General features: G+C 38.1%; 2 protein-coding genes and 1 pseudogene across 2 annotated transcripts; 1 reads left to right on the plus strand and 2 right to left on the minus strand.

Annotated features, from left to right (window-relative positions):
* Positions 1–34,500: 34,500 nt before the first annotated feature.
* LOC133248865 (olfactory receptor 6C2-like) lies at positions 34,501–35,443 on the minus strand. The gene has a single exon (XM_061419151.1). It carries the CDS (start codon positions 35,437–35,439, stop codon positions 34,501–34,503), a length of 939 nt encoding a protein of 312 aa, XP_061275135.1. The 5' UTR covers positions 35,440–35,443.
* A 13,110-nt stretch (positions 35,444–48,553) lies between these two features.
* LOC133248867 (olfactory receptor 6C2-like) lies at positions 48,554–49,674 on the minus strand. The gene has a single exon (XM_061419152.1). The coding sequence runs from the start codon at positions 49,564–49,566 to the stop codon at positions 48,628–48,630; it is 939 nt and encodes a 312-aa protein (XP_061275136.1). The 5' UTR covers positions 49,567–49,674; the 3' UTR covers positions 48,554–48,627.
* Positions 49,675–62,030: 12,356 nt separating this feature from the next.
* LOC133248868 (olfactory receptor 6C70-like) lies at positions 62,031–64,248 on the plus strand (annotated as a pseudogene).
* The last annotated feature ends 7,841 nt before the right edge of the window (positions 64,249–72,089 follow it).

Below are 72,089 nucleotides of genomic sequence, written 5' to 3' on the forward strand. Positions count from 1 at the left end.
GATAGGAAAACAATAGAGTGATAGTATTCATTGTTTTTTTCTAGTACAGACATTCAAAAGACGTAAATATGATTTCAATCACTCTTCTTAAGCAGGAATTAATTATTGAAAACAATAATGAGTTAATTTGAGCAAAAAGTAATGGGTTTTAACACAGAAGGGGAAAATATATGAGTTTAGAAACCTGGAGATTCACATATACCCTGTAAAAGAAGCATGAAAGCCCGAAGATTTAAAGTTTAGATTCACTAAATTCTCTCTAAAGTGAAAAGCACGGCCTCTACATTAATTCATTATCAAGGTAGCAATGATCTGATAAACTCTGCTGAGGCAATAAAGTAATCTTTATGTTGATAAAGAAAGTCTAATGCTGAATACATAATACAATGCAAGTCATAAATATGGCTAAATTAAACCAACAAGAGCCAATAAATCTCAGCAAAATAAAGTTCTAGACTTAAAGAGAATTAAACAAGCAAAATACAAGGAAGCCTTGGGCTATACAAGGAATCCAATATGAAGGCATATTGTCCTCTCAAAGATCATCTTTAACATTGAAAAAACAGAAGGTATAATCTTCACTATTTCTCAAAGATCATCTTTAACATTGAAAAAATGGAAGGTATAATCTTCACTATTTCTCAAAGAAAGATGTCCTACATTTGGTTATTTTTTACCTTACTAAATTTTGCATTTCTCACCAAAAACTTCAATCGTCCAGACTGGAATGTTTTTGACTTTCATTTATAGACCTGTGTTCTAGGTGTCTCCTCTTACAAAGATTTCCTTCCCTGCACCCTTTCCTAGCTGTCTGTTTGGAGTCCCTCACATGTGCACCTATCACATTCTGCAGTTATTTACTATGAAATAACAAATCATTCCCAGATCAGTGGTTTTAAACTTGAGTTTCTGTGTCACTGGGTGTTTCTGCCAATTTTAGCAGACATCAGCTGATCTAGGCTGGGTTCATAGGATTGTCGTTAAGGATGCCCAAGTCTTCTTATCTAGTTAGGCTTCATTCACAATTTTAGTAGTTTAATGACTCCTTACTAAGATAACTGAGATCTCTTCTAGATGGTGCTTTATTCTCTAGATAGTATTTTGGGAAGATCATGGGGCTCCAAGGAAGAGAATAGAATCATGCAAGAATCCAGAGTCTTAGACTCAATGTCTCTACCACATTCTATTCACCAGACTAGTCACAGGACCAAACAAGATTCAAGGGAGAGAAATGGAATGCACAAGTTTAAAAGGGTTCCAGTTGAATACATCTAGGAATGAATACATAAAATCCAGTTGAATTGACAATCACATGATAAATAAAGCAGTGTTTTATTTTTCATAGAATAAGATAAAAATGCTTGATGTAAAAGTGAATGAATATATAAAGGAAAACTAGTTCATAGTCATGTATGAACTAAAAAGCATAGACATAACGATGGAGTTAGAAAATCTCAATAGATGTGAAAGCTAACAGGTAAATGCTTGATGAGGAACAAGATAGTTATATATGTATATATTCTTATATATATTCACTATCAAATTACTACTGTAACATTAATCCTATCAATCAATCTCTTTTGGCCTCATAATAAAATTTAAGTGTATGAGAATCTTTCTGATATTTCCAGTAGCAAATCATACAATTTACCTAATTTCTTGCCCTATCCCACCAGTATAATTATTCTGGACACTATCAAGATATAATACACCATAATGATAAACAGGTCAGTCTACAGCATCAGGCAACTAATTTATGTCTCCTTTTTTTCTTTTCATCAAACTTATCTAGTTGTACGTTTCACAAAAGGCTATGCTTAAATTCCCTGTGGAAATTCCCATGTGCTAGTCCTTCTCTCCTTAATGATGTCTATATTTGAACTCTCTCCAGTCTCCTCTTTCTTTTTTCCTGAATTTTTATTTGGAGACCATTTCTACCAGCAATCCATGTCTAATACTTCAAGATGGAGTTAATCTTTCCTGTAACTCTTCCCACTGTAACCTATGATTATCTTCAGTTCAGTTCAGTCGCTCAGTCATGTCCAACTCTTCGCGACCCCATGAATAACAGCACACCAGGCCTCCCTGTCCATCACCAACTCGCGGAGTTCACTCAGACTCACGTCCATCGAGTCAGTGATGCCATCAAGCCATCTCATCCTCTGTCGTCCCCTTCTCCTCCTGCCCCCAATCCCTCCAGCATTAGAGTCTTTTCCAATGAGTCAACTCTTCACATGAGGTGGCCAAAGTACTGGAGTTTCAGCTTTCCCATCATTCCTTCCAAAGAAATCCCAGGGCTGATCTCCTTCAGAATGCACTGGTTGGATCTCCTTGCAGTCCAAGGGACTCTCAAGAGTCTTCCTTGCAGTCCAAGGGACTCTCAAGAGTCTTCTCCAACACCATAGTTCAAAAGCATCAATTCTTCGGTGCTCAGCCTTCTTCACAGTCCAACTCTCACATCCATACATGACCACAGGGAAAACAATAGCCTTGACTAGACGGACCTTTGTTGGCAAAGTAATGTCTCTGCTTTTCAATATGTTATCTAGGTTGGTCATAATTTTCCTTCCCAAGGAGTAAGTGTCTTTTAATTTCATGGGTGCAGTCACCATCTGCAGTGATTTTGGAGCCCCAAAAATAAAGTCTGACACTGTTTCCACTGTTTCCCCATCTATTTCCCATGAAGTGATGGGACCGGATGCCATGATCTTCATTTTCTGAATGTTGAGCTTTAAGCCAAGCTTTTCACTCTCCACTTTCACTTTCATCAAGAGGCTCTTTAGTTCCTCTTCACTTTCTGCCCTAAGGGTGGTGTCATCTGCATATCTGAGGTTATTGATATTTCTCCTGGCAATCTAGATTCCAGCTTGTGTTTCTTTACATTCTAGGAATCAGTGAACTAAAATGGACTGAAATGGGTGAATTTAACTCAGATGCCCATTATATCTACTACTGTGGGCAGGAATCCCTCAGAAGAAATGGAGTAGCCATCATTGTCAACAAAAGAGTCCGTAATACAGTACTTGGATGCAATCTCAAAAACGACAGAATGATCTCTGTTCATTTCAAGGCAAACCATTCAATATCACAGTAATCCAAGTCTATGCCCCAACCAGTAACACTGAAGAAGCTGAAGTTGAATGGTTCTATGAAGACCTACAAGACCCTTTAGAAGATGTCCTTTTCATTACAGGTGACTGGAATGCAAAAGTAGGAAGTCAAGAAACACCTGGAGTAACAGGCAAATTTGGCCTTGGAATATGGAATAAAGCAGGGCAAAGACTAATAGAGTTTTGCCAAGAAAATGCACTGGTCATAGCAAACATCCTCTTTCAACAACACAAGAGATGACTGTACACATGGACATCCCCAGATGCTCAACACCGAAATCAGATTGATTATATTCTTTGCAGCCAAAGATGGAGAAGCTCTATACAGTCAACAAAACAAGACCAGGAGCTGGCTGTGGCTCAGATCATGAACTCCTTATTATCAAATTCAGACTTAAATTGAAGAAAGTAGGGAAAACCACTAGACCATTCAGGTATGACCTAAATCAAATCCCTTATGATTACACAGTGAAAGTGAGAAATAGATTTAAGGGCCTAGATCTGATAGAGAGAGTGCCTGATGAACTATAGATGGAGATTCATGACATTGTACAGGAGACAGGGATCAAGACCATCCCCACAGAAAATAAATGCAAAAAAGCAAAATGGCTGTCTGGGGAGGCCTTACAAATAGCTGTGAAAAGAAGAGAAGCAAAAAGCAAAGGAGAAAAGGAAAGATATAAGCATCTGAATGCAGAGTCACAAAGAATAGCAAGAATAGATAAGAAAGCCTTCCTCAGTGATCAATGCAAAGAAAGAGGAAAACAACAAAATGGGAAGCACTAGAGATCTCTTCAAGAAAATCAGAGATACCAAGGGGACATTTCATGCAAAGATGGGCTCGATAAAGGACAGAAATGTTATGGACCTAACAGAAGCAGAAGATATTAAGAAGAGGTGGCAAGAATACACAGAAGAACTGTACAAAAAAGATCTTCACTACCCAGATAATCACGATGGTGTGATCACTGACCTAGAGGCAGACATCCTGGAATGTGAAGTCAAGTGGGCCTTAGAAAGCATCACTACGAACAAAGCTAGTGGAGGTGATGCAATTCCAGTTGAGCTATTTCAAATCCTGAAAGATGATGCTGTGAAAGTGCTGCACTCAATATGCCAGCAAATTTGGAAAACTCAGCAGTGGCCACACGACTGGAAAAGGTCAGTTTTCATTCCAATCCCAAAGAAAGGCAATGCCAAAGAATGCTCAAACTACTGCACAATTGTACTCATCTCACATGCTAGTAAAGTAATGCTCAAAATTCTCCAAGCCAAGCTTCAGCAATAAGCGAACCGTGAACTGCTTGATGTTCAAGCTGGTTTTAGAAAAGGCAGAAGAACCAGAGATCAAATTGCCAACATCTGCTGGATCATGGAAAAAGCAAGAGAGTTCCAGAAAAACATCTATTACTGCTTTATTGACTATGCCAAAGCCTTTCATTGTGTGGATCACAATAAAATGGAAAATTCTGAAAGAGATGGGAATACCAGACCACCTGACCTGCCTCTTGAGAAATCCTTATGCAGGTCAGGAAGCAACAGTTAGAACAGAACACGGAACAACAGACTTGTTCCAAATAGGAAAAGGAGTATGTCAAGGCTGTATATTATCACCCTGCTTATTTAACTTATATATGATTATCTTACAGCAGCTTATATGACTAGATTTCCAGCCTTGTTGGTAAATTTAATTTTAAGCATTATGTCCTCATCAGCATCTTATTGCCAAGGGCACAGTCACTGTTCATCCAAAGTTTATAGAAATAATCAAAGAGTGAATTTTATTTTTGCCTTTATAGACCAAGAACAAGTTATAATTTTAAAACTATTTTAAATAATGTAAGTCAACATAACTTTAATAATTAAATAACAAAACTGTTTTAAATAGCATTTAGAAAGAAGATTTTTTTTTTCTATTAAAGTTAGTCAGAAAAAAAAAAAAAAACTGCACTGACATTTGAGACTAAATTTAATGTTATGGAAACATGACCCCAAATCCCCGTATTGCTTTCCTATGGACTAAAAAGTAAAAGTTTACTTTTTAAAAGCAAACTTCCTGTGCTTTTTGCAGTTTCTAGAATTAGACTGCCTGAATTCTTATTCCACTTTGCTCCTTTTAGTCTCAGTTTACTTAATAACCTCTAGTTCAAAAAAATGTTTTAAGCATTCATTCTATAATCCACACAGAGACTTTGGCAGAAAGCAAATTAAAGCCTCAACCTCTAACTCTTTCTCTTTTTAATGTTCCTCTCTGTTCTCATATTCTTTTATTTGACCCCCAAATTACTCAGAAGTTATGTTAATGCATCTGAGCGCTAAGCAATGGCCACTGTGACAAATGGATTTTCTTTTCTGCATTCTCCATGAAGCAGGAGAATTTTGGTGACTGGGTATGTGCAATGTTCTGTTAACAGGTAATTAATGCCAGAGTTACCAACTCTGCAGTTCTGCATAGAATGTACTAGGTGTTCAACATTTCTTTCTCAGCCACAATTTATTTATTAATAGCATGGGAAGATATTTCCATTTGTAAATATCACAAGCTTTCTTACTTTCCTCCATGCTGAGGTAGAAAAGGATTTCCCATGGAGAACATCATTAGTTATATAAATGGCTTTCACTTATTTGCTATAAATTACACCCATAAAAAAACTGAATGTGTTTTTTTTGTGTGTGTGTGTTTTGTTAATTTAGGTAAGTTTTTCCATTGAGACCAAAACAACTGACAGCATCTATCTTCTACATTTAGGAAAGTACCTATAGGTGTATTGGTACCATCAAAAGAAAGAGGTACTGGTCCAGGTTCGGGAGAAATACTCATCTGATATTCTGACACCCTTTTAGATAAGATCCCATAGAAAGTGACACTTCTGAAACAAAGCTAGAAAATTCATAAGCCCTTGAGATTTCACTGTGGCAACGAAACTCAAAGCAGTATCCAATTTTTAAAACTCTCCCATTCTAATTAACTCATCACATCTACAATTCTCTTCTGTCATATCTAGATGTTAATGAATGTTGATGAAGTGTTTTAATTCAGGTGTATTTCCTATTTAACAGAAAATTGATATTTCCTATTTACTTCCATGATTACTTACATGTAATAGCTCAGTAATCACTGATGACAACATTGCAGATATCTGGCATTCTAATGAAGAATAAAATAGTTATATCTTGGTATAAATATTGATTAGTGACAGTGACATTATCGAACACATCACTTCTGATTGTCCCTTCAATTATTCTGTTTGAGTGAGTACACATTAATTATTCAAGACAGATTTCTTGAAAACTTATTATGTGATTGGTACAAATCTACTCCTGAACTTAAAAATACTAAACAGGAATGAACCCATGTCTCAATTGATGGGTGTAATAAATATCTCCAGTGAGTCTAATCCCTTCACATGTTAATTTTCTAGAAAAAAATAATATCAGACAGGATTATTTTCTTTTCTTGAGATATCCAAATTAATTATTGCTTTATCTTTAAACATAAATCTGATATTTTATAGATATGAAGTAAATAGAATGGGAAGGAAGAGAAAAACTGATATTACCAAAAAAGAAAATACTTACTTTTATGAAAGACAATCATAGCTTTAGTTGAATATGAAATTCTTCTAGTCCCAAGATGAAACTGAATGTATAAGTGAAGTCAGTACATTCATAAGTAACTCTTTCATGAACCCATCCACATTCTCACAACATTTTGGGGAACAGAGATGATTATCTGAGTTTTCAGTTGATTTAGCAGACATGGATGCTCTTTAGGCTTCCCTGGTGGCTCAGACAGTAAAGCATCTGCCTGCAATGCAGGAGATCCAGGTTCAGTACCTGGATTGGGAAGAGCCTCTGGAAAAGGGAATATCTACCCACTCCAATATTCTTGCCTAGAGAATTCTAGGACAGAGGAGCCTGATAGGCTTCAGTCCATGGGGTCACAAAGCGTCAGACACGACTGAGTCACTAACACTGACTAACACTGGACACTCTTCAGAGATCCTATTCCAATTTAAGTCTAGGAAAAAAACTTACATCACAATCCTGAAAGAAAAACACATTTATTTTAAATTTCTGAGAAATGTAAGATTATTTTTAGAAGATTTAGAAAGAGATAATTTCTGAATTCTCTGGACAAAGAAAGATTTTTCACAATGAAGTAAAACGAATGTTTTATTGTCCCAATATCTTATAGATGAGCAGAGGTCCTCTGTGTAAATAAATAAAGGGCCCTTGTGACCAAAGTTTTAACATGACTAATGAATATAATATGAACTGAATATTGGCAGAAGCTAACAGTGGCATCACTGGAAACCATGTCCTTGGAGATAATAAGATGCAACAACCTTACTGGACATATTCCAAGAGCATAACAATTGTCTGATGGAAAGACATAATTCTGGCTCCTCTTCAACTTTTAGAAAAATGTGTAAGTATACATGAAAGTAATATACATAGTTACAAGTCAAAAAAGTGACTATTTTCCATGTTAATGAGTACAGACTTGCATTGTAATTTTTCTTCATAGTATAGTATTCAGCACTAAAGGGAAAAGATAAGGTTTAAAAAGGTTAGAAATACTACACAAATTAAATATTGAGAAAAACATTTTATAATCTTGGAACTGAAGCAGGAGAATCAATGCATGTCCTCACAATGTTGGACTTAACAAGTTGAAGAAGTACTTAATTAAATTGGAAAGTATACTTCCATTTGACTTTGCTTTTCACTATTTGCTTAGTTTTGAAACCAGATTACATGTTATCTTGTAGATTTTTGTCCCAAGAAAAGATCATACAAAGATTACTCTGTTATAGCTCTGTGTGACTTAACCAGTTTAGTATCCATTAGAAAAAAAATTTCAGGAGTCACAAGTCTTTATCTTATGAATGCTTCTTTGAAGCAGCTTTACCATTCTACTGGTTCCATTGTCCAGTTGATTACAAACTTTTGTTTGTGTTCATTTACTAATTGTATGAGCCAAATTTCTTAATTTTTTGAAAATTATACATGAATAAGCTGTACCTCCTCATGGAAGAGTATCAGGAGTAGAGGATAGCTATTTTTATAGTAATCACCAGATACCCTAGCTTAACCAAACAGGCTTAAGCATTCTAAAGTTAATGATGGGTGTGACTCTCATGTTCAAGGGAGAATATTTTCTTCTATAAGAGAGAACTGTTTTCACCTTCCCAGTTTTAGCTTCTGAGTAGCATACCTTTTGAATATCTTTCTGGTACTTATGTAGAGCATTTTAGAATTTCCTTCAAATTAGAATATTTTGCCTGGGCTTATGCCATAGGGTTGCAAAGAGTTGGACATGACTGAGCAACTAACACTTTGACTTTTCACTTTTTTTTAAACCATGAAGAACAAGCAACTGAAACAAGCTTTTACAGCCTTATTTAAAGGAATTTTATTGATCTCAGAGAAGTAAAGGAATGTCAAAACTGAGAATTAAGTTTATCATGATACAGCAGGCCTTATGTGTTTAATCTTACATTATTAATTCTTTTATCTCTTCCTTGAACTCAGTGTATTCCTACTATAATACTTATTGCATCATTATTAATGAATAAAGAATACAGTTTTATCATTCATTTCTTTGTCACTGCAAATAAACTTTTTCCAAAGTGATATTTCTCCAAATTGAGACTTTGCCTCAACTCAGACTAGTCTCACAAGAGTGCAAAAACTATTTTAGATTAAAAACAGAACAACAACAACAACAAAAATTGAATTATTGGCTTTACATGAAAACAAAGTGCTATACCTCAAACCTTCTTGCAATTCAAATATCCAAATGACAACATGAAAAAAGCATAAATATTAGTCTTATTGTCAATCAGAAGCAAGATAATTTTTAAAAATTAAGAAAGCCAGAATCTGTTCAGTTCAGTTCAGTTCAGTCACTCAGTCGTATCCAACTTTTTGCGACCCCATGCATCGCAGCAGGCCAGACCTCCCTGTCTATCACCAACTCCCAGAGTTCATTCAAACTCATGTCCATCGAGTCAGTGATGCCATCCAGCCATCTCATCCTCTGTCATCCCCTTTTCCTCCTGCCCCCAATCCCTTCCAGCATCAGAGTCTTTTCCAATGAGTCAACTCTTCACATCAGGTGGCCAAAGTACCAGAGTTTCAGCTTTAGCATCATTCCCTCCAAAGAACACTCAGGACTGATCTCCTTTAGAATGGACTGGCTGGATCTCCTTGCAGTCAAAGGGACTCTCAAGAGTCTTCTCCAACACCACAGTTCAAAAGCATCAATTCTTCAGCTCTCAGCTTTCTTCATAGTCCAACTCTCACATCCATAAATGACCACTGGAAAAACCACAGCCTTGACTAGACAGACCTTTGTTGGCAAAGTAATGTCTCTGCTTTTGAATATGCTATCTAGGTTGGTCATAACTTTCCTTCCAAGGAGTAAGTATCTTTTAATTTCATGGCTGCAGTCACCATCTGCAGTGATTTTGGAGCCCCAAAAATAAAGTCTGACACTGTTTCCACTGTTTCCCCATCTATTTCCCATGAAGTGATGGGACCAGATGCCATGATCTTCGTTTTCTGAATGTTGAGCTTTAAGCCAACTTTTTCACTCTCCTCTTTCACTTTCATCAAGAGGCTTTTTAGTTCCTCTTCACTTTCTGCCATAAGGATAATCTAGTACAAAAAATAAGTGTATTTTAACACTGAAGAGGAAAACATACAAGCTTTGAAACCTGGAAAAAACTAACTTGGAAAAGAAAACTTTAAATTCTCCAAATTCAGAATTTAGATTCACTAGATTTCCTCCAAAATGAAAGAACACAATCTTTCACAAACTGACAATCTAGACTGCATTGATCTGAGAAACTGTCAAGACAACAAAGTGATCTTTAGGATGACAAATCAGGACAATTACTGAAATATACAATAAAATCCAATTCCATAATGTAGCTAAATTAAGCCAACAAGGAGTGAGAAAATCTCAGCTAAATATAAACACACATCAACAAAACAACCAGCAAAGTATACAGAAGTTTCTGTTTATAGAAGAGGAGCGCATTAGAAATTTTCAATGAGATTATTAGGGGAAAAAAAAATCTTCAAAATTAAGGAATGAAATGTATAACCTTCACAGATATTTCTTAAAGTTTTTTTTTTTTTTTTTACATTTGGTTAATTTTGTTTTATAATCTTTCACATTTCTCCCTCTAGACCCCAGTTCTCAATGGTGCAGACTGGAATATTCTCAACTTTTATATCTTTCATTTTGACATCTATGCTCATGGTGTCAGTTCTTAAAAGCATTCTCTTCCTTGTGTGCTTCTCTAGACTTCTTATGTACTCTAGGACTGTGTTTGGAACCTCTCATGTATGCCTCTGTTATCTAGCATGAGATAATAAACCTCTCCAAAAACCAGTGGTTCAACTGACCATTTTCTGTGTAAGCTGAGTGTCTCTGCTGCTCTGGGGAGAGATTAGTTGATCTTGGTTGGATTTATTCATAGGATTCTCATTATGCACGACTGGGTTTTGCCAGACAGGTTAGGCTTCATTCACAACTTTAGTACTTTAATGAGTCATTACTAAGATAACTGAGCTCTCTTCCAGATGGTGCTTTATCCTCTAGACAATGTTTGATCACATGGTAAGGTCATGGGCCTCCAAGGAAGAGAATGGAAGCATCCAAAGCTCCAAAGGCTTAGACTCAATATCCCTTCTACCACATTCTATTCATCAGACTAGTCACAGGACCAGCCAGGACCTAAGGGAAAGAAATTGAATCACTTATTGATGAAACGAGCTAAAGAGACATAGTGCAGTGACTAGACAGAGGCAGGATCAGTCGTTTTTGCTATCTCCTTTTCATAGACATGATATATTCCAGTCAACTGATGTTATGTTTTACAATACCTTGTCTATTTTGTCTGCAATATGCTATTTTGTCCCTAGTATGCAGGTGGATCCTAGGTAGAAATGGCACCTGGGGCTGCTCTTCAAATTGGTTTTCAATAAGTTATGGTTGAATAAATTCCCTAGAAAACAATAAAGAACAGACTTTAGAAGAAGAAAAGACTACAGTGACTCTGACTTTGATCAGTGATTATACATAAGTCAATAATCTGGGTGTTATTTACTTGAATTTAAAACTTGAATTGATTCATAACTAAAGTGCTGTGCAAACCTTTCTTAGAAAGAAATAAAATGCTTTAATTCTCAATATTTGTAATGTTTTGAGATTCAGTTTAAAAATTACTTTTATTATTCTTTCATTTTTTATATTTTATTATAGCAATAAAGTCATTTTAATCTTTTGACAAATTTTTCAAACTAACAATATAGATTTATTACCACACAGCTCCATTTTCAATATTTATTCCAATTTTAGATACTTTGATATTATTTTGTTTGAAATAACTTGCATAAAAGCCCAATATAAAAATCTTTATTTATTTATTTGCTTATTGGGATACAAAACACATAACATAAAATTTGCCGCCCTGACCATTTATAAGTTTATGGTTCGGTACTGTTAAGTATTATCACACTGTTACGAGACATCTCCAGAAATTTACATTCTTCAAATTTGAAACTCTGTTCTCATTAAACTCCTGAGGGTCCCTTGGACTGCAAGGAGATCAAACCAGTCAATCCTACAGGACTTCAACCCTGAATATTCATTGGAAGGACTGATGCTAAAGCTGAAGGTCCAAAACTTTGGTCACCTTATTCAAAAAGCCAATTCATTGGAAAAGATCCTGATGCTGAGAAAGACTGAGGGCAGGGGCAGAAGAGGTCAGCAGAGGATGAGATGGTTGGATGGCCTCACTGATTCAATAGACATGAGTTTGAGCAAACTCCCGGAGATAGTGAAGGACAGGGAAGCCTGGTGTACTGCAATTCATGGGGTTGCAAAGAGTAGGGCATGACTTAGCAACTGAACAACAACTCTCATTAAATAACTGTCCTTTACTCCCTTCCATCAGGCCCTGGTAAACATCATTCTGCTTTTCTGTTGCTATGAATTTGAGTCCTTTAGATACGTCATATAAGTGGAATCATACAGTTGCTATGGTTCCGAGGCTCACTTATTTCACTAAGCATAAGGTACTCAAGGTTTTTTCACACTGTAACATGACACAGGATTTCCTCACTTTTTAAGTGTGAATAATAATCCACTGTATGTATTAATATATACCCCATTTTGTTTATCCATTCATTGATGAACATTTTGGTTGTTCCCACCTTTGGGTTATTGAATATGTAAGCATGGTGTACAAATATCTCTTTGAGACACTGCTTCCAATTCTTTTGGATACCTGTCCAGAAGTAGGACTATTCATTTGGTAGTCCTGTTTTTTTTTTTTTTTTTTGAGTTTAATTACTACAAATTAGTTACACAAGCTCAATTTATAAAATATTTAAAAAAATTAAACTTAATACCCAGTCCCTCAGGCCCAATGCCCAAGGATATGGACAAACCACCAGGGATGGAAAGCAGATCCAGAGGAGGAAGGATAGAGGAAACTGAGGGGTCTCCATGGCATCGTGATGGTCACCCACTCCACAGCACCTTGCCTCTCACCTGCCACGCATTGTCAGAAGGGAGTCCTGCGGTGGCCAGTATGTCACCAGGTCCTTAAAGCCCTGGGCTTTATGAGCTAGCTGCCTTGCTCTGCTGCCTATTTCCTACTTTAGTTTGTTTGTTCTCTGTTTACTGGGGAGTGGGGCAGATGGAAACAGCAAACCCAGTATGGGCAATATCTAGGCCATGTCCAAGGTTGGCCAAAGTAGAAAAACTGGCCTCCCAGCAGGGCAGAAAGTTGAGCAGTGGTTCCAAGTCTATATCTTCCTTGCTTGTTGCTTTTTAAAATTCTGAAATTGTTTTAAGCAATACAGTTTTTTAGACCAACCTGTTATTAGACTTTAAATTTTTCTTTACTGATTTTTTGAAGTTAAACAAACAAACAAAAAAAGAAAATTAAACAAAAAACCTACCACTCTTATTTTCCCCAACTTGATCCATGAGAGTCCCCTTGCACTCCCCTCTGCTTTTGCATTTGATCATTCCTCCCTTTTCCTTCAGCTTGGAGCATCTATGTCTAGTGTCTGTGAAGTGATGTCTTATCAGTGTCTCAGGATAAGAAATGGCAATCATTCCATCAGGTGCTGGAAACTGGTTAGCCTCGAGACAAGGGTTTCTAGGGCCACAGGTCAGGATGTGTATTTAGTTACAGGGTCCCAGAAACCCGTCTCCTGGCTACCACAAGCAATGTCTTCTTTTCTGGGCTAAGGAGCCGGACCTGGACTGTTTCCTCAGAGGCAGGGGCCCCACAGACTCTGCTGGGGCTTCCTCTTTGACCAGAGCTGGGCTCCCTTGAGACTTGAAGACTTCAGGCTGTCCTGTAAGATGAGCCACCATGATCCTGCCTCTACCGACTCACATGATGCCTGGTCCCTCTGCCTAATCCAGTACCACATCTGGCCTCTCTTCTCTGGGCCTACACCCCTCAATGGGCTACAGCCTGCTCAGGGATCAGTTGCAGGCTTAAAGGGAAGCTATGAATCAGGCCAGAGCTTGCTTCAAGTCCAATAAAAGAGTTGTCTTACTGGTGGAGGTTAGTCTTCCAAATCCTGGAGCCAGCCCTGCCAGCCAAAGGATTATTTTTGTCCTTTGGTGACCATTGTTTTCTTTCTCTGAAATGTCTTAGATGATAATGTTGTTGACTCAGATTTACATGAAAAAACAAAAACAAAAAACACACACACACACAACAAAAACTATCTCTTGAGTGACAGACCTCCTGGTCTATTCCTTTCTGAGGAATCTTGTGGGAAAAGAATATTGTAGCTCCTGCTCTGTTTACATGTCTCTGTGGAGAAAGAAATCCTGCTTGCCCTGGGGTGTTGGGTGTTTTTGTCTGTGTTGCCATCCCAGGCCTGTGATAAGGGGTTTTGGCTACATTGTAATGTCTGGGTCATGTCTGGGGAGTCCTTCCTGCCTGCCCAGCCATGCACTAGCCATGCTCTTAAAGAGGCTGACATTTCCATCCTATGATGCAAGGCACAGGGAGCATCATCTCCCATGACACCATCTTCAGGAGCTCTGGTGACATGCGCATCCATGGGCCTCCCCCTGGGCTACCTACCTGAGGCCCACCTCTACCCACAGTCCTGTACAAGAGTTAAGTAAACAAGATGTCTCTGAGCCCATGTCCCCAAAGGGTTGGCCAAGGGCTGCCCACCAAACTGACTGCATCAGTCCTGCATGACCAAGTGATAGTTGGCGGCTCTGCTACCCAGGACTTCTACTACATCCCACCCTGCCATCTGGCAAGGAATGGGCCCTTTTTTGTGAATTTACTACCTGTGGAAATGTGACCAATTAGTGTGAAATGCATGTTTAGGAAATGTTAGATACTGTATTTGAACCAATAAATGTGAATCCTTCTGCAAATAAATAAATAAACTTAATTTCTATTTCTTTCTTGCTTTGTGGTGGTGATTTAGTCATTAAGTTGTGTCCAACTCTTGCGAACCTATACCTATAGCCCACCAGACTCTTCATCTATGGGATTTCTCATGCAAGAATGCTGGAATGGGCTTCCATTTCTTTTTCCAGGGGATTTCCTCACCCAGGGAATGAACATGACTCTCCTGAACTGCAAGTGAAATGAAGTGAAAGTCGCTCAGCCACGTCCCACTCTTTGTGACCACCTGAACAATACAGTCCATGGAATTCTCCAGGCAAGAATACTGGAGTGGGTAGTCATTCCCTTCTCCAGGGGATCTTCCCAACAAAGGGATTGATTCCAGGTCTCCTGCATTGCAGGCAGATTCTTTACCAGCTAAGCCACCAGGGAAGCCCCTCCTGTACTGCAGGGAGATTCTTAACTGACTGAACCATCAGGGGATGTGTTATTGAAATTCATTATAGGGCGTCATCTCAGTATATCTGTGTTGCTGTTCTCTGTCCAAATTTGTATTAATTCTATGGCACTTGTAGCTCTGATGTGATTGGAGTAGAGGGATGTCTGTATCCATTATATACAGAGACATCCATCATATTTCTGGTTCTCAGTTACCTATTTGCATGCATCACTCTGTGATGCCTCTTGTTCCTCTTGTTCATTTTCCTCTTCAAGTTCAGTTGTTCTCTGTGTAAGTTTTAAGACACTTTCATATTCCTGTGACATACTGTGAAAAATTGTGAGATATCTGAGATTCTTTACCTCCATGTCACTGCTTCAGTTCAGTTCAGTTCAGTCACACAGTCATGTCCAACTCTGCAGCTCCATGAACTGCAGCACGCCAGGCCTCCCTGTCTATCACCAATTCCCGGAGTTTACTCAAACGCATCTCCATTGAGTCAGTGATGCCATCCAACCATCTCATCCTCTGTCGTCCCCTTCTTCTCCCGCCTTCATTCTTTCCCAGTATCAGGGTCTTTTTAAATGAGTCACCTCTTTGAATCAGGTGGCCAAAATACTGGAGTTTCAGGTTCAACATCAGTCCCTCCAATGAACACCCATGACTGATCTCCCTTAGAATGGACTGTTGGATTTCCTTGTAGTCCAAGAGATTTTCAAGAGCCTTCTCCAAAACCACAATTAAAAAGCATCAATTCTTCTGTGCTGGGCATTAAAAAAGTCATTTATGTCAAATGGGACCTAATTAAAATTAAAAGCTTCGGCACAACAAAAGAAACTATAAGCAAGGTGAAAAGGCAGCCTTCAGAATGGGAGAAAATAATAGCAAATGAAGCAAATGACAAACAACTAATCTCAAAAATATACAAGCAACTCCTACAGCTCAATTCCAGAAAAATAAATGACCCAATAAAAAAATGGGTCAAAGAACTAAATAGACGTTTCTCTAAAGAAGACATACAGATGGCTAACAAACAGATGCTCAACATCACTCATAATCAGATAAATGCAAATCAAAACCACAATGAGGTACCATTTCATGCCAGTCAGAATGGCTGTGATCCAAAAGTCTACAAGCAATAAATGCTGGAGAGGGTGTGGAGAAAAGGGAACCCTCTTACACTGTTGGTGGGAATGCAAACTAGAACAGCCACTATGGAGAACAGTGTGGAGATTCCTTAAAAACTGGAAATAGAACTGCCTTATGATCCAGCAATCCCACTGCTGGGCATACACACTGAGGAAACTAGAATTGAAAGAGACACGTGTACCCCAATGTTCATCGCAGCACTGTTCATAGTAGCCAGGACATGGAAGCAACCTAGATGTCCATCAGCAGATGAATGGATAAGAAAGCGGTGGTACATATACACAATGGAGTATTACTCAGCCATTAAAAGGAATACATTTGAATCAGTTCTAATGAGGTGGATGAAACTGGAGCCAATTATACAGAGTGAACTAAGCCAGAAAGAAAAACACCAATACAGTATACTAACGCATATATATGGAATTTAGAAAGATGGTAATGATAACCCTGTATGCAAGACAGCAAAAGAGACACAGATGTATAGAACAGTCTTTTGGACTCTGTGGGAGAGGGAGAGGGTGGGATGATTTGAGAGAATGGCATTGAAATATGTATAATATCATATAAGAAATGAATCATCAGTCCTTGTTCGATGCAGGATACAGGATGCTTGGGGCTGGTGCACTGGGATGACCCAGAGGGATGGTATGGGGAGGGAGGTGGGAGGGGTTTTCAGAATTGGGAACATGTGTACACCCGTGGCGGATTCATGTTGATGTATGGCAAAACCAATACAATATTGTAAAGTAATTAGCTTCCAATTAAAATAAATAAATTAAAAAAATATATATCTATGTCAATCTTAGAGCTTCCCAGGTGGTGCTAGTGGTAAAGAACCTGCCTCCTCATGCAGGAAATGTAAGAGATGCTGATTCAGTTCCTGGGTCTGGAAGATCCCCTGGAGAAAGAAATGACAAACCACTCCAGCATTCTTACCTGGATAATTCCATGTACAGAGGAGCCTGGCAGGCTAGTCAACGGAGTCACAAAGAGCTGGACATGACTGAAGTGACTTAGCACATGCACATGTGAATCTTAAGAGCAGGAAAATGTGATTAGGCTTTCCAAGTTTTTTTTAATCTATGTTCAAGAAACAGCTAAGTATTGCCTATTGATATTCTACTTATATATCCATATGGGAAAGAAATCCAGAAATCTGTCAAGTTTCCTTCTTTGCTTGTGTTAATATCTGTGGAGGCTGGCACAGAACCTCCAACCTTATTTAGAACCACTAAAATCTCACAATTATTCTCCAGTTCTCTTGTCCTCTGTTAAAGAGATTTAATAAAATCTCTGAGGATGAATAAGCATTCTGCCCACAGAATAAAATGCATATTGATCAAAAATATTTCATTAATCTTACAGTTTTATACCCTTGAAATACAAATCCCAAGAGTGTGCTCTATCATCACAGCTCTTGATTAAAGCTGAAATTTAGCTCTGTTTAAATAAGAGATGATATAAATGGTTCAAGGAAAGATCTAGCATGGAAATGTCATTTATAAGTACTTTAAAATCTTTGTGCTCCAAGAAAACATTGGGATGTATTCATCATATCTGGGCTTTCTTGAAAATTATTTTGTTTGTATTGGTTTAAAAAGACTGGATAGGGGTCCAAAAATATATATTTTGAGTATGTGAGTATGTGTTTGAAATATTTCAACACTGATATAAGGCAACCTAAGTGAATTAATGTTGTGAGATAAGAAAAGGAATAAATGAGGAAGGTATTAAGGGCACACATATAATAAGACCAGGTGAGAAACTAAAGGGGAGGAGGAAAAAAAAAAAAGAAATATAGAATGCTACTCTAAGAAATTTAGGACTGACAGGGAAGGAGTGAAAACAGTGAGTATCACATTTAAAATCTTGAAATATGCATTATGAGCACAACATAAAATTCATTGGTTTTGTCGCCAGAAATCCATCTCAAAAGAATATTTTTCCCTCTTCTGAGTTTATTCTCTCTCAGATTTCCACACAGTTTGTGAGGAAGTGTGGAGCTAGGAATGAGAAACCATACAACAGTCACCACATTCATCCTCCGGGGACTGATAGATGACCCACAGCTGCAGATTCTGACTTTCATATTTCTACTCAACACCTACATGTTGAGTGTAATTGGAAACCTGGCCATCCACATCCTCATATTGGTCGATTCCCACCTTAAAACTGTGATGTATTTTTTTTCTCCAAAATTTTTCCTTCTTAATAATCTCATTCACTTCTACCTGCATTCCTAGATTCTTGTACAGTATATCATCAGGTGATAGGACCATTACCTATAATGCTTGTATGCCAACTATTTTTTAAAGACCTGTTTGGAATAACAGACTTTTTTCTCTTGGCTGCCATGCCTTACAGTTGTTATGCAGCCATCTGCAGACCCCTGCATTACATGACCATCATGAACCACAGGGTCTGCAAAACACTCATCTTCTGCCGTTGGATGACCACTGTGTTGATCATGATCCCACCATTTAGCTTGGAACTGAGCTTGGAATTCTATGACTCTAATGTTCTTGACCACTTTTTCTGTGATGCTAAACCTGTCCTGAATATCACATGCTCAGATACATGGTTCATGGAGAAGATTGTTATCATCTGTTCTGCATTAATCCTTATAATGACTCTCATGTTTGTGGTTTGGTCCTATGTTAAGTATTATCCAAACAATTCTAAGATTTCCCTCTGCCCAGCAATGGAAAAAGGCATTTTCCACCTGTTCTTCCCACATGATTGTGTTTCCATTACTTATGGAGGCTGTATATTTATCTATATCAAAAATTCAGGAAAAGATGAAATGGAAATTAATAAGGGTGTGTCAATATTAACAACTTCCATCTCCCCCATGCTAAATCCATTTATCTATACCCCGAGAAACAAACAAGTGAAACAAGACTTTAATGAATTAGTCAGAAAAAATACATTCTTCTAAAGGAGTTATGAGGAAGCAACAGTTAGAACTGTACATGGAACAACAGACTGGTTTCAAATAGGAAAAGGAGTATGTCAAAGCTGTATACTGTCACCCTGCTTATTTAACTTGTATGCAGAGTACATCATGAGAAATGCTGGGCTGGAAGGAGCACAAGCTGGAATCAAGATTGCTGGGAGAAATATCAATAACCTCAGACATACAGATGACACCACCCTTATGGCAGAAAGTGAAGAAGAACTAAAGGGCCTCTTGATGAATGTGAAAGAGAAGAGCTTAAAACTCAACATTCAGAAAACTAAGATCATGGCATCTTGTTCCATCACTTCATGGCAGTTAGGGAAACAGTGGAAACAGTGATTGACCTTATTTTTCTGGGCTCCAAAATCACTGCAGATGGTGATTACAGCCATGAAATTAAAAGACACTTAGTCCTTGGAAGGAAAGTTGTGACCAACCTAGACAGCATATTAAAAAGCAGAGACATTACTTTGTCAACAAAGGTCCATTTAGTCAAGGCTATGGTTTTTCCAGTGGTCATGTATGGATGTGAGAGTTGGCCTATAAAGAAAGCTGAGCACTGAAGAACTGATGCTTTTGAACTGTGGTGTTGGAGAAGACTCTTGAGAGTCCCTTGGACTGCAAAGAGATCCAACCAGTCCATCATAAAGAGATCAGTCCTGGGTGTTCATCAGAAGGATTGATGTTGAAGCTGAAACTGCAATACTTTGGCCACCTGATGCAAAGAGTTGAGGGATGACAGAGGATGGGTTGGATGGCATCACTGACTCAATGGATATGGGTTTGGTTGGACTCCGGGTGTTGGTGATGGACAGGGAGGCCTGGCGCGCTGCAGTTCATGGGGTCGCAAAGAGTCAGACACAACTCAGTGACTAAACTGAACTGAAGGGCCTGAAGCAGTTTTGAGCTACTTCTTTTCTTGTGTTAGACTTTGTATATTAAAACAATCTTTCAGTTCAGTTCAGTTCAGTAGCTCAGTTGTGTCTGACCCTTTGTGACCCCATGAACTGCAGCATGCCAGGCCTCTCTGTCCATCACCAACTCCCGGAGTCCACCCAAACCCATGTCCATTGAGTCGGTGATTTCATCCAACCATCTTATCCTCTGTCATCCCCTTCTCCTCCTGCCCAAAAACTCAATTTTTTAATAAATTAATAATTTAGCAATAATACCAGAGAAGGCAGTGGCAACCCACTCCAGTACTCTTGCCTGGCAAATCCCATGGATGGAGGAGCCTAGTAGGCTGCAGTCCATGTGGTCGCTAGGAGTTGGACACGACTGAGCGATTTCACTTTCACTTTTCACTTTCACGCACTGGAGAAGGAAATGGCAACCCACTCCAGTGTTCTTGCCTGGAGAATGCCAGGGATGGGGATCCTGGTGGGCTGCCATCTCTGGGGTCGCACAGAGTTGGACATGACTGAAGCAACTTAGCAGCAGCAGCAGCAACAATAATAACATATTATTAAATTAATAGCCAATATTAATAAAACAAGGTGTAGCTTAATATTTATTAGGGAGTTATGCCCTTGGATTATAACATTTAGGAGACTTGCACTGGTACAAAAAAATAAGAAAGTAAGACAATTTGATATTAGTAATTTTAAGGTCTCTCTATCATATAAGTTGTAACAAATAAAAAAGAAGGTGTCATAGTTTCCTGTGTCAGCTTTACAGAACTAATGGACACCCATATAGCTGATAAAATATTTCAGAGTGTGTCTGTAAGGGTGTTCTGGGAAGGATTAGCATTTGAATCTATAGACTGGTTAAAGAAAATAGCCCTCAAAAAAGCAGGTGGGCATCCTCCAATTTGTTGAAGGCCTGACTAGAAGAAAAAGGCAGAGGAAAGGTGAATATGGTCTCCACTTGAAACTGGGCAGCATCTTATCTTGCTTTGGTGTTGTCAGTTCTGGTTCATGGGGCTTCAATCTTGGACCAGGATTTCTAAGATTGGCACCTTGGTTTTGTTTATTTGTATTTTTTGCCTTGCTGTGTGTCATAGATGGATTGAACCTTCACCCCCTGCAGTGGCAGTGCAGAATCTTAACCATTGGAACGCCAGAGATGTCCAGGCCCCCAGGTTTTAAAGCCTTCAAACTAGTTTTCCTTGTGGCTTAGCTGGTAAAGAATCCATATGCAATGCAGGAAACCTGGGTTTGATCCCTGTGTTGGGAAGATCTCCTGGAGAAGGGAAAGAGTACCAGTATTCTCCAGTATTCTTGCCTGGAGATTCCATGGACTATATAGTCCATGGGGTCACAAGAGTTGGACACGACTGAGTGATGTTCACATTTACTTTTTCAAACTTGAAATAGAACTTAAATCATGAATTTTCCTGGTTCTCCAGTTTGCAGATGGCAGCTTGTTCAATTTCTCAGACTCCATGATCATGTGTTTCAATTACTGTGATAAATCTCACCTTATATCTATCAATTCAGTTCAGTTACTCAGTTGTGTCTGACTCTTTGAGACTCAGTGGACTGCAGCACGCCAGGCTTCCCTGTCCATCACTTACTGTTGGAACTTGCTCAAACTCAAGCCCATTGAGTCGGTGATGCCATCCAACCATCTCAACCTCTGTCATCCCCTTCTCCTCCCACCTTCAATCATTCCCAGTATCAGGGTCTTTTCCAGTGAGTCAACTCTTTGCATCATATGGCCAAAGTATTGCAGTTTCAGCTTCAACATCAGTCCTTCCAGTGGATATTCAGGAGTGATTTCCATTAGTATGGACTGTTGCATCTCTTTGCAGTCCAAAAAACTCTCAAGAGTCTTCTCCAATGTCACAGTTCAAAAGCATCAATTATTTGGTGTTCAGCTTTCTTTATAAGTCAACTCTCACATCCATACATGACTACTGAAAAATCATAGCTTTGACTAGACGGACCTTTGTTGGCAGAGTAATGTCTCTGCTTTTTTTTTTTTTTTTTAAGTTTTAATAAAAAAAAAAAAAAAGTTGTCTCTGATTTTTAATATGCTGTCTAGGTTAGTCATAACTTCCCTTCCAAGGATTAAGCATCTAATTTCATGGCTGCAATCACCATCTGCAGTGATTTTGGAGCCCTCCCAAATACGGTCTGTCACAGTTTCCATTGTTTCCCCATCTATTTATCATGAAGTGATGGGATCAGATGCCATGATCTTAGTTTTTTGAATGTTGAGTTTTAAGCCAACTTTTCCACTCTCCTCTTTCACTTTCACCAAGAGGCTCTTCAGTTCTTCTTTGCTTTCTGCCATTAGGCCATTGTCATCTGTATATCTGAGGTTATTGATATATCTCCTGGCAATCTTAATTCCAGCTGTGCTTCCTCTATCCCAGCATTCCTCATGATGTAGTCTGCATATAATTTAAATAAGCAGGGTGACAATATACAGCCTTGATGTATCCTTTCCTGATTTTGAACCAGTCTGTTGTTCCATATCCAGTTCCAACTGTTGCTTCTTGACCTGCATACAGATTTCTCAGGAGACAGGTCCGGTGGTCTGGTAGTCCCATCTCTTTCAGAATTTTCCACAGTTTGTTGCGATCCACACAGTCAAAGGCTTTTGCATAGTCAATAAAGCAGAAGTATATGTTTTCTCTGGAACTCGCCTGCTTTTTTGATGATCCAACGGATGTTGGCAACTTGATCTCTGGTTCCTCTGCTTTTTCTAAATCCAGCTTGAACATCTGGAAGTTCACGGTTCATGTACTGTTGAAGCTTGGCATGGAGAATTTTGAGCATTACTTTACTAGCATGTGAGATGAGTGCAATTGTGCAGTAGTTTGAGCATTCTTTGGCATTGCCTTTCTTTGGGATTGGAGTGAAAACTGACCTTTTCCAGTCCTGTGGCCACTGCTGAGTTTTCCAAATTTGTTGGCATATTGCGTGCAGCACTTTTACAGCACCATCTTTTAGGATTTGAAAGAGCTCAACTGGAATTCCATCACCTCCACTATCCTTTTTTGTAGTGATGTTTCCTAAGGCCCACTTGACTTCACATTCCAGGATGTCTGTCTCTAGGTGAGTGATCACACCATCATGATTATCTGGGTCATGAAGATTTTTTTTGTACAGTTCTTCTGTGTATTCTTGCCACCTTTTCTTAACATCTTCTGATTCTGTTAAATCCATATCATTTCTGTTCTTTGTTGTGCCCATCTTTGCATGAAATGTTTCCTTGGTATCTCTAATTTTCTTGAAAAGATCTCTAGTCTTTCCCATTCTATGTTTTCCTCTATTTCTTTGCATTGATTGCAAAGGAAGGCTTTCTTATCTCTCCTTGCTATTCTTTGGAACTCTGCCTTCAGATGGGTATATCTTTCCTTCTTTTGCTTTCACTTCTCTTCTTTTCACAGCTATTTGTAAGGCCTCCTCAGACTACTATTTTTTCTTTTTGCATTTCTTCTTCTTGGGGACAGTCTTGATCACTGCTTCCTGTACAATGTCATGAACCTCCATCCATAGTTCTCAGGCCCTGTGTCTATCAGATCTAATCACTTGAATCTATTTGCCACTTCTAGTGTATAATCATTAGGGATTTGATTTAGGTCATACCTGAATGATCTAGTGGTTTCCCCCACTTTCTTCAATTCAAGTCTGAATTTGGCAATAAGGATTTCATGACCTGAGCTACAGTCAGCTCCTAGTCTTGTCTTTGCTTACTGTGTAGAGCTTCTCTATCTTTGGCTGCAAAGATTATAATCATCTGGTGAGGTCCATGTGTAGAGTCTTATTTTGTGTTTTCAGAGATCGTGTTTGCTATGACCAGTGCATTCTCTTGGGAAAACTCTGTAAGCCTTTGCCCTGCTTCATTCATTTGCTATGACCAGTGCATTCTCTTAGAAAAACTCTATTAGCATTTTCCCTGCTTCATTTTGTACTTCAAGGCCCAATTTACTTGTTACTCCAGGTGTTTCTCGACTTCCTACTTTTGCATTCCAGTCCCTATAATGAAAAGGACATCTGTTTTGGGTGTTAGTTCTAAGAGATCTTGTAGGTCTTCATAGAACCATTCAACTTCAACTTCCTCAGCATTATTGTCTTGGACATAGACTTGGATTACTGTGATATTGAATGGTTTGCCTTGGAAATGAACAGAGATCATGTATACCTATATCTATACCTATATATAATTTATATCTCCTATTTGTTATGGTTATGTACAGTTTACTGTTTATTCAGATTACATATATCCTATTGGTTCATTTTCTCCAGAAAACTGATTAATACAAATATTGTTACCAAGAAAATTCCAGATGAACAGAATTTTAAGGATGAGGTTGGTGAATTTATTCTGGGGTTTCTGGAATGGTTCTCCAAGCTGATTAGATTTAAAGATGCTAATAACTTTATTTCCCATAATAAAGAGAGCCCTGATAGTCTATGGCATGCACTATCACGTAATATATCTATATGGGCTACTCTATAATAAATCTCATCCTGTAACTATACCTATTTCTAATTTGTATCTCCTATTTGTTATGCCTATGTGCAGTTTACTCTTCAGGAGATAATTGGAAACTTCAAGGGAGCATTCCACCCAAAGATGGGCACAGTAAACGATTAAAATGATAGAGACCAGTAAATGCTGAATGGATCAAGAAGAGATGGAAAGAATACATGGAAGAACTGTATAAAAAAGATATTAATGAACCAGGATATGATGATGGTGTGGTTAGTCACCCAGAGCCCCAGGCATTCTGGAGTGTGAATCCAAGTGGGCCTTAAGAAGCATAACTGTTAATAAAGCTAGTGGATGCAATGAAATTCCATCAGAACTGTTCAAATTCCTAAAGGAGGATGCTATCAAGGTTCTGCATTCAGTATGCCAGCAAATCTGGAAGACCCAGCAGTGGCACAGGACTGGAAAAGGTCAATCCTTATCCCAATTCCCAAGAAGGGTAGTACCAAGTAATGTGCTAATCATAGAACAATTGCACTCATCCCCCATGCTAGTAAGATCATGCTTAAAATCTTACATGCTGGGCTTCAGCATCATGTGAACCAATAACTTCCAGATGTCCTAGCTGCGTTTAGAAAAGAAAGACGACCTAGGGATCAAGTTGCCAACATTTGCTGGATAATAGAGAAAGAAAGGGAATTTCAGAATTTCTATCTCTGTTTCATTGACTATGCTAAAGCTTCTGACTGTGTGGATCATGAAAAACTGTGGAAAACTCTTAGAGAGATGGGACTACCAGGCCATCTTACCTGTATCCTGAGAAATCTGTATGCAAGTCAAGAAAAAACAGTTAGAACCCTGTGTGGAACAACTGATTGGTTCAAGATGAAGAAAGGAATAGGGCAGGGCTGTCTGCTCTCACCTTGTTTGTTTATATGCTGAGCACATCATGAGAAATGCCCCGCTGGATGAGTTATAAGCCTAAATCAAGATAGGCAGGAGAAACATCAACAATCTCAGATATGCAGATAATACCACTGTAATGGCAGAACGTGAAGAGGAATTGAAGAACCTCTTGATGACAGTGAAGGAGGAGAGTGAAAGAGCCAGCTTAGGGCTAAATATTAAAAAAAAAAAAAAAACTAAGATCATGGCATTCAGCCCCAATACTGCATTGCAAATGGAAGGGGAAAAGGTGGAAGTAGTGACAGACTTACTCTTCTTGGGCTCCAAAATCACCGTGAATGGTGACTGCAGCCTTGAAATCAGAAGACGATTGCTTCTTGGCAGTATAAGTGATGACAAATGTAGACAGTGTGTTGAAAAGCAGAGACATTACTCTGCTGACAAAGATCTATTTAGTCAAGGCTACAGTCTTCCCACTGATCATGTATGGTTGTGAGACCTGGACGGTAAAGATGGAAGAATGCCAAAGAATTTATGCTTTTGAACTGTAGTGCTGGAGAAGACTCCTGAAAGTCCCTTGGACAGCAAGGAGATCAAATCTGTCAATCCTAAGGGAGATTAACCCTGAATATTCACTGAAAGAACTGATGCTGAAGCTGAAGCTTAAGCTCCAGTATTTTGGTCATCTGATGTGCACAGATGACTCATTGGAAAAATTTCTGCTGCTGGTAAAGATTGGGGCAGAAGAAGAAGAGGGCAACAGAAGATTAGATGACTGGACAGCATCACTGATGAAATGAAGTGAACTTGGGCAAACTCCAAGAGGAAGATGGTGAGGGACAGGGAGGCCTGGCATGCTGCAGTCCATGGGGTCACAAAGAGTAAGACACGACTGGGTGACTGAACAACAACAACTCTTAATAAACCACTAAAAAGAAACAAGAAGCCAAGTGACTCTGTGTTTGATATTTTTGAACATGTTTTTAAAACTAAGGGATATAATGACTTTGAGTGGTTGTTCCTAAAGTCATTAATAAAAGTAGTGAGGGAAAGGATGAGTTACGGGATTCAAATTCCCAGCTTATGTACTGCATGTATGACCTAAGAGATTTCATTTTGCTCTATAGCTTCAGGGCTGAAATTGATGAAGGTTAACTGCAGAATCTGATCCAACAAAAGTTGCCTCTCTACCCTCAGTGGCAGTGGCATCTGCAGCCCCAGAGGTAGTGGCCTCTCTACTCACTTTCATCTGAGGTCATAAAACAAGTCTCAACAAACTTAATAAATTGACATTACATAAAGTATCTTCTCTGACTACAATGAGGTGAAGCTAGATATTAATGAAAATGAAAATGAAAAATTTACAAATATGTGAATATTTTAAACAACACAAAATAGAAACCAATAAGCCACAGAAGAATCAGCCACCCACTACTGATTTTTTTTAACTTTTCCCTTTCTAAGTCTAGAATTTATAGGTTGTGCTTGGGGAAAACATAATCTTCAAATTAATGTATATATTTCTTCAATTTTTAGCTCATTCCAATTTGACATAAAACTTGAGTGTCACTTAAGTTATGAGACCTTCTGAGAAAAACCCCACCCATGTGCTATGTCTACATTTTGTCTGTAGAAAAAATTAATCAAAGAACAAATTGAATCCGAGCAGTGAATAAATGAGAATGAAAGAAAAACAGTCAACAAGATGAAATAATGATACTTTACCCGTTAAACAAAGTCAAGGACCTTTAGTTCTTCCTGAAGGACTATAGATAATAGTCTTGAACCATGTCCTTTGACCTGTTGTTCAGATACTGAAACCCCCGCCATGTGGAAGAATTTAACTGTGTGCTGCTCACAAGCACATTGACTTCACGTGACTCCTTAGAACCAGAAGGTTGACAATGCTAATTCCCCATTACTCCACCACCATCCAATCAGAAGAAAGTCCACAAGCTGATCATTCATTGTTCTTTGAAATTTTACTATAAAACTCCTTACTACCCTCTTCAGGTGGGGACACACACTTTTGAGAATAGTAAGCCAGCAACAGTTAGAACTGGACATGGAACAGACTGGTTCAAAATAGGAAAAGGAGTACATCAAGGCTGAATTTTGTCACCCTGCTTATTTAACATATATGCAGAGTACATCATGTGAAACGCTGGGCTGGAAGAAGCACAAGCTGGAATCAAGATTGCCAGGAGAAATCTCAGTAACCTCAGATATGCAGATGACACCACCCTTATGGCAGAAAGTGAGGAGGAACTAAAAAGCCTCTTGATGAAAGTGAAAGAGGAGAGTGAAAAAGTTGGCTTAATGCTCAACATTCAGAAAACTAAGATCATGGCATCTGGTCCCATCACTTCATGGGAAATAGATGGGGAAACAGTGTCAGACTTTATTTTTGGGGTCTCCAAAATCAGTGCAGATAGTGATTGCAGCCATGAAATTAAAAGATGCTTACTCCTTGGAAGAAAAGTTATGACCAACTTAGATAGCATATTAAAAACAAAGACATTACTTTGCCAACAAAGGTCCTTCTAACCAAGGCTATGGTTTTTCCAGTGGTCATGTATGGATGCGAGAGTTGGACTGTGAAGAAAGCTGACAGCTGAAGAATTGATGCTGTTAAACTGTGGTGTTGGAGAAGACTCTTGAGAGTCCCTTGGACTGCAAGGAGATCCAACCAGTCCATTCTAAAGGAAATCAGTCCTGGGTGTTCTTTGGAAGGACTGATGCTAAGGCTGAAATTCCAATACTTTGGCCACCTCATGCAAAGAGTTGAGTCATTGGAAAAACTCTGATGCTTGGAAGGATTGGGGGCAGGAGGAGAAGGGGACGACAGAGGATGAGATGGCTGGATGGCATCACCGACTCGATGGACATTATTTTGGGTGAACTCCGGGAATTGGTGATCAACAGGGAGGCCTGGTGTGCTGCAGTTCATGGGGTCACAAAGAGTTGGACATGACTTAGCAACTGAACTGAACTGAATCCCCTTTACCTGAAAAAGCAATGAGCTATTTCTACTTCATCCAAAACTCTGTCTCTAAATATTTTTTTAAAGCCATCTTCACACTAATGCTTTTTTTAAATTTATTTTTTAATTGAAGGATAACTGGTTTACAAAATTTTGTTATTTCTTTAAAACCTCAATGTGAGTCAGCCATAGGTATACATATATCCCCTCCCACCAGTGTACAGAGGACAAATTTTGGTGTTAAGAGAGTGGTGATATACGACTGTCTTAACTCTCTCCTCTCTCAATTTGTATTGCTTTATTTCTATTATGAAGCATTATTTTGCATTTTGAAATTTCATATCTTCAAAAGTGTGAAGTGTGTATGTTCACACTGTAATCACATTGCTAAATAATACATTTGTATGTGATTGTGTGCATGGATGTGCTTGTGTGTGTGTGCACTCAGTCATGTTCAATTCTTTGTGACCCTATGGACTGAAGCCTGCCAGGCTCCTCTGTCCATGGAATTTTTCAGGCAAGAATATTGGAGCAGGCTGCCATTTTCTACTCCAGGGGATTTACCAGATCCAGGGATTGAACATGCATTTCTTGTGTCTCCTGCATTGACAAGCAGATTCTTTACCACTGCTTCCTGGTTAGCCCAAATAATACATTTTTTTTTTTTTAGAATAGCCATCATTTTGTTTTATTTTATTTATTTATTTTTAATATAAATTTATTTATTTTAATTGGAGGCTAATTACTTTAAATGTTGTATTGGTTTTGTCATACATTGGCATGAATCCAGCATGGGTGTACATATGTTCCCCATCCTGAACTCCCCTCCTGCCTCCGTCCCCATCCGATCCCTCTGGATCATCCCAGTGCACCAGCCCTGCACACCCTGTATCATGCATTGAACCTGGACTGGTGATTCGTTTCACATACGATAATATACATGTTTCAATGCCATTCTCCCAAATCATCCCACCCTCGACCTCTCCCACAGAGTCAAAAAGACTGTTCTATATATCTGTGTCTCTTTTGCTGTCTCACATACAGGGTTATCAGTACCATCTTTCTAAATTCCATATATACGCATTATTATACTGTGTTGGTGTTTTTCTTTCTGGCTTACTTCACTCTGTATAATCGGCTCCAGTTTCATCCACCTCATTAGAACTGATTCAAATGTATTTTTTCAATTAAAACACCCCACTATATTTTTATAGTTATGTTGTCATTGTAGACTATTTTATGCATTAGAGTCTTAAGTGATGTTTTTTAAAAATTATACATGTATACTTTTTTCCCCCACTAGCACTTATTTTATTTTATTTCTTTTAAAGAGTTTGCTTAAATCAATAAACAGAAATCCCTTGCATTCCTATACACTAATAATGAGAAAATAGAAAGAGAAATTAAGGAAACAATTCCATTCACCATTGCAATGAAAAGAATAAAATACTTAGGAATATATCTACCTAAATAAACTAAAGACCTATATATAGAAAACTATAAAACACTGATGAAAGAAATCAAAGAGGACACTAATAGATGGAGAAATATACCATCTTCATGGATCAGAAGAATCAATATAGTGAAAATGAGTATACTACCCAAAGCAATCTATAGATTCAATGCAATCCCTATCAAGCTACCAACGGTATTCTTCACAGAGCTAGAATAAATAATTTCACAATTTGTATGGAAATACAAAAAACCTCAAATAGCCAAAGCAATCTTGAGAAAGAAGAATGGAACTGGAGGAATCAACCTGCCTGACTTCAGGCTCTACTACAAAGCCACAGTCATCAAGACAGTATGGTACTGGCACAAAGACAGACATATAGATCAATGGAACAAAATAGAAAGCCCAGAGATAAACCCACGCACCTATGGACACCTTATCTTTGACAAAGGAGGCAAGAATATACAATGGCTTAAAGACAATCTCTTTAACAAGTGGTGCTGGGAAAACTGGTCAACCACTTGTAAAAGAATGAAACTAGAACACTTTCTAACACCATACACAAAAATAAACTCAAAATGGATTAAAGATCTAAACATAAGACCAAAAACTATAAAACTCTTAGAGGAGAACATAGGCAAACACTCTCTGACATACATCACAACAGGATCCTCTGTGACCCACCTCCAAGAATATTGGAAATAAGAGCAAAAATAAACAAATGGGACCTAATTAAACTTAAAAGCTTCTGCACAACAAAGGAAACTATAAGCAAGGTGAAAAGACAGCCTTCAGAATGGGAGAAAATAATAGCAAATGAAGCAACTGACATACAACTAATCTCAAAAAATACACAAGCAGTTTCATCCACCTCAGAAACATGTAAAATATCATGTATGAAACGAGATGCCAGTCCAGGTTCAATGCACGATACTGGATGCTTGGGGCTGGTGCACTGGGATGACCCAGAGGGATGGTGTGGGGAGGGAGGAGGGAGGGGGTTCAGGATGGGGAACACATGTATACCCGTGGTGGATTCATTTTGATGTTTGGCAGAACTAATACAATTATGTAAAGTTTGAGAATAGAATAAAATTAATTAAAAAAAAATACACAAGCAACTCGTACAGCTCAATTCCAGAAAAAAATAAATGACCCAATCAAAAAATGGGCCAAAGAACTAAATAGACATTTCTCCAAAGAAGACATACAGATGGCTAACAAACACATGAAAAGATGCTCAACATCACTCATTATCCGAGAAATGCAAATCAAAACCACAATGAGGTACCATTTCATGCCAGTCAGAATTGCTGCGATCCAAAAGTCTACAAGCAATAAATGCTGAAGAGGATGTGGAGAAAAGGGAACACTCTTACTGTTGGTGGGAATGCAAACTAGTACAGCCACTATGGAGAGCAGTGTGGAGATTCCTTAAAAAATTGGATATAGAACTGCCATATGACCTAGCAATTCCACTGCTGGGCATACACACTGAGGAAACCAGAAGGGAAAGAGACACGTGTACCCCAATGTTGATCGCAGCACAGTTTATAATAGCCAGGGCATGGAAGCAACCTAGATGTCCATCAGCAGATGAATGGATAAGAAAGCTGTGGTACATATACACAATGTAGTATTACTCAGCCATTAAAAAGAATACATTTGAATCAGTTCTAATGAGGTGGATGAAACTGGAGCCGATTATACAGAGTGAAGTAAGCCAGAAAGAAAAACACCAACACAGTATACTAACGCATATATATGGAATTTAGAAAGATGGTAATGACAACCCTGTATGTGAGACAGCAAAAGAGACACTGATGTATAGAACAGTTTTTTGGATTCTGTGGGAGAGGGCGGGAGTTATTTGGGAGAATGGCATTAAAATATGTATAATATCATATGTGAAACGAATCACCAGTCCAAGTTCTAAGCAGAATACAGGAAGCTTGGGGCTGGTGCACTGGGATGACCCAGAGGGATGGTATGGGGAGGGAGTTGGGAGGGGGGTTCAGGATTGGGAACACGTGTACACCTGTGGCACATGCATGTTGATGTATGGCAAAACCAAGACAATATTGTAAAGTAAAATGATAATAATAATAATAATAAAAATTTAAAAAAAGGACGAATACAAAAATAAAATAGTTTCCTTGAAATTACACTTCTATTATACTGGAGGGGCTGTGCCATATAGTGGAATAGCCATATATATTGGAGGTTAATGCTACTGGGTGCAAATAATATTCTCCACTAATTACTAGCAATACATAGCTTTCCTAGATCTATTCAAACATATTTTGTAGAAAAACACATGTAAATAAAAATTAAACTTTAAAAAAAATAAAGATGGTTGCCAGTGAAGGAATGGGAATGAGAAATGGACCTACAAGAGAAAAATTAAAAAAAAAAAAAAGGGAATGGAAATACCTAAAGATAATTATTATACAGAAAGGCCCAAGAGAAATGACTTTCAACTGTTTACACAGAAGAAAGAAATGGGAGTCATTAAACTTCAGTTTTGCCATTCGTCAAAAATTTACCTAGGAGACATGGTTTGAGAATTAGCAAACACATCTTATGTGAAAAAGTTTATTACTCTCATTGTATGACTAGCATTGCTTTCAGTGAATAATGTGAAATGATTTTAAAATTAAAAGATATTGTGGAACACTGTGTTATGAATAACTTTTTCTTTTTCACAAAATTACACTCATTCTCTCTTTATGATTCTTATTCAAAGTTAGAATTTGTATAGATGTTGTCTCTCTGAAAGTTTAGTCCTTCATGTTTTATATAGGATGTATTCAGCTAATATTTCTTTAAAAAACAATACTGATCATATTTGTCTTCACAGGGATTCATATGCACACTAAATAATAGTTATACTTGAGACAAAATAGATTGGAAATTCATGACATTTAGCAGAAGCATAGTGTCTGTGGAAATTAGATAGCAAAGATGGCTTGCTCTCTCTGTATCTGCACCCTCTGCAGTGTGTGTCCCAGCTCCTTCATGCACAAGTGATTCTGTATTTCTCCCTTGAATGTTGCTTGGTCCTGTGACTTTCTTGACTAACAGAATGTGTGATGTAGAAGGGATATGTGCCTAGGACTCCAGAGGCCTTGTCTGCTTCTACTCTCTCCCTGGAGCCTCAAGATCTTACCATGTGAACATTTGTTAGCTGGAAGATAAAGCATCATCTGGAAGAGGGTTCATTTATCTTAGTAAGGAGTCATTCAACTTCTAATATTGTGAGTGAAGCTCTACCTGACAACAAGACCTAGTCATCCTTAGTGACATTCATATAAAGAAACCCTGTGCTGAAGATCTCTTGTTCAGACACATGGTTCATAGAACAGATGGTTGTTGCCCTTGATGTGCTGACTGATATTGGAACATTTCTGTGTGTAGTTCTGTCATATATATACATCATCAAGACCATCATAAAGTTCCCTTCTGCCCAGCAAAAGATGAAGGCCTGTTCTACCTGTTCTTCTCACATGAGATATCAGATCAGATCAGTCGCTTAGTCATGTCCAACTCTTTGCGACCCCATGAACTGCAGCACGCCAGGCCTCCCTGTCCATCACCAACTCCCGGAGTTCACTGAGACTCAGGTCCATCGAGTCAGTGATGCCATCCAGCCATCTCATCCTCTGTCGTCCCCTTCTCCTCCCGCCTCCAATCCCTCCCAGCATCAGACTCTTTTCCAATGAGTCAACTCTTCGCATGAGGTGGCCAAAGTACTGGAGTTTCAGCTTTAGCATCATTCCTTCCAAAGAAATCCCAGGGCTGATCTCCTTCAGAATGCACTGGTTGGATCTCCTTGCAGTCCAAGAGACTCTCAAGAGTCTTCTCCAACGCCACAGTTCAAAAGCATCAATTATTTGGCGCTCAGCCTTCTTCACAGTCCAACTCTCACATCCATACATGACCACAGGAAAAACCGTAGCCTTGACTAGACGAACCTTTGTTGGCAAAGTAATGTCTCTGCTTTTGAATATGCTATCTAGGTTGGTCATAACTTTCCTTTCAAGGAGTAAGCGTCTTTTAATTTCATGGCTGCAGTCACCATCTGTAGTGATTTTGGAGCCCAGAAAAATAAAGTCTGACAGTGTTTCCACTGTTTCCCCATCTATTTCCCATGAAGTGGTGGGACCAGATGCCATGATCTTCGTTTTCTGAATGTTGAGTTTTAAGCCAACTTTTTCACTCTCCACTTTCACTTTCATCAAGAAGCTTTTGAATTCCTCTTCACTTTCTGCTTTTTGGATGTTTACATTTAAAGCAAGACAATGGATACTATGATTCCATTAATATTCCCATCAGTTCAAGAATTCAATTTTTTTTCCACACAAGATTTAATAGTTATTTTATTGATCGTAGCCAGACTAGAGTTTAGGCAAATCCCTTCTCCTAGAAATCTAATTTCATATTCTTTTGATATGAGATGTCATCTCGCAGACAGTTTATTTTCAACAGGAGTTGAAATGGTTTATTTCAACTGTTTATTTCAACAGGCATTGAAAAGATGGTTTTGGATCAGAGATTAAATAATAACAGTGGTATAAGAAAGTTAATATAAACAGACAACAGACCAGGGTATATAAGTTAAGTAATGAGATTATGACATTAAGGACAAATGCTCTTTTTCAATTCATATTTTATGCTTAATTTCAACATTCTTTCACTTCTTTGAAATAATTGAAATTCTTTTGATTAAGTCAGTAAAAGCTTCTTTCACTTGCTTGTTCCTCAGGCTATATATAAAGGGGTTTAACATGGGGGCAACTGAAGTAGTAAGTAATAACACACCCTTATTAATTGCCACTTCATCTTTTGCTGAAGGTTTGATGTAGATAAAGATACAACTGCCATAGGTGATAGAAACCACAATCATGTGAGAAGAACAGGTAGAAAAGGCTTTCATCTTTTGCTGGGCAGAAGGGAACTTTATGATGGTCTTGATGATGTATATATATGACAGAACTACACACAGAAATGTCCCAATATCAGTCAGCACAGCAAGGGCAACAACCATCTGTTCTATGAACCATGTGTCTGAACAAGAGATCTTCAGCATAGGAGAGGCATCACAGAGAAAATGATCAATGACATTATAGTCACAGAATTCCAGATTTAAGCCCAGGCAAAGTGGTGGAAATATAACCAGCCCACCTGCTATCCAACAGCAAATAACAAGTCTTCCACAGATTCTACTGTTCATGATGGTTGCATAATGTAAAGGTTTACAAATGGCCACATAGCGGTCATAGGACATGATGGCCAGGAGAAAAAATTCTGTTGCTGCAAAAAGGAAGATGAAAAATAGTTGACTGACACAGGCATTATAGGAAATAGTTTTGTCCCCAGTTGATAAGCTGTATAAGAATCTGGGAATGCAGACTGAGGTGAATAAGGTTTCTAAAAAGGAGAACTGTTTGAGGAAAAAGTACATGGCAGTTTTAAGGCGAGAGTCTAGTAAAGTGAGTATAATGATGGTCAGATTCCCAGTTACACTTAATAAGTAGGAGACAAGCAGAAATATAAAAATCAGAACCTGCATTGGAGGGTCATCTGTCAGTCCCAGGAGTATGAATGTAGGTAATGATGTATGGTTTCTCATTGCTGACTTGTACTTCTTCTTAAGCTCCTCACAAAGTCAAGTGACATTGGACTGTGTTCTCAGTCCAGTGTATGAAATTAACTTGTATGAAATTAAGAGCCCGTGGACATTGGGTAAAAAAGAAAATCCAATCAATTCAATGAATATTCATTTTATTCTTTTACTTGACAATGACTGACCATAACTCTGGGATTATCAGGTCTTTCAATGTGTGTTATAAGTCTCCTCACTATCATGGTTTTCTGAAATAAGATGGTTCTACTGTCCATGTTTTTAGATCTCCTTGCACGCTCTTGAATGTCTATTTTTCAATTCACCTAAACTCTGTCTTCTACTGCCTGAAATGTATTTAGTTATAGAAATAGAAAGGATCATCTATGTGACATGATTTTTTTGTTTATTATAGTGTTATTTTTCTCCTATTGATTCTTTACTACTCCCATGTGAATGAACTCATAAGCTGCTTAAAATTTTGGTTCCTGTTAAATGTAAATAAATGGCTGAGTTTGACATTTTATACAGAGTCTATATGCCACATGTGCAGTACTTGAATGTTTTCTGTTATTGCAATGACCAAATAAATTATTTCATTTTATATATTTTACTTTTGGTATCAGAATTGTCATCCAAATAACACTGATACTTTTCCATTTTGCTATTTATCTTTAAGTTTCTATATCAATACCCAATTTTCCCTCCATTGTAACTCTGGTAGAAAGAATTTTTAATGAGTACTACATAAACAATTAGTCATATACATATACAGTCAACAAAAACAAGACCGGGAGCTGACTGTGGCTTAGATCATGAAGTCCTTATTGCCATGAAAGTGATAGTGAAGTGAAAGTGAAGTCGCTCAGTTGTGTCCGACTCTTTGCGACCCCATGGACTGTAGCCTACCAGGCTCCTCTGTCCATGGGATTTTCCAAGGCAAAAGTACTGGAGTGGATTGCCATTTCCTTCTCCAGGGGATCTTCCTGACCCAGGGATCGAACCCGGGTCTCCCACAATGTAGACAAAGGCTTTAACATCTGAGCCATCAGGGAAGTCCTTCTTATTGCCATATTCAGACTTAAATTGAAGAAAGTGGGGAAAACCACTAGACCATTCAGGTATGACCAAAATCAAATCCCTTATGACTATACAGTGGAAGTGAGAAATAGATTTAAGGAACTAGATCTGATAGACAGAATGCCTGATGAACTATGGATGGAGGTTCATGACATTGTACAGGAGACAGGGATCAATATCATCCCCAAGAAAAAGAAATGTAAAAAAGGAAAATAGCTGTCTGAGGAGGCCTTACAAATAGCTGTGATAAGAAGAGAATCAAAAAGCAAAGGAGAAAAGGAAAGATATATCCATTTGAATACAGAGTTCCAAAGAATAGCAAGGAGAGATAAAAAAGCCTTTCTTAGTGATCAGTGCAAAGAAATAGAGGAAAACAATAGAACGGGAAAGACTAGAGATCTCTTCAAAAAATTAGAGATACCAAGGCGACATTTCATGCAAAGATGGACACAATAAAGGACAGAAATGGTATGGACCTAACAGAAGCAGAAGATATTAAGAATAGGTGGCAAGAATACACAGAAGAACTGTACAAAAAAGATCTTCATGACCCAGATAATCATGATGGTGCGATCACTCACCTAGAGCCAGACATCCTGGAATGTGAAGTCAAGTGGGCCTTAGAAAGCATCACTAAAAACAAAGCTAGTGGAGGTGATGGAATTCCAGTTGAGCTATTTCAAATCCTGATAGATGATGCTGTGAAAGAGCTGCACTCATTATGCCAGCAAATTTGGAAAACTCAGCAGTGGCCACAGGACTGGAAAAAGTCAGTTTTCGTTTCAATCCCAAAGAAAGGCGATGCCAAAAAAATGCTCAAACTACCACACAATTGCACTCATCTCACATGCTAGTAAAGTAATGCTCAAAATTCTCCAAGCCAGGCTTCAGCAATACACGAACTGTGAACTTCCTGATGTTCAAGCTGGTTTTAGAAAAGGCAGAGGCACAAGATATCAAAATGCCAACATCTGCTGGATTGTCAAAAAAACAAGAGAGTTCCAGAAAAACATCTATTTCTGCTTTATTGACTATACCAAAGCCTTTGACTGTGTGGAACACAATAAACTGTGGACAATTTTGAAGGAGATGGGAATACTAGACCACCCGACCTGCCTCCTGAGAAATCTGTATGCAGGTCAGGAAGCAACAGCTAGAACTGGACATGGAACAATAGACTGTTTCCAAATAGGAAAAGGAGTACTTCAAGGATGTATATTTTCACCCTGCTTATTTAACTTATATGAAGAGTACATCATGGGAAACGCAGGGCTGGATGAAGGACAAGCTGGAATCAAGATTGCTGGGAAAAGCATCAATAACCTCAGATATGCAGATGACACCACCGTTATGCCAGAAAGCAAAGAAGAACTAAAGAGACTCTTGATGAAAGTGAAAGAGAAGTGAAAAAGTTGGCTTAAAGCTCAACATTCAGAAAACGAAGATCATGGCATCTGGTCCCATCACTTCATGGGAAATAGATGGGGAAACAGTGGAAACAGTATCAGACTTTATTTTTGGGGGCTCCAAAATCAATGCAGATGGTGATTGCAGTCATGAAATTAAAAGATGCTTTCTCCTTGGAAGGAAAGTTATAACCAACCTAGATAGCATATTCAAAAGCAGAGACATTACTCTGCCAACAAAGGTCAGTCTAGTCAAGGCTATGATTTTTCCAGTGGTCATGTATGGATGTGAGAGTTGCATAATCTCACATATGAAGAAAGCTATAAAGAAAGCTGAACGCTGAAGAATTGATGCTTCTGAACTGTGGTTTTGGAGAAGACTCTTGAGAGTCCCTTGGACTGCAAGGAGATCCAATCAGTCCATCCTAAAGGAGATCAGGCCTGGGTGTTCATTGGAAGGACTGATGTTGAAGCTGAAACTGCAATACTTTGGCCAACTAATGCGAAGAGTTGACTCATTTGAAAAACCCTGATGTTGGGAAAGAATGAGGGCAGGAGGAGAAGGGGATGACAGAGGATAAGATGGTTGGATGGCATCACTGACTCAGTGGACATGGGTTTGGGTAGACTCCGGGATTTGGTGATGAACAGAGAGGCCTGCCGAGCTGCGGTTCCTGGGGTCACAAAGAATCGGACCTGACTGAGTGATTGAACTGAACATAAACAAGTTACCTGCTGCTGTATGGTGTTAAAAAATTATTATAAGCAACTGAACAAACCCATCCTGAGGAATTTAACCTCAATTGTTTGTACTTTCATGGTCACGAAGGACAAGGGGAGACAGGATGAGACACGAGTTGGAGACCAAGGACAAATGACAATTCCTTTTCAATTATTTAACTTGAATTGGATCCTGCAACAGAGAAATGACATTAGAGGAAAAACTAGGAAAATCTGAATAAAATCTGTATTTAATTTATTTTAATTTTACTTAATTATCTTTTTCAGTGAATCTTTGTCTCTTCTGAGACTATCTCCTCTCTGTGCCTCTGTGGACTTGCCTACCGCAGTGGGGTCACCTGATGCTCCATGCGAGCTGAGGCAATGGGCACTGGGAACTCTTGGCAGGAGACGGTGTGCTGCTCTGCCACTGACTCGCTGGCGCAGGATGCACAGAGAGTGCACACAGACTCATGACAGTGATGGAGGAGGCGCCCTCACTGCCTGCCTGGCCTGGCCGTGACCGAGACCCATTCTTAAATCTGTATTTTAGTTATTAGTATTTGCCTACAGTATAAATTCTTTAGTGGTAATAATTATGCTGTGATTATGCAGGATGCTTCCGATAGGGAGAGCTGGGTGAAGGATATCTGGGAACTGGCTCCACTATTTTGTCAACACTTTTCTAAGTACAAAAGTTTTTCATAATTACAAAATTTACCAAATAGAAATAAAAAAGAAAACTGAAAAGTGAACAGCAGTTGCAGAGCACTTTTTTTCTTTCTGGCAGTATGTTGGGGACAGTACTTCACATGCATCATTTGTCTGGTACAATATCTACCAATCCTTTGTGCTTCTTCAACAATATTTTTGTGGTGATGTTCATTTTATGCCATCTATGACTATATAGGATATCCATTGAAATTAATGTTTATAGTTAAATTACAGCTTAATGTTAATCATAAATGTGTGGATTGCATGGATTTTGTCTATACCTTATAAGGCAAAATTATAATATTGACTAATAGGACCTGAAGTGCTTGCAGTTTTTGACCCATTGATAACACACTCCTGTGATGAGGATGTTCGTGTTTAGAAAGGAATGTTACCTATGAAGCAACTCTTCAGAGTGCTTCCACCAAAGAAGGACATTTGCTTTCCACCATCCAAAATGACACCTCTCTACAAGTTTAAGTGAAGTCTGTTTCCTGATACAGCTCTGTTCATTACCAGCTTTCCACCCCTGCTTTTCCCTTCACTAAACTGATACTGAAACCTGCAAGTTTAGCAAGTTTTGGCTAGTGTACTTCCTACAAAAACATTTCTTGAAACTTCATTGTGTAAATTCTCCGTTTCTCTTTTTCCCCTCTAGCCCACTATACTTCTCTGTTACAACTAAATATGTGAATGTAATTTTATTGAGACTGGGTTCTGTCTTGTTCATCGAGATTTCACAGCAGTGAAATCTCATTCAGCATTTATTGAAAGCTCAATAAATACATTATTGTAAAATTCATAAATTTTTATGTACTCTTCTGACTCAGACCAAGGAGTGTGTTTTTTCATATAGTGAAATTTCCATTCTCTTTTATGATACATTCTTTAAGTATGTAATTCCACTTGAGGTCCCCCCCCCCTTTTTTTTCTAACAAGGGTTGATTGGATACTTTTATATTTTAGCTTGAGCTATAAATGATCTAAAAATGCACATACTTAATACACACCATATATAATCTCAGTTGTCCATTCTCTTTCATTTTAAAAATGAGGTCATTAAAATATAAAAATCATTCTTTGCTACTTGGCAGCATAATAAAAGACTTCTGTCCTATTTAGTCCTGGACTAAAAGAAAAAGCTATTTATAAATTTTTTGCTTTGACCAGAAAGTACTATATATTTGGCCTTCTCTCTGATAACTTACATAACAGCTAAGTCAAATATTTCCTATCCTTCAGTCATTGTCAGGATACCTTGTTACCTTCCTATGTTGCTGAATCAAAAGATAATATTTGGCTTAGAGGCTTCAATTAAATGGTTACTTGGAGTTTCACCTGGTTGTTTTAAAAAGTTCTTTTCTTATCACTAAGAAAGTTGGATATAAGCTCCTACTTGGTGCCTAGTCCCACAGTGCGGCCTAAACTAGGCTTCCATTACAAGGAAGTACTGGGCATGTTTTGCCTAAAAGTTAACCTCCTCACCTCAACACCAGGTTAAAGGTCATAAAGGGGCCACCAGAGCATTTCCGGTGGTGGGACAGGAATGAACTGTCTCTGCAGCCCAGGTACCTCCCCTCAGTCCTGTCAGCACAACTCCAGGTTATCTGACTCCGTACCAACCACCACAGTCAGCCTGTGTGTACTGAGGACAGAGACTAATCTTGTCTTCCAAAAATGCCACTATTTTCTTCTGCTACTCATAGTCAGCCTTTTAAACAATACCCTCATGAAATTAATTGGCACTGATATTGATACAGATATTAAAAAACTGGGTTTACATTAATATGTCTAAGACTATTAGAGAATTTGTCACCAACTGATGAAACATAAGCATATAAACCACTCAATGGGGATACAGTTCACATAATTTATACACAGTTTTTGTTTAAAATGAGGGTGAGTGTCCTTCTAAAATTCCCCTTCATTTAGATGAAATTCATCATATTGATACATAAAAATAGCTAATCAATGACTCTCCTATAATTACTACTCATATTGAAAAGCCACACTTCATAAGGGGTGGTTGAAACCTTTCATAAAATATTAAAATGACAAATCATATTGGTTATTTTTGTAGAAATACTTTCCTCAGAGGAAACTATTGTTCTAGTGTTCAGAAAAGGGAAAGAAAATGATTAAAAAAAATACTTCTCTGATAGTTGTAACCTCAGATGTCCACTGAATCCAAAAGTTGCAAAGGGTGAAAAAAGTCATTGAGGAAGATCTTATGGTGGGGAGAGAGGCGGGGAGAGATGTGGGTGGTCTCTGACCATTCTTAGGAGCACAGACTCCTACTCACAGAGAGCTCTGAAGTTGGAGAGTTTTCACTAAGTCATCCTCCATCCACACAAGATGATTTTTTCAATAGAAAACCTACCTCCCAATGAGCTCTGGAAATCTACTCTGGAACTGCAAAGCTAACAGTAGTTTAAATGGCTAGGTAGGGATCTCCTTCTGCTGTTGGGAAAGTTGATATTCTGTTATTTCTGGCAGAGGGCATATTTCTAAACTGGCAGAATTTCTCTTTTAAAAAAATTGACCTAATCTTTAATTAAGTGAAACAAAGAAACATATCCTTGGTGGTCCTGTCTTAAACATTACTAATGAATCTCTTGTGTAATAGATTCTGGGGACTGGGCAGGAAACACAGACTTGGGCAAAATGTCCTCAGAGAGGTACCTGTAAATAACATTAGCATTGGAAGAGTCCAGGTATGCAATGATTAGTATCAGATTATAAGACAAAAGGCAGCCTTCTGTTATTTTATTTCAATATTATTCTAGGAATTTGTAAGATGATAAAGACAATTTTTTCCATTTGTTAATCCTGTAAAAATATGATTGGTGGTTAGCTTCAGTATAAGTAGAGAACAGCAACCCACTCCACTTTCTCATCTGGAAAACGCCATGGACAGAGGAGCCTGGTGGGCTACAGTCCATGGGGTCACGAAGAATCAGACATGACTGAGTGACTAACATTTTCATTTTCAAGTATTCCAATAATAATAAAGAAAAAATCTTTTATCAAAAGAAAAGGAAATGTGATAACTTATTGTTGATAGTTTTAAAAATACTTCCCAGATCTTTATAATTCTTTTGTTTTTACATTTCACGGGACTTTTTGTTTTAAATTGAAGTAAAGTTGATTTACAATATTGTATTAATTTCTGCCTTATAGCAATTCAGTTTTACATACACATATATTCTTTTCTATTAGAGTTTATCACAGGAGATTGAGTATATTTCCTGCAATATACTGCAGGACCTTGTTGTTTATCCATTCTACATACACTAGTTTACACCTGCAAACCTCAAATTCCCACTCCATCTATCCTCCACTGTATCTTCTTTTGGCAGCTACTAGTCTGTTCTCCACCGACTCGATGGACGTGAGTTTGAGTGAACTCCAGGAGATGGTGATGGACAGGGAGGCCTGGAGTGCTGCGATTCATAGTGTGGCATAGCGTGGCAAAGAGTCGGACACGACTGAGCAACTGAACTGAACTGAATCTGTTCTCCGTGTCTGTGAGTCTGTTTCTGTTTTGTAGATGAGTTCATTTGTGACATAGTTTAGGTTCCACATATAAGTAATATCAAATGGTATTTGTCTTTTTCTGAGTTACTTCACTTAGTATATTAATTTCTAGTTGCATCCATGTTGCTGAAAATGGCATTATTTATTTTTATGGCTGAATAGTATTTCATTGTATATATGTACCACATCTTCTTTATCCATTCATTTTTGATGGACATTTAGGTTGTTTATCATGGTCCATTGTATTTCTTTACTTATTTATGGTATTATTCTATTTCATTAAAATTTTCAATACATATTTTTGGATATGTTTACATATACTTTATATTTATTCATGTTCATATATCTTATATTTAGTTTGCTTTATAAGCACATTTAATGATGCTTTCTCTATGATTTTATTCTAATATATCAATGTGTTATTTTCTTCAAATATCACTTTTATGAGTTCACTGAACATCTTAATATATAAATTTACTTCATTCCCAATGTTTGGAACTACCCACTCCAGTATTCTGGCCTAGATAATTCCATGGGTCCGTCTTTAATTATCAACATACAAAGATATCTAATATTTTTAATAACTAAATTTATATAACTTTAAACTTTCTTTATAATTAGTACCACTTAATACCTAGAGCCAGACATCCTGGAATGTGAAGTCAAGTGGGCCTTAGAAAGCATCACTATGAACAAAGCTAATGGAGGTGATGGAATTCCAGTTGAGCTCTTTCAAATTCTGAAAGATGATGCTGTGAAAGTACTGCCAGCAAATTTGGAAAACTCAGCAGGGGCCACAGGACCGGAAAAAGTCAGTTTTCATTCCAATCCCAAACAAAGGCAATGCCAAAGAATGCTTAAACTACCACACAATTGCACTCATCTCACATGCTAATAAAGTAATGCTCAAAATTCTCCAAGCCGGGCTTCAGCAATATGTGAGCCGTGAACTTCCAGATGTTCAAGTTGGTTTTAGAAAAGGCAGAGGAACCAGAGATCAAATTGTCAACATCTGCTGGATCATGGAAAAAGCAAGAGAGTTCCAGAAAAACATCTATTTCTGCTTTATTGACTATGCCAAAGCCTTTGACTGTGTGGATCACAATAAACTGTGGAAAATTCTGAAAGAGATGGGAATACCAGACCACCTGACCTACCTCCTGAGAAATTTTTATGCAGGTCAGGAAGCAACAGTTAGAACTGGACATGGAACAACAGACTGGTTCATAATAGGAAAAGGAGTACATCAAGGCTGTATATTGTCACCCTGCTTATTTAACTTACATGCAGAGTACATCATGAGAAATGCTGGGCTGGAAGAAGCACAAGCTGGAATCAAGATTGCTGAGAGAAATATCAGTCACCTCAGATATGGAGATGACACCACCCTTATGGCAGAAAATGAAGAGGAACTAAAGAGCCTCTTGATGAAAGTGAAAGAGGAGAGTGAAAAAGTTGGCTTAAAACTCAACATTCAGAAAACGAAGATCATGGTATCACCTCATGGGAAATAGATAGGGAAACAGTGGAAACAGTGTCAGACTTTATTTTTGGGGCTCCAAAATCACTGCAGATGTTAACTGCAGCCATGAAAGTAAAGGACGCTTACTTTTGGAAGAAAAGTTATGACCAACCTAGATAGCATATTCAAAAGCAGAGACATTACTTTGCCAACAAAGGTTTGTCTAGTCAAGGCTATGGTTTTTCCAGTGGTCATCTATGGATGTGAGAGTTGGACTGTGAAGCAAGCTGAGCACCAAAGAATTGATGCTTTTGAACTGTGGTGTTGGAGAAGACTCTTGAGAGTCCCTTGGACTGCAAGGAGATCTAACCAGTCCATTCTGAAGGAGATCAGCCCTGGGATTTCTTTGGAAGGAATGATGCTAAAGCTGAAACTCCAGTACTTTGGCCACCTCATGCAAAGAGTTGACTCATTGGAAAAGACTCTGATGCTAGAGGGTTTGGGGGCAGGAGGAGAAGGGGATGACAGAGGATGAGATGGCTGGATGGCATCACTGACTCAATGGGCGTGTGTCTGAGTGAGCTCCGGGAATCGGTGATGGAAAGGGAGGCTTGGTGTGCTGCGATTCATGGGGTCGCAAAGAGTCAGACACAACTGAGCAACTGAACTGAGCTGAACTGAATAATTAGTAAGTTTAGAAACTTATTTATATTTCTTCTATTTATGATAAAAATTATTTCTCTAAATTTCCTATATAAATATTTTTGCACATATAACCACTTATACACATGACATTCTTAGTTTTAGGTAGAAACATTTTTTCAATTTATGGCTTTGATATATTTTTTTTACTAGATGTGTTAAAAATATTTGTAATCTCAGTGTGGGAAAATAAATCATTAGAATGAATATGATTTGGTGGATAACCTTCATAGATTGTTTTAGAAAAAAAACTCAGCATTTTTCTTTGTACCAGAAAGAGTTCTTTCAACTACAGAAAAATAGATGATCAGTAGACAGTTCAGTTCACAATTTTGTTTGCCTTAGTCTAAGAGGACATCTGTAGAGGGTCCTGGGAAGAATTTCCTCCAATTACAATTATAGGAATCAGAAAATAAATGAAAAACCAACTCCACTGCAGTAACAACAACCCTCTCCACTACTGAGAGGGTGAGAGAGACCTTAAGAAAAAAACTAGGGGTGTGCACATAGACACAATTCCAAATAAACTGGCCCAAACCTCATTGAATTCTCTTTCTTCTTTTGTACACTACAACACTATCACTTTTTTTTTTAAACAATTTCTAAAACACACTTGTTAATTTATCCTGTCAACACTTATTGAGAACTTATTTTATATTCTGTACCCTATGTCTGTTCAGGTAATGGTGGCTTTATCCCAAAATGAAAGGCTACTTTTATGTGAATGCAGGGCAGACCACAACTTGTGATGACTCAGCCAAATAGCATTTGAGAGACACTGTCCAACTTCAGGGACAATGTCTTATATTTATGACACATGAAAGAATTTAGCCAAATGACTGGCATTTCATACAGGTGGCCTTATCTAGAATTCAGTAGGCATAGGGCAAACACTCCTGTGGCTTGAGTATGAATTACACATGTACACATTTGGGAGTTGTAAATAAGTCTGTTTTCTTTTTCCCCAGGGAAGATTGGGATGAGATTCAAGATTTATAGAATTTTTTGTGCTGAACAAAATTTTCTATTAAGTAGCCAAAGCAATTGAGTTTCCCATTTGTTATAAAACACTGAAGTGGTTCTAACTTCAGTTGTTAGTGTGAGTTCTGGGCTTCCCTGGTGGCTAAGACAGTAAAGAATCCATTTGCAATGCAGGAGGTCTGAGTTCAGTCTCAGGATCCTGTGGAGAAGGGAATCTCTACCCAGTCCAGTACTCTTGCCTGGAGAATCCCATGGACAGAGGAGCCTGGCAGGGTCACATGAAAGGCAGAAGTGACTAAACAACTAAGCATGCCCACATAGGAGTTCCAGCTAGACGAAATAGACAGACTTTCCCAAATTCTCGTCTTTTCAAAGTCTACTTTGAAGTGAATTCACTGGCAAAAGGGAAGATATAGGGGGATGGACTAATTGGATTCTATTAGCTGGTCAAGTTTAAGAGTTACACCTGGAAGACATCTGGGAAGATGAAGAGATTAACAGCTTCTGAGAAAACTGCCTCTCAATGCTGCTGCTGCTGCTAAGTCACTTCAGCCGTGTCCAACTCTGTGCGACCCCACAGACAGCAGCCCACCAGGCTCCCCCATCCCTGGGATTCTCCAGGCAAGAACACTGGAGTGGGTTGCCATTTCCTTCTTCAGTGCATGAAACTGAAAAGTGTAAGTGAAGTTGCTCAGTCATGTCCGACCCTCAGTGACACCATGGACTGCAGCCTTCCAGGCTCCTCTGTCCATGGGATTTTCCAGGCAAGAGTCCTGGAGTGGGGTGCCATTGCCTTCTACAGCCTCTCATTATTTCTTCCCAAATAATACAAAAATGGCAAAGTGAATTCTACACCAGAGGTGGACAAACATTTTCTGCAAAAGGTCAGATAGTAAACATTTTCACCTTTTTGGGCCCTAAAGGTGTCTTTTAAATACTCAACTCTGCCATAAAAGTAGATGTAGATATCATGCAAATAGTGAGATATACAATCTTTTTTTATAAGAACCAGTGTGGGTAGATTCTACTCTCAGGCCTTAAGTTTCTGTGTCTTGCTCCAGAATGTGGGCCTTACTCCTAAGTAGCTTTTCCAGTGTTCAGCTAGAATCCTATCATTGAGGAGACATTTATTCACAAGGGCTGTTTACTTTGGCTGGGCCAAAAGTCCAAGCCCAGTGACTGCTTCAGTTCAGTTCAGTTCAGTTCAGTTGCTCAGTCATGTCCGACTCTTTGCGACCCCATGAATTGCAGCACAGCCAGACCTCCCTGTCCATCACCAACTTCAGGAGTTCACTCAAACCCACATCCATTGAGTCCGTGATGCCATCCAGCCATCTCATCCTCTGTCGTCCCCTTCTCCTCCTGCCTCCAATCCCTCCAAGCATCAGTCTTTTCCAAAGAGTCAACTCTTGACATGAGGTGGCCAAAGTACTGCTTAGCCTCTACTATCTCTGTCGAATGCTCAGCATTATCACCGGTGAACATGGATTAAACTTTTCCTACATGTGTTTAGTCAGTTGCTCAGCCAAGGACACAAGAGGAACTCATGTCCAGATTCCAGTTCAATGCAGCCCTGACTGGAGGATACTAACCGTTTCAGCTGACCTGATCTTGACAACTAAACTCAGAGAGACAGTCATGTTGAGCTTAGTCTCTGTCTCATAATGTGAACTGAACTAGTGCTAATTGTGGAGTCCATTTACATAATTTCCCTTTTATAGAGGGAAATTTGAGCTGCTTGTCAAAAATTTTCTCATATACTCGATTCAGTTTCATGATTATTTAAGAAAGAAAATATGGTTTCAAACTCCTTTTCTGACAGAGATGGAAGCAAAAGTACTAATTTTTGTTTTATTCTTTTTGTTTTTATGTGTGCATGTGTGTATGAGTGCTAACATGCTATTGTTATACAGGTGTGGTTTAAAAATTTCACCTGTTTCTTGAAGTAAACTCTCTTGTATATTTTGTGGACCATTTTTATTTTCAGATGTTTGATATTTATTTTCATGTTTGGCTTACAATATGATTTAGTTGACAAGCTTATTTTGAATTCTTTTATTTTAATGTTTCTCTTGTTAATACTTTAAACAAAGATGAAATATTTCTTCTTATATGTCACATGTTTCAGCATATTTATTGAGTGTGATTGTGAAAATTCCTCAGTTGTGTCTGACTCTTTGTGATCCTATGGACTGTAGAGCCCAGCAGGCTCCTCTGTTCATGGAATGTTCCAGGCAAGAATATTGGAGTGGGTTGCCATTTTCTTCTCCAGAGTGTATTTATTATACAAATGCAAGTTAAAGGAGTCCAGCAAAACTATTGTTCTGAAATTTTCCCGGGAATCATAGATAATATATTTAACATGGTATACAATTCTTTTTTTGAATAATGTTAGAAAAACGTAGTGAGAGGTAAAGAAAGATTTTGTTTCTGAGAAATTCTCATGTTCTTTTAATGACATAAATCATTTTGATTGAGATTACAGAGACGGATAAGTAATTTGTTCTAAGTAGTTTCACAATTAGGATTTCCAGAGAAAAATGTTTAAGCAAGCAATACATTATTTTTATCTGATGGTTTAAATCCAGTATGCTCTTAATTGTGTAAGAAAAATGCAATTTTTTTGATTATGTCACTGACAGCTTGTTTCACCTGCTTGTTCTTCAAAGTATAAATAACAGGGTTCAACAGCGGGGCAACAGATGTAGTGAGCACAGACACCTCTTTGTTAATGTCCACCTCTTCTTTGGCTGAAGGCTTGATGTAGATAAAAATACAGCTGCCATAGGTAATGGAAACAACAATCATGTGAGAAGAACAAGTGGAAAAAGCTTTTCTTCTCTGTAATGCAGAGGGAAATCTTAGAATTGTCCTGATGATATACATGTAAGAAAGAACAACCCCTATCAATGTAATGATGAATGTCACCACTGCACAAATTATAACCATCTGTTCAATGAACCATGTATCTGAGCATGAGATCTTAAAAAGAGGAGCTGCATCACAGCCAAAATGATCAATGGCATTGGAGTCACAGAATTCTAGCTGGAGGCCCATACTGAGTGGTGTGATGATGATCATCAGCCCAGAGATCCAGCAGCAGAACACAAGGATGGTGCAGACTCTGCCATTCATGATGGTCATGTAATGAAGGGGTTTACAAATGGCCACATATCGGTCATAGGACATGGCTGCCAGGAGAAAAAACTCTGTGGCCCCAAAAAGTCCAATGAAAAATATTTGACTAGCACAGGCGTTATAAGTAATGGAATTGTCCCCACTTGATATGCTATACAGGAATCTGGGAATACAGACCGTTGTGAATGAGATTTCTAAGAAGGAGAAGTTTCTAAGAAAAAAATACATAGGTGTTTTAAGATGAGAATCCAGGAATGTTAGAATGATAATAGTCAGATTTCCAGTAATGCTCAGCAGGTAAGTAAGAAACAAGAAGACGAAAACAAGAACTTGCAGCTGTGGGTCCTCTGTAAGTCCCAACAAGATGAACGTTGTTATGACTGTGTGATTTCTCATGACCACCTTTGATGTTTTAGGTAATCTATATGTAAAAAGTCTAAGAGAAGGTATCCAAATAGATAAAAGAAAGTAATTTAAAAAAATCAATGGAATAGAAAACAGAAACAAGAGACAAGATGAATACAATCAAAAGCTGATTCATGGAGAGGATTAATAACGTGGATAAAACTGTCATTGAGACTGATCTTGAAAGAAAAAAAAGATGGAATTTATCAGAAATGTGAGGTATGACATCATTATAAGTTATACAGCTATTGAAAAGATAAAAATGTCATGTTTTGAAAAAATTTGCTAAATGGATTCAGCAACTTGAATGAATGAGTGAATTCTACAAAAAATACAATTTATTAAAGTTAATGCAAGATTAAATATCTAACCTATATAGTTCTATTTTTAACATTAAAGTAAACAAGTGAAAAGTAAAAGTGTTAGTCACACAATTGTGTTAACTCTTTGCAATCCCGTGGACTGTAGCCCACCAGCCTTCTCTGTTCATGAAAGTCTCCAGGTAAGAATACTGGAGTGAGTAGCCATTTCCTTCTCCAGGGGATATTCCCAACCCAGGGACTGAACCCAGATCTCCTGCTTTGCAGGCAGATTCTTTAACATCTGGGTCACCAGGGAAGCCCAAAGTAAACAAATACATATTTAAATTATTCTACAAAGAGAACTGCAGCCTCAGATGGCTTAATTGTAGTTTCCTACTGAACAGTTAAAAACAAATGGGGAAATACCATACTATACAAATCCTTTGAAACATCTGTTGAAAGCAAAATTCATAACATAATCTAACGGAACTGACACTGTATATAGACAAAATATGATAATCATAATGAAAAGGAGAAAAGTAAAGGATAACAATTTTTTCTGTAACATGCTACCTCCAGTGGCAAAATATTATATCAAAGTGGCGTGTGAAATGTTCAATGCATAGATTATAATTTACAGATCACACACAAACTTTTAAGAAATGATATGGTAAAAAGCATTCTATAAATTAAAATGGAACACTAAACTATTCAATTGAAGGCAGGAAAGTAGAGACAAAAGAATGAACAGCAATGGGAACAAAGAACAATCAACTAACAAAATGATAGAAGTCCAAACATAAATGATGATACACTGCCTATAAGTGATCAAAACATATCATGGTAATCAAAAGAGATTATAAGAACAATTAAGAAAATTAATTTTCTGAATGCTATATACAAGCACTCCACTTCAAATATAATAACATGTATAGATTAAAAATAAAAGAGGAGAAAAATTATATCATCCAAAGCATAATCAAGAGAATGCTGGAGTGCATATTGCCACCAAAGAAAATTAACAAGCATACAAAAGAAAATTACATACTGATAATTGAGTCAAATAACCAAGAACATAGATTCTAATTATTTATGTATCTAATAATGTATCAAAATATATGAAGAATAAACTGGCATACAGGCTTCTAAAGTGGCACCAGTGGTAAAGAGCCTGCCTGACAATGCAGGAGATTTTAGAGATACAGGTTTGATCCCTGGGTCTGGAGGATCCCCTGGAAGAGCACACAGCAACCTACTCTTGTATTCTTGCCTGGAGAATCCCCATGGATGAGGAACCTGGTGGTCTATAATCCATAGGGTCGCAAAGAGTCAGACACTACTGAAGCGACAGAACAGCACAAACTTCCATAAATGAAAGATGAAATAGATAAATTAGCAATTATAGTTGGAGATTCTCTTACTAATTAATTGATAGAATTGACTGAAAATCCACAGACATATACAAGAACTAAATGCATCTTCAGTCGATTCCATATAACTGACATAAAAATGAACACAACAAAAAATGAACTTGAAATAGATCATAGACCTAACAAAAAATTATCTGCCTTTAGAAAGACATTTTTTAAAAAGTGAAAATTAAAGCCACATAGACTTGTCCAAGGAAAAGTCTAATTTCAAACCCTCTAAGTCTGATCTGCTGCTGCTATTGCTGCTGCTAAGTCGCGTCAGTCGTGTCTGACTCTGTGCAACCCCATGGACCGCAGCCCACCAGGCTCCCCCATCCCTGGGATTCTCCAGGCAAGAACACTGGAGTGGGTTGCCATTTCCTTCTCCAATGCATGAAAATGAAAAGTGAAAGTGAAGTTGCTCAGTCGTGTCTGACTTAGCGACTCCATGGACTGCAGCCTACCAGGCTTCTCCATTCATGGGGTTTTCCAGGCAAGAGTACTGGAGTGGGGTGCCATTGCCTTCTCCAAGTCTGATCTAGATGCCCCCAAAAATTGAATATTGAAGTCAGAATATGATAGGATGCACTCTTCGTGCAGATATAACTTTGGGGATTATCAGCCTAAATGAAGTCACCTTATTTAGGACAGCCTCTTAGAGAGAGGGTGAAATGAAAGAAAGGATTGCCTAGAGAAGACATTGTTCAGTCACTAAGTCATGTCTGACTCTCTGCAACCCCATGGATTGTAGCATGCCAGGCTCCTTTGTCCTCCATCATCTGCTGGAGGTTGCTTAAATCAATGTCCATTGAGACGATGATGCTATTTAATCATCTCAGACTCTGCCATCCCCTTCTCCTTTTGCCTTCCATCTTTCTCATCATCAGGGTCTTTTCCAGTGAGTCATCTGCACAAGGAGACCAAAGTATTGGAGCTTCAGCTTCAGCATCAGTCCTTCCAATGAATATTCAGGGTTTATTTCCTTTAGGATTGACTGGTTTGATCTCCTTGCAGGCCAAGGGATTCTAAAGAGTGTTCTGCAGCACCAAATATGACATATCAACTCTGTCCCTAAGAATTTACTATGAGGATAAAAATATATATATATATATATATATATATATATATATTTCACAGAAAAACTTGATAATTGGATTTTTATTCAAAATAACTAAAAGTGGAATGCAATATAAAGAAGCATCAAGAGATTATAAATAAACAAATTGTGATATTTATAAACATGGAATGTTACATAGCATTATATATCTTGATTTCAGTAGTGGTTATGAGGATACATATATAGATTTTTCATAATTCACTAGAATGTTACATATGTAGGTTTTATATACAATGCATACAACTGATTAAAGAAGACTAGTCACGGAGTAAGAGAAGATATTTGCAAAAACTCTCAAAGACAGAACCCAGCATTTATAAAACTCTACTACAAATCAATAAGACAAAACCAAGCCTAATAAAAATTAGACAAGTTTCTTTAAAAAAGAGGACATCTAAATACCAGTGAACATATGAAATGTAATCTTTTTAGGGTTTAGGGAAAAGGAAATTAAATTCACAACTAGTGTACAACTATGAGGATGCTGCTCCTGCTGCTGCTGCTAAGTTGCTTCAGTCGTGTCCAACTTTGTGTGACCCCATAGATGGAAGCCCACCAGGCTCCCCCGTCCCTGGGATTCTCCAGGCAAGAGTACTGGAATGGGTTGCCATTTCCTTCTCCCATGCATGAAAGTGAAAACTGAAAGGGAGGTTGCTCAGTCGTGTCCGACTCTTAGTGACCCCATGGACTGCAGCCTACCAGGCTCTGCGGTCCATGGGATTTTCCAGGCAAGAGTACTGGAGTGGGGTGCCATTGCCTTCTCCAAACTATGAGGATAACTAACATTAAATGGATGGACCATACCAAGTATCTTTAAGAATGTATTGTAATCTTAGTTGGTGTGTACATTTTTAAAGACACTATCAAAACTTTTTGAATATGTTTATTAAGTTGAATGTCCAGATATTTATGAAACAAGATATTATTATTCTAGGTATTTGCCCAATAGAAATGCATACATATGTACTCCAAGTAAATGAATGTTTAAGAAAATTCAAAGTGGCATTGTTTTTAATAATCCAAAAGCTCAAAACACTAAAATGACCTCCAATGATAGAATCAATTTTTAAATTGTAATTGTATTCATAAAATGGAAGAGTAAAACAATGACAGTAATAATAATACTGCTACATGCAATAGCATGGAGAGTTCTAACAAAATTTTGAGTGAAGAAGGAAGACATAAAAGAATTCCATTCACAGTAATTTCAAAGATAAGCACAGCAAATCTATGGAGTTAGAAACCAGGACATTATGGAGAAGGAAATGGCAACCCACTCCAGTATTCTTGGATGGGGAAGTCCATGGACAGGGGACCCTGGAGGGCTATGGGGTTGCAAAGAGTAGGACACAGCTGAAGGCCTGAGCACATGTTGTTAGAAACAAATATGAGAACTCATTGTCCTGTGTTAAGGCAAACATTGTGATTTGCAAAAGTGGAAAACAATGCCACTCCTCACCTTTTTCATTTTGGGAAATATAAAAAATTTACATTAAAAAAGAAGAAGTCAGGACAGTAACTCTATTCAGGTAGCAGCATGAAGGTCTAGGTATATCTATAGCTTATAAGGTACTCTTAATGCTCTATTTCTATCCACAGCAGTGGGCCCATGACATTTGTTAACTTTTCTGTAATGTTAAACTATGGGAAACCTTTATGCTGCTGCTGCTAAGTCACTTCAGTTGTGTCGGACTCTGTGCGACCTCATAGATGGCAGCCCACCAGGCTCTGCCATCCCTGGGATTCTCCAGGCAAGAACACTGGAGTGGGTTGCCATTTCCTTCTCCAGTGCATGAAAGTGAAAAGTAAAAGTGAAGTCGCTCAGTTGTGTCTGACTCCTCACGACCCCATGGACTGCAGCCTACCAGGCTCCTCCATCCATGGGATTTTCCAGGCGAGAGTATTGGAGTGGGGTGCCATGCCTTCTCCAGAAACCTTTATAATTTTTAGAAAATCAAGGCGAACTCTGAAATTTGGCCATATTGCCTGACATTGTAGTATTCTATAACACTGCTTTATTTTTACAGTTTTCCTCAATGCTTAATTCAGAAAACCTTTTAAAAAATACATCTGGACTATTGTAGTATGATTTCACACAGGTTATATTCACATAGATAGGGTTAACATCCACTCAATCACTGAATGTCAAAGATCATACCATTTAAAGAAGCTAAAGGGAATGGCAACCCACTCCAGTATGCTTGCCTGGGAAATCCCTTGGACAGAGGAGCCAGGCGGGCTACAGTCCATGGGGTCACAAAGAGTCGGACAGGACTGAGTGAACACACATACCATTTAAGCGAAGCTTTAAAATAATAAATTCTTCTGGTCAGCATATATGTGCATGTATTCAGTGTAACACTGAAAGTGTTAAGAGTGTTAGTTGCTTAGTTGTGTCCAACTCTTTGTGACCCTGTGAACTATAGCCTGCCAGGCTCCTCTGTCCATGGGATTCTCCAGGCAAGTATACTGGAATGGGTTGCCATTCCCTTCTCCAGGGGATTTTCCCAAACCAGAGATTGAACCAGTATTTGCTGCACTGGCAGGCAGGTTCTTTACCACTGAGCCACCAGGGAAGCCTAGGGACTTCCTCAGATCTACAGAATTTTTCATCTGATGGGCTCAGGCCCATGGCCAGCAATTTTTCCCCTCCAGAGCCACATTCTGCTCCACTGTTAATTCCTTGTAAAAGGTCATCAAGCAAAGAAAAAAACAGAGATGCTTTAACCTACTTTGGACAGGAGAATTTTCAGTCATGTCACTGATATCTAAAGCATGGCAAGTTTTATGAAGAAGGAAAACAAAGTTCAGAGAGGGAGAGTGAATTCTTCAAGGTCATACAAATGGCTAGCAGGCATCTTTCTATGAAATAGAGGAAATATACTCTTTCCTAAAATCAAGGTACATTCTACGCCCTCAGGCCAAATAACCAGATCTTTTCCATCACAGAAGTAGCATTCCCTTCTTCAGAAAAGGAACTGTTTTTTTTTTCCCCCCCAAATTTTGAATAGAAAAAAAATACTTATTTGAAAAATATGCAAATACTTACACTTTAGTCTTTCATTCAGGCTTCAGATTTTTTTCCTCCCCACATAGTCTCACAATTAAACCAGTTATTAGTAGTGACATAGATGTAGTCTAGTGATTCTTTTCCACTTAACACTCACTCAAAGATAGCAATGAAAATGCATGAACAAGTTATATCCTTTTTTATATCCCTGTGCCTAACATTTACCATGAATGACAAAAATCAGTCTAAATTTAAAAATGACCTACTTCCACAAATTATAGATAGAAGGAAAGATTAGTAAACAGGCCAAGGAAAACAAAAATTGTCTTTCATTCTTGCAAAGTTGATGGCCTGACCCAACAATTTAACATGGAATGATTCCCTGAAGTTTCACCACAGATATGATTGAGGATGCTTTTTGTATATGGTCAACCTGTAACAGGTAAGATTAACTATGCTAAAAAAATGTGTCCTTGGTGACCATGCTCCAAAGTCACTAATGAATGTAAAATATTCATATAGGAAAAAACAAAGCAAAACAAAAGTTAACTAATGCACCTAGGAATTGGGACAATGTCCTTGGAGACTGGAAAGATGTATTAATAACATCAAGGTCATGTTATTATGTGTCATGAGGATACTAAATCTTTGCTAAAATGATGAACCAATCAACATTTTGTTCATGTTAATGCACATTTTGTAATCGCTAATAACATGTCATAATTTGCATATATTTATCGGTAATGTTTGAACATAATATTACTACCCTTTCACTGTTGTTGAAGTAATTCCTTATGCTTTCTTGAGATATTTGCATATATTCAGGATATTAAGTCTGTGCAAATCTCATATGTAATAAATCCTTTTTCACAGTTTGTTATTTAATATTTAATGCAATTTGTGGTGATGGTATACAGAAAATTTGGTTAAATCACAGTAAAATCATTTATCTTTTTGTTTGTTTGTTTCTGAATCTATTATTATGTGAAAGGCTTTAATAGTCCTAACCATGCCATATACTTACTTATATTTTCTTCCAATTATTTTATTTACTTTAATATCTGCATCCAACATCCAGAAGGTAATAACCAGGAGGTATTGACAAATATGTAGAAAGAACATACAGTGAAATAGGAGGGACAAACAGCTGGTGAGCATGGTATCATGGAAGTCAAGTGTAAAGTGTTTTCCTATGCCATGAGGTTTTGATACATTGCCTATTAATTTTCCCCCCTTTTTTATATGTGACTGATTTGGCATTACAATTCTTTTATAGAGCTTCCCTTTTTCGTGATGCATTCATATTCACATCACTATCCATAGCATTATTTATATTTACAGTGGTGGCACTATGCATCCTTTCTCAAAATGCTCTGATTCTTTGTTTCTATGGTAGTTTTTCTTTTCAGTCAGATCAGATCAGATCAGATCAGTCGCTCAGTCGTGTCCGACTCTTTGCGACCCCATGAATCGCAGCACGCCAAGCCTCCCTGTCCATCACCAACTCGCGGAGTTCACTCAGACTCACGTCCATCGAGTCAGTGATGCCATCCAGCCATCTCATCCTCTGCCGTCCCCTTCTCCTCCTGCCCCCAATCCCTCCCAGAATCAGAGTCTTTTCCAATGAGTCAACTCTTTGCATGAGGTGGCCAAAGTACTGGAGTTTCAGCTTTAGCATCATTCCCTCCAAAGAACACTCAGGACTGATCTCCTTTAGAAGGGACTGGTTGGATCTCCTTGCAGTCCAAGGGACTCTCAAGAGTCTTCTCCAACACCACAGTTCAAAAGCATCAATTCTTTGGCGCTCAGCCTTCTTCACAGTCCAACTCTCACATCCATACATGACCACAGGAAAAACCATAGCCCTGACTAGACAAACCTTTGTTGGCAATGTAATGTCTCTGCTTTTGAATATGCTATCTAGGTTGGTCATAACTTTCCTTCCAAGGAGTAAGCGTCTTTTAATTTCGTAGCTGCAGTCACCATCTGCAGTGATTTTGGAGCCCAGAAAAATAAAGTCTGACACTGTTTCCACTGTTTCCCCATCTATTTCCCATGAAGTGGTGGGCCCGGATGCCATGATCTTCGCTTTCTGAATGTTGAGTTTTAAGCCAACTTTTTCAGTCTCTACTTTCACCTTCATCAAGAGGCTTTTTAGTTCCTCTTCACTTTCTGCCATAAGGGTGGTGTCATCTGCATATCTGAGGTTATCGATATTTCTCCCGAAAATCTTGATTCTAGCTTGTGTTTCTTCCAGCCCAGTGTTTCTCATGATGTACTCTGCATATAAGTTAAATAAACAGGGTGACAATATACAGCCTTGACGAGCTCCTTTTCTTATTTGGAACCAGTCTGTTGTTCCATGTCCAGTTCTAACTGTTGATTCCTGACCTGTATAGAGGTTTCTCAAGAGGCAGGTCAGGTGGTCTGGTATTCCCATCTCTTTCAGAATTTTCCACAGTTTATTGTGATCCACACAGTCAAAGGCTTTGGCATAGTCTTTTCAGTACTCTTGTACAAATTTGGCCTTTAAGAAGGCTTCTATGTCATTTTGGAATTATCTCCTTAATCTTAGAGCATTGTAATGCTGTCCAAATGTTTGGATCTTTCAAAAGACAAACCTGGAATATAACACATTAAGAAACCATTGTTTTATACTGTTGCCTCTAATTTTTCTACTGAATTATTTTCCTATCATATTTAATTCTCCCTTTCTGTTTTTCCTGTAGTGATATTCTCAACATTAATATAAGTTTGACCAATGCTAAAATCCACACAAAAAGAAATTAGAATTACTCAGTCAATACCACCAATGATAACATCCAAACTAAATGCAGTTACAAATGTATTTGTAATCCTTTTACAGAGAGTCAATGATAAGAATGTGAAGATTTTAAGTTACACACTACATTATTTTTGTTTTTTTGCTTTTTACCTTTGTGATTTTTTATTCACTCTGAAATACTGTCATTTCTTTTGATTTTATTTATGTTCAATTTTATTGTTTATGTTACTTTAAAGTTTAATGCATATAAAACAATGCTATGGTTGAAAAATAAAATTTTATTTAAAAGGTAATCTTATGGCATTAAAACATGTATAATATCATATAAGAAATGAATCACCATTCCAGGTTCGATGCAGGATACAGGAAGCTGGGGGCTGGTGCATTGGGATGACCCAGAGGGATGGTATGGGGAGGGAGATGGGAGAGGGGTTTAGGATTGGGAACACGTATACACCCGTGGCAGATGCATGTCTATGTATGACAAAACCAATACAATATTGTAAATTAAAAAAATAATAATAAAAATAAATAAAAGGTATTCTTATAAAGGTTCATGAGATCATTTCTTGACAAAGTTTTTTGCATGTATGGTATAAATATATCAATATTTCAATCATATATTTATTTACTCAAAAAATGTTGAGCGTTTGGATCCTAGGTATAGTTTGAGGCATTCAATATCTGGCTAGCTAGGTGGCTCTCATCTACATATTATCTAGTGATTTATTTATTTAGTTGGAAGTACTGCATAACAGTTAACAAGCTACAGTTAGATCTTATTACAGCCCTGTCTCCATAAACTCTGAACTTTGTCATAGTGTGAGCAAGAAAAATAATGTCTCTAAGCCTCAATTTTTTTCAAAAGTAAAACAGAAAAGTTCGTAATTATGTGTACCTTGCTTTATATGATGATTAAATATTATAAACACAATTAACACAGTAATTCATGCATAGTAAATGTTCAACACACAATGGGCATTATAATAATTAGTAATACTTCAAAATGTTAAATTGAGGGTGCACATCCCAGATGGTACTAGTGGTAAAGAACCCACCTGCCAACGCAGGAGACAAAAGAGATGTGGTTTGGATCCCTAGGTCAGGAAGATCCCTTGGAGGAAGGCATGACAACTCACTCCAGTATTCTTGTCTGGAGAATCCCACAGAGTTCCCTATTGGGCTATGGTCCATAGGGTCGCAAAGAGTCGGACACTACTGAAGTGACTTAGCATGCATGCATTTACATCCTTAAATCCACTGAAGAAAATATTTATTTCTAAATCATAATATTATGCAGAAATACTAATTTTTTCCTTAATATTGAATAGATTTGTTTCAGAAATATAAGTAGGAGTAGTTTGTGGTAGGTACCCATATGCTCTTCTCCTAGTGATAATTCACATATTGGAAAAAATAAACAAAAAATTATCTTGGGTATGTTGACATATATGTGTTATATATGATAGAAAATAATCTGCTAATTTGCAATGTTTACATAAATTTTCCTTTTTAGAAATATTTTGGTCTGCTCACATTTTTGAACTATCTTAGTGATGCAATAGCTTCAATTTATTATCTTGAATAGTCTTTAAAAATTCATTTGAAAAAATAAAAGCCTGTTAAAATTCTAATCTTAAAAATGGATTATTCTTCATCTCAGTAGCCATTAATGAGTTCTTCTTCTTCAGATCCATAGTTGGGTTGTATGTGCATCAGCTTGGTTGTATTGGATCTTTATTGCTGTGCGTGGGCTTTCTCCAGTTGTGGCAAGCGGGGATACTGTTCCTTGCAGTTCATAGGCTTCACATTGTGGTGGCTTTGCTTGTTGCAGAGCATAGGCTGTAGGCACATGGGCTTCAACAGTTGCAGCACACGGGCTCAGTAGTTGATGCATACAGGCTCTAGGGCATGCAGGCTTCAGTACTTGCAGTGCACAGGCTCAGCATTTGTTGCTCACAGGCTCTAGAGCACAGATTCAGTAGTTGTGGCACCCAGGCTTAGTTACTCTGTGGCATGTGGAATCTTCCTGGTGCGGGATCAAACCAGTGTCCCTTACATTGGCAGGTGAATTTCTAATCATAGTACAACCAGGGAAGTTCTTAAGTCCAAAATCTAACTGTTAACAGGCTCTGGGCTTCCCTGGTGGCTTAGATGGTAAAGAGTCTGCTTGCAATGCAGGAGACCAGAGCTTGATCCCTGGGTTGGGAAGATTCCCCAGAGAATGGAATGGTTACCAACTCCAGTATTCTTGCTGGGAGAATTCCATGGACAGAGGAGTCTGGTGGGCTACATACAGTCCATGGGGTTGCACTGAGTTGGAAACTACTGAGTGCCTAACAAGTTCCCCCATTGCTATGCTTCTGCTCCATTAGTCATACTCTTTTCATCCTGGGCTACTGGAGATTCTGAAAACCTACAATTACAAATACATTTGTCCCATCCAAATCATCACACACATCAATACTAGTATTTGATATAGTAGTATACTAGTATTTACTTAGATTAATATTTACTGATTAGGTATGGGCTTCCCAGTGGTACAGAATCTGCCTGTCAATGTAAGAGATGTAGGAGACGGGGTTAGGAAGATTCCCTGGAGGAGGAAATGACAACCCACTCCAGTATTTTTGCTTGAAAAATCTCATGGACAGAGAAGCATGGTGGGCTACAGTCCATGGGATCACAAAGAGTCAGACATGAGCACATATACAAACACACACACAATTAGGTGTATGAGTGCTTACTGGGGACGTGAAGATGTAAGCAGTGTGACAAGAAAACAGTAATTTTTCACCATCACAGAGCTGCATCTGGCAAGTGGTGTTAGACTCTGGCTATCTGTAACTGGGTGGAGATTGTGATGACCTTTTCTGTGTTTTTTTTTTTTTTTTTATTCTCATGGTGTCAATTACATGTGGCAAAATGCTCAAGTCCTAAATATATTATTATATTTTTTGTAAATGTGGTCATGCTGCTGCTGCTGCTGCTAAGTCGCTTCAGTCGTGTCTGAATCTGTGCAACCCCATAGATGGCAGCCCACCAGGCTCCCCAATCCCTGGGATTCTCCAGGCAAGAACACTGGAGTGGGTTGCCATTTCCTTCTCCAATGCATGAAAGTTAAAAGTGAAAGTGAAGTCACTCAGTCATGTCCAACTCTTAGCAACCTTATGCACTGCAGCCTACCAGGCTCCTCCATCCATGGGATTTTCCAGGCAAGAGAACTGGAGTGGGATGCCATTGCCTTCTCCGAAATGTGGTTATATCTGCTTTATATTCAGTTACAGTTTTTCCTATATTCAATCACTATTTATTTTGTTGTGCTTTTACACACTAACACTCTCTTTTTCTGTTATTCTCATTTTCTACATCTTCATCAATAGTTTGTGTTAGAGGCTATAATGGGGTTGGAATCAAATGTCACTTTAATATGAAATTTAAAATTTCAGAATTTAACTATTAGGTCTTAATTCATGATCTGGCATAATTTTATTTTGATGAAGTGAATAATTAAAGATTAATGAATTATTTTTGAAGCCTGAACCAAGGGTTTATCTAATTTATTTAACAATGGACAAATTTTTATATATGACTGGAAGTTTGTAAATGAGGGTGAAAAAAAAAACTGTTATGGATCAATTTCCAAAACTGAGTTAACTTTATAATAGTTTTTGCGACACAGTTTTAGAACATATCTTCAACCTCATGCAAATTGGTATATCGTGCACATTGATTTTTTAATATGTCATGTATTAAATATAAAACTACTCATGTATTTTCTTATTTTTATACCTTTTTATTACTAGAAGTTGTTTGAAATCATGAAAGGTAAATGATGAACCATACAACAAGACACATAGAGTTTATTCTTCTGTGACTGACAGATAATTCTCCATTATGAATAGTAGTTTTTTGTTTCTGCTTCTAAATTATATGTTGAATGTGACTGGAGACTTAAACATCATTGCCCTCACTCTGTTGGAGTCCCATCTCAAGACCCCAATGTATATCTTCCTCCATAATTTCTCTTTCCTGGAAATTTCATTCACAAGTGCTTGCACCCCCAGATTCCTAATCACCACTGTAACCAGAGAAAATATGATTTCTTATATTGGTTGTATGTCTCAGTTGTTTTTCTACATATTCTTGGAAGTTACAGAATTTTTCCTTTTGGGGACTAGTCCTATGACCTGTTGATATTTTCAAGCCTTTGCATTATACATCCATCATGAGCAGCACAATCTGTCATCAGCTGGTGCTCAATTCTTGGGCAACTGGCTTTCTGGTCATTTTTCTCCAGTGATTTTGGATCTTCACCTGGATTTCTGTGATTCAAATGTCATTGACCATTTCATTTGTGATATTTCTCCTATCCTACAACTTTCTTTCTCAGACACACATTTACTAGAAATGGTGGTATATTTATTAGACGTGGTGACCCTCAGGATCACATTGCTATTGGTAATTCTTTCTTACTCTTACATTATCAAGACAATTATAAATTTCCCATTTAGCTCAACAACAAAAAAATTCATTTTTACTTGCTCTTTGCCTAAGATTGTTGTATGCATCAGTTATTGTGGTCATATATTCATCTATTAGGTTGTTGCAAAAGTATTTGTGGTTTTGCATTGATGAACTTTGCTGTTTGATATTTGAATATACTCAAAGAAATGTGGTTATGTTATACAATATTTTAATGCACATTTCTCACTTCATGTTTTTTGCTAATGACATTACTTGCTGTGTATTTTATATTTATTTTAGACTAAGGAAATGATTATAGACAAAAAGCACATTTGAGAATTTTTTTAATTCGAGTTCAAAATGAGTCATAAAACAAGGACACAACTTGCAACATCAACAACACATTTGGCCCAGGAACTGCTAATGAACATATAATGAAGTGGTAGTTCAAGATATTCTGCAAAGGAGACAAGAGTCTTGAAGAAGGAGAACATGGTGGCCAGCCAGTGGAAATTGACAACGACCAATTGAGAGAATCATCAAAGCTGATCCTCTTACAACTACCCGAGAAGTTGCTGAAGAACTCAATGTCACCCATTCTATGATCATTTGGCATTTGAAGCAAACTGGAAAGGTGAAAAAGCTTGGTAAATGGGTGCCTCATGAGCTGACCAAAATTCAAAATATTGTTGTTTTGAAGTGTCAACTTCTCTTATTCTATGCAACAAACAACAATGAATGATTTCTTGATCAGATTGTAACATGTGACAAAAAGTGGATTATATATGGCCATCAGCAGTGACCAATTCAGTGATTGGACTAAGAAGAAGCTCCAAAGTACTTCCCAAAGCCAAACTCAAACTTGCACCAAAAAAGGTCATGGTCACTGTTTGGTGGTCTGCTGCCTATCAGATCCACTACAGCTTTCTGAATCCTGGCGAAATTGTTACATCTGAGAAGTATGCTCAGCAAATCAACCAGATGCAGATGAAAACCACAGCTTTTCAACAGAATGGGCCCAATTCTCCACAACAACGCTGGACTGCAGGTCACACAACCATTTCAAAAACTGAATGAATTGGGCTATGAAGTTTTGCTTCATCCACCATATTCACCTGACCACTCGCCAACCAACTACCACTTCTTCAAGCATCTAGATAACTTTTTGCAGGGAAAATGTTTCCACAACCAGTAGGCGGCAGAAAATGCTTTCCAAGATTTTGTCAAATTCGAAAGGGTGAATTTTTATGCTACGGGAATAAACAAACTTGTTTCTCATTGCTAAAGATGTGTTGATTGTAATGGTTCCTATTTTGATTAATAAAGATGTGTTTGAGCATCATTATAAAGATTTAAAATTCACGGCCTGAAATTGCAATTACTTTGTTTTACCAACCTAATACTTGAAACCCTCAGCAAATGAAAGGATCATTTTAAGCAAGGGAGTAGCTGTGCTCCATACTTTAATTGCCCCTTGTTGAACCTATCTTTTGTTTTTATTTTTTAATAATCTGAGGAACCAGTACATTAAATAAACCTTCATAGATGTATCTAGAAAGATATTTTCTGCTTCAGAGAAGTAATACTATTTATTGAAATAATAAATTGAAAGCATAAAATGAACATTTAACAAAAGCTATTTTGACTCTTCTAGTTTAAAAACTGATCTCTAATATTCAATTTGTTAGATCACTTTAGCTAACCTGAGTTTAGAAATACTTTCCATATTACTAATATACATCTAAATTTACCTTTCTGTTATTCAGTATGAAACATTTTTTGTGTGAGAAACATAAAATTGCAAAATTTAATTTCTCTAATAGCATGTTAGAAGAAAATGAATGAAGGGATTTGGTTGTATTATAGAACATAAATTTTTAGAGTACTGTGTTTGTTAAATACATATGAACAAAGATAGTGGAGGTGATGGAATTCCAGTTGAGCTATTTCAAATCCTGAAAGATGATGCTGTGAAAGTTCTGCACTCAATATGCCAGCAAATTTGGAAAACTCAGCAGTGGCCATAGGACTGGAAAAGGTCAGTTTTCATTCCACTCCCAAAGGAAGGCAATGCCAAAGAATGCTCAAACTACCACACAATTGCACTCATCTCACACACTAGCAAAGTAATGTTCAAAATTTCCAAGCTAGGCTTCAACAGTATTTGAACTGCAAACTTCCAGATGTTAAAGCTGGATTTAGAAAAGCCAGAGGAACCAGAGATCAAATTGCCAACATTCATTGGATCATAGAAAAAGCAAAAGAGTTCCAGAAATACATCTACTTTTGTTTCACTGACTGTGCCAAAGCCTTTGACTGTGTGGATCACAACAAACTGTGGAAAATTCTTCAAGAGATAGGAATACCAGACCACCTGACCTGCCTCCTGAGCAATCTGTGTGCAGGTCAAGAAGCAACAGTTGAAACTGGATATGGAGCAACAGACTGGTTCCAAATCAGGAAAGGAGTACGTCAAGACTGTATATTGTCATCCTGCTTATTTAACTTATATGCAGAGTAAATCATGTGAAATGCCAGGCTGGATGAAACACAAGCTGGAATCAAGGCTGCTGGGAGAAATATCAATAACCTCAGATACACAGATGAGACCACACTTATGGCAGAAAGTGAAGAACTAAAAAGCCTCTTGATGAAAGTGAAAGAGGAGAGTGAAAAAGTTGGTTTAAAACTCAACATTCAGAAAACTAAGATCATGGCATCTGGTACCATCACTTCATGACAAGATGGGGAGTATTGAAACAGTGAGAGATTTTATTTTGGGGGGTCCCAAAATCACTGAAGATGTTGACTGCAGCCATGAAATTAAAAAAAAAACAAAAAACAAAAAACAAACAAAAAAAACACTTGCTCCTTGGAAGAAAAGCTATGACCAACCTAGACAGCACATTAAAAAGCAGAGACATTACTTTGCCAACAAGCGTCCATCTAGTCAAAGCTATGTTTTTTCCAGTAGTCATGTATGGATGTGAGAGTTGGACTGTGAAGAAAGCTGAGCGCCAAAGAATTGATGCTTTTGAACTGTGGTGTTGGAGAAGACTCTTGAGAGTCCCTTGGACTGCAAGGAGATCCAACCAGTCCATTCTAAAGGAGATCAGTCCTGAGTGTTCTTTGGAGGGAATGATGCTAAAGCTGAAACTCCAGTACTTTGGCCACCTCATGCAAAGAGTTGACTCATTGGAAAGACCCTGATGCTGGAAAAGATTGAAGGCAGGACGAGAAGGGGACAACAGAGAATGAAGTGGTTGGATGGTATCACCAATGTGATGGACATGAGTTTGAGCAAGCTCTAGGAGTTGGTGTTGGGCAGGGAAGTCTGGCGTGTTGCAGTCCATGGGGTTGCAAAGAGTTAGACACAACTGAGCAATTGAACTGAACTGACCTTGACTCATTTAAAAGCCATATTTTAAAAAATTCTTAAATTGAATTTTGTCATTATCAAATAAGCTTAAGACGCTCCAAGAGAACTTATTCTTTAAAAGTGTAATGTACATAATTATTTTGTAAGGTGATTCTTTGAAAAATCAATTTTAAGCATATTAAAAAATAATACTTTCCAGTTTTTAAATTGAAAGATCGTGGATTAATAATTTCAGTTGTGTAGCAAAGTAATCTATACATATATTTTTTTCTTTTTTGTTTCTTTCCCCTTATGGATTATTTATGTTTATTTTCCCTTATGCATGCATGCTAAGTTGCTTCAGTCTCGTCCAACTGTTTGTTATCACATGGACTACAGCCCACCACACTCCTCTGTTCATGGGATTCTCTAGGTAAGAATACTGGACTGGGTTGCCATGCCCTCCTCCAGGGTATGTTTCTGATCCGGGGATTGAACCCACCTCTATTAATGTCTCCTACCTTGGCAGATGAGTTCTATATCACTAGTGCCACTTGCAAAGACACATTTTCCCTTACAGATTATTTCAAAATATTGAGATAATATATAGCATTCATTCCCTATGCTATACAGTAATCCTTGTTAATTATCTATTTTATTTGTAATGGTGTATATATGTTAATGAAAACTAAATTTATCCCTTCCTCTCTTTTCTCTTTGGTAACTGTGTTTGTTTTCTATGTGTGTGTGTCTATTTATATTATGTTAGTAAGTTTATTTGTATACTTTTTAAAGAAAATTTTATGTATAAGCAATATTATATGTTTGTCTTTATCTGTCTTGCTTACTTCACTTACTATGATAATTTCCAGGTCCATTCATGTTGCTACAAGTGACACATTTCATTCTTTTTTATAGGTCAGTAATAGTCCATTATATATATGTACCACTTATTCTTTATCCATTCATCTTTCAGCAGACATTTATGTTGCTTCCAGGTCTTACTGTAAACAGTGTTGTGATGAATATTGTGGTATATGTATGCATCTTTTCCAAGTACAGTTTTCTTTCCATATAGGCCCAAGAGTGAAAATGTAGGATCATATGGTAGGTCTATTTTTAGCTATTTAAGGAAACTTCATACTATTTTCCCTAGTGACTGCACCAGTTTATATTCCCACCAATTGTGTAGGAGAGTTCATTTTTTCCCCACATCCTCTCCACATTTATTATTTGTATTGTTTTTGATGATTGCCATTCTGATGGACATGAGGTGATATCTCGTAGTCTTGATTTGCATTTCTTTAATAGTTAGTGGTGTTGAATATCTTTTCATGTACCTGTTTTGGTCATCTGTATGTCTTTTTTAGAGAAGTATTTATTTAGATCTTCTGCCTATATTTTTACTGGTTTTTTTTTTTTTTCTTTTGATTTTGAGGTGTTTGAGGTGGTTGCATACATTGTCACAACGTTTGCAAATATTCTCTTTTATTCCTTAAGTTGGATTTTCCTTTTGCTTATGATTTCCTTTGCTCTGGAAAAGCAAGTTTAATTAGGTTCCCTTAATTTATTTCTGTTTTTATTTCCATTACTCTAGGAAACAGATCTAAAAAGACCTGGCTGTGATTTATATTAAAGACTGTTCTGCCTATGTTTTCATCAAGGAATTTTATAGTATCCAGTTTTACATGTAGATCTTTAATCCATTTTGCTTTTATTTTTATGTGTGGTGTTCTAATTTCATTCTTTTACATTCAGTTGTTTTCCCAGTATCACTTATTGAAGAGACAGTTGTTTCTCCATTTTATAGTCTTGCCTCCTTTGTTATAGATTAGTGTCAGTAGCTGTACAGGTTAATGCTATAATTTTTACTTGAGTTCTTTAAAGCTTTCATAAAGGCAGCATCAATTTGTTTTACTTCCACACAAAATGTATTTCTCTTCTTTCAGTGAAACTCTGGATCAACCCATGGGACTGATTTGCATGTGGAAACAATAGGTAGAACTCAGCAGAGGATGCAGTATTAAACTTCTCAGTATATTGAATAATTTTGTAAGTAATATGTGTGCTTAGTCACTCATTCCTGTTCAACTCTTTGTGACCCCATGGGCTGCAGCCCACCAGGCTCCTCTGTCCATGGGGATTTTCTAGGCAAGAATACTGACGTGGGTTGTCATGCCCTCCTCCAGGGGATCTTCCCAAGCCAGGGATTAAAGGCAGGTCACTCACATTGCAGGCAGTTTCTTTACCAGCTGAGCTACCTGGGAAACCCTCCTTTCACTGTGTCTCTTTGCAAATTCCTCCCACATTCTCTGTTTTGTCTTCTGTTTATGCGCCGCCTCACTGATCTTTTCCCCTCACGTTTTCATTTCTCCTCATTCTTCCTCTAGCTCTCTTTCTCTGCATCCTCCTCACTTCCTTGTCAGCAACTTTGCCGACCTCCCCTTTGGAATCTTCACTTCTGCAAAGCCCCAGATCCCTGAGTAGGGGAGGTGACTTGCTCTTGGGAGTTCTTCAGTCCTAAATCCCATCCTTCTGAAAAGTGTATTCTTAGGGGACAAGGAAGCCTGGCGAGCTGCAGTTTCAAGGGGTCGCAAACAGTCAGACACAACTTAGCAACTGAACATCAGGGGGATATTGGGCCTTTTATCAAGGCGGTGGTGGGGTGGGGCGATTTCTCAGGAAGACAGCACAGTCTGCAGAATCCCAGGGCCCAGGAGAGAAGCCAGGACCCTGTGGGCCAAAAGCAATGAGGCGCAAAGTCTTTGAATCGATCTCAAAAGTCCATTTAAACAGCGGGATGTGAGAGGGGTGGTCAGTGAAGGATTCTACAGGAAAACACAGCGGGCAGGTCTAATGGCCTGAAGGCCCAATATTCGTGGGCGGGGTAGGCCTCAGAAAGATTTTAATCAAAAACGAACCGTGGACTCCGACCCAAAAGCCAAGTGGTCAAGCTTCTGGAACTCTCACCCGGATGCAGGAATTTACCACAGGTAGAAGGCGTGGGTGCAGGAATTGTAACTCAGCAGCAACCTCAAGATGCCAGGAGTGTAGGTCTGTGGACTCACACATGCCTGAGTAAACTTAGACTCTGCTAGTCTCTTCAGGGTTAAATGATGGAAGCTTATCAAAAAGACAGAGCAGGCTTAAAGGGGTTTCAGTTGAACATATCTGGAACAAACTGGAAATCATAAGGTAAAGGAATGCTTTAAAACTCTTAGACTAAGATGAAAAATATATGATGTAAAATGAATAAATATATAAAGGACGACAAAACAATTTTTCTTACAGTCATCTGTGAACTAACTAGAATAAATGTAATGAGGAAGTTAGAAAATCTCAATAGATGTGAAAATGAGTAATTAAATGCTCCATGGAATGGGATATATATAGTCATTCTCAAATTATTACTTACCTTTAAAATGAAAAGAATCCCTGGCAAGGCTGGAAGATGATGCTTATCAGGATGGCTACTCTTCAAAATATAAAAAAAAATGATGACTGTTGGTAAGGTGTGAAGAAATATGACATTTGTGCACTGTTGGTGTGATTGTGAAAATGGTGGGATTGCCTCTGGGGAAAAAAGTATAAAGTGTTCTCAAAAAAATAGGACTACCAAATGATCTAGCAGTTATACTTCTGGGCAGATATCCAAAAGAATCTTTACAAGAGATATTTGCAGATTTGTGATCTCCAAAGAAGATTTAGCTTCAGGCCCAGAGAACAGAATTGATCACTCAAGAGCTTTTGTGTATCAGAGTTTTATTAAAATATAAAAAGGGACAGAGAAAGCTTCTGACATAGACGTCAGATGTAGGGGGAGTGGAGAACGCCCCCACTAGTCTAAGTGTGGGAGTAATATACTTTTCAATAGGTCATTACAATAAATCAAAAGAATGTCTCAAGGTTGTAAAGATCTTAAGAGACTCCCAAAATTTATATTTTAAGATAAAAGGATTAGAACTTAACAATAGAAAGACAAGAGACTCTCATAGTTTATATTTTAAGATAACAGGATTATAACTTAATAATAGAAAGATTTTACCAGACCCACTCCCATAATATACATTGTAAGATAACAGGATTCGTCAAAAGGTTTTCAGAAAGGAGAAACTGTCCTCAAGGAGGATAATTTGTTGTTGTATAAAAATAGATTTAAGGGCCTAGATCTGATAGAGAGAGTGCCTGATGAACTATGGAATGAGGTTCATGACATTGTACAGGAGACAGGGATCAAGACCATCCCCATCGAAAAGAAATGCAAAAAAGCAAAATGGCTGTCTGGGAAGGCCTTACAAATAGCTGTGAAAAGAAGAGAAGCGAAAAGCAAAGGAGAAAAGGAAAGATATAAACATCTGAATGCAGAGTTCCAAAGAATAACAAGAAGAGATAAGAAAGCCTTCCTCAGTGATCAATGCAAAGAAATAGAGGAATACAACAGAATGGGAAAGACTAGGAATCTCTTTAAGAAAATCAGAGATACCAAAGGAACATTTCAGGCAAAGATGGGCTCGAAAAAGAACAGAAATGGTATGGACCTAACAGAAGCAGAAGATATTAAGAAGAGGTGGCAAGAATACACAGAAGAACTGTACAAAAAAGATCTTCATGACCCAGATAATCATGATGGTGTGATCACTCACCTACAGCCAGACGTCCTGGAATGTGAAGTCAAGTGGGCCATAGAAAGCATCACTACAAACAAAGCTAGTGGAAGTGATGGAATTCCAGTTGAGCTATTTCAAATCCTGAAAGATGATGCTGTGAAAGTGTTGCACTCAATATGCCAGCAAATTTGGAAAACTCAGCAGTGGCCACAGGACTGGAAAAAGTCAGTTTTCATTCCAATCCCAAAGAAAGGCAATGCCAAAGAATGCTCAAACTACCACACAATTGCACTCATCTCACATGCTAGTAAAGTAATGCTCAAAATTCTCCAAGCCAGGCTTCAGCAATACATGAACCTTGAACTTCCTGATGTTCAAGCTGGTTTTAGAAAAGACAGAGGAACAAGAGATCAAATTGCCAACATCCCTTGGATCATGGAAAAAGCAAGAGAGTTCCAGAAAAACATCTATTTATGCTTTATTGATTATGCCAAAGCGTTTGACTGTGTAGATCACAATAAACTGTGGAAAATTCTGAAAGAGATGGGAATACCAGAACACCTGATCTGCCTCTTCAGAAATCTGTATGCAGGTCAAGAAGCAACAGTTAGAACTGGACATGGAACAACAGACTGGTTCCAAATAGGAAAAGGAGTTCGTCAAGGCTGCATATTGTCACCCTGCTTATTTAACTTCTATGCAGAGTATATCATGAGAAACGCTGGACTGGAAGAAGCACAAGCTGGAATCAAGATTGCTGGGAGAAATATCAATCACCTCAGATATGCAGATGACACCACCCTTATGGCAGAAAGTGAAGAGGAACTCAAAAGCCTCTTGATGAAAGTGAAAGTGGAGAGTGAAAAACTTGGCTTAAAGCTCCACATTCAGAAAACGAAGATCATGGCATCTGGTCCCACCACTTCATGGGAAATAGATGGGGAAACAGTGGGAACAGTGTCAGACTTTATTTTTTGGGCTCCAAAATCACTGCAGATGGTGACTGCAGCCATGAAATTAAAAGACACTTACTCCTTGGAAGGAAAGTTATGACCAACCTGGATAGCATATTCAAAAGCAGAGACATTACTTTGCCAACAAAGGTCCGTCTAGTCAAGGCTATGGTTTTTCCAGTGGTCATGTATGGATGTGAGAGTTGGACTGTGAAGAAGGCTGAGTGCCAAAGAATTGATGCTTTTGAACTGTGGTGTTGGAGAAGACTCTTGAGAGTCCCTTGAACTGCAAGGAGATCCAACCAGTCCATTCTGAAGGAGATCAGCCCTGGGATTACTTTGGAAGGAATGATGCTAAAGCTGAAACTCCAGTAATTTGGCCACCTCATGTGAAGTGTTGACTCATTGGAGAAGACCCTGATGCCGGGAGGGATTGGGGGTGGGAGGAGAAGGGGACGACAGAGGATGAGATGGCTGGATAGCATCACTGACTAGATGGACGTGAG

Source organism: Bos javanicus, chromosome 5 (assembly GCF_032452875.1).
Source record: "Bos javanicus breed banteng chromosome 5, ARS-OSU_banteng_1.0, whole genome shotgun sequence".
Lineage (NCBI taxonomy): Eukaryota > Metazoa > Chordata > Mammalia > Artiodactyla > Bovidae > Bos > Bos javanicus.

Excerpts from the sequence above, each read along its gene's own strand:
- LOC133248865 (XM_061419151.1), bottom strand. The coding sequence starts at position 35,439 with ATGAGAAACCATACATCATTACCTACATTCATACTCCTGGGACTGACA.
- LOC133248867 (XM_061419152.1), bottom strand. The coding sequence starts at position 49,566 with ATGAGAAATCACACAGTCATAACAACGTTCATCTTGTTGGGACTTACA.